Below are 69,849 nucleotides of genomic sequence, written 5' to 3' on the forward strand. Positions count from 1 at the left end.
CTAGTTGCGGGGAGAGGGGGCTACTCTTCTTTGCGGCGCATGGGCTTCTCATTGTGGGGGCTTCTCTTATTGTGGAGCACAGGCTCTAGGAGCGTGGGCTTCAGTAGTTGTGGCTCGTAAGCTCTAGAGTGCAGGCTCAGTAGTTGTGGCACACGGGCTTAGTTGCTCTGCAGCATGTGGGATCTTCCTGGACCAGGGCTCGAACACATGCCCCTTGCATTGGCAGGCAGATTCTTAACCACTGTGCTACCAGAGAAGTCCCTTGTGCGCATCTTGAGGCCAGCTATCTCACTCCCTAAATCTGCTTTAGAAATTTATTCTTTAAAAAAGTCATGGGTATGTGCAAAGATTTAGGTACCAGGAGAGGATGATCATTGCAGTATTGATTTTAGAAGCAGAAGAAAAAGGTGGGGGGGACATAAATTCCATAAAGTTGAATAAGGCATAATATGACATTAAAATAGAATTGTATGCAGTCATATGTTGCAGAAGAATTTTTATGACACAGAAAGTTGTGTTTGTAACATAATTAAGCAACAAAATAACATAAGTAGAATGATTCTGTTGTGTAAAGAACATGTCTTTATAAAAAAGCATAGAAAAGATATGAAAGGCTATACGTCTGGGGTAATTTGGATTATAAATGGGCATGTATCCACACACCTCCCCTTCAAATGTGAGTGGAGGACACTTTCCCACCATGTTGATCTTGGGCTTGGCCAAATGGCTTGCTCTGGCAGCAGCATCAGTAGCCGATTCCAATCCTAAACCTTCAGAGGACTTCCATGCTCTTCTTGCCAATCTGGGAGCTCCGGACTCCCAACAGGAGAGGAGCATGCCGAGAAGCATGTGCCAGGAGAATGGGAGACATGCGGAGCACACCTGGACCACACCTGAAGCTGAGGCTGAGCCCCATCCAACCCACAGGTGCAAAAGCAAGACGTACACCCTCACCCTCCTGCACCTCCTAGTGTTCACGATGGCTGTGACTGATGATACAACATCAAACTAGGAAAAGCTGTTATTCCTGCATGATAGAATCATTTTCCTTTTTTTCTCTTACCTTCATTGTCTAAATTTTCTGAAATGAACATAATATTATGTTATTATATTAACTAATTATATATTTTATTCAATATATTCATTATTTATATAATACATTATATTTTATTATTTAATTATATTATATTATTTATATAAATTTTTATTGTTTATTTAAATGTTTTTATTATTTTATATAAAGAATGTGTGCATGTGTGTGTATGTGTAAAACAAGGTTTTGGGAAGTTTAAAAAGAAAACCTTGCCCTTAAGGCCACCCTGTCTCTCTGTTCCCTGCCTCCTGCAAATGCACCGTAACTAGTGATAATCACAATGCACATTTTGATATCCTGTCTTTTCTCTGAAGTTACATTGTAAACACTCTTTTTGTTACTATATGTCCTTCATGAGTAACATTTACAGTGATGACAGAATATCCCACCAAGTGAATATAACAGCATTCTCATGTGTTTTACCTGCTGGAAATTTAAGTTACAGGCATAACTTGTTTTACAGTGCTTTGCTTTATTGCACTTTGTAGATACTGCATTTTTCACAAATTGAAGGTTTGTGGCAACCCTGCATTAGATGATAGTTAGCATTTTTTAGCAATAAAGTATTTTAAAATTAAGGTATGCACATTGTTTTTTAGACATAATGCTATTGCACACTTAATAGACTACAGTATAGTATAAACATAGCTTTAATTTGCTCTGGGGAACCAAAAAATTTGTGTGACTCACTCATTGAATTGTTCATTTTATTGCAGTGGTCTGGAACCAAAGCTGCAATATCTCCAAGGAGGTCTGTATTTCGGAATTGTCGTTTAGTGAATGTGTGACCATGAATATATTCATGCATGTGCATTGTGTTTTTCCCTTTGCTTCCCAAAGATAAAATCACAGACTTGAGACACACAGGAGGGGATGAATATTTTACTCCCTCTTGATATGTATTTAAAAGTTTGCCTTCCAGAAGGAATCAGCCAATGTACCTCTCCACCAGCTGTACTTACAGGTGTGCCGGCCTGTAGAAGACACCACAGATTACCCACTGCATGTCCCTCAGGAAATGAGACCTGATTTGATTCTGGAGTGTGGGGGGCAATTTGCCCATCCCACCCTGTATCTATGGGTAGCTAATGAGATGTAAGCAGAATTACTGAGTGAGTCATCTGGAAAGCTCCTTAAGAGGGGATAACTGGAAATGAGCCCTTTTTGCCCCCATGCCTGCTTTCTGTTGTGATGGTTGGATCTCCAGCAGCCATCTTGGGCCATGAGGCTATTTTGAGGATGGAAGCTCCACACTATGCAAGGCAGAAAAGAAAGATCCCCCCCACTCCCCCCTGCTGAGCTGACATTGCCCTGTTGCATATCCCAGCTGCTCTGTGGGTTTTGTGAAACTGTGTGTGAAGTCTCTATCTCATTGTATTATCTGCAGGCAAGACTGAACTCTCCTACAGATGTCTGGAGTAAGCTATGGTGTAGTGTTTTTTTTGGCACATAATAAGCACGTTACAGCAGAAAATAATAATAATAATAATAATACTGTGGAGGAGCCATGCCAGCCTTAGATTTCCTGTCTCCAGGCTTGTTTCAATGTGAGAGTAAAATAAATCCAGTATTAGTTAAGTCTTTGAATTTTAGACCTCTATTACTAGTAACTGAGCTACTTCTTAACCTCTCCAGAACATTACTAACATTGGCTTTAGAACATTACATTTTTTAAAATTATGTATAGGTGTCAAATAAGACTTAATTGTTGCTTAATTGTACATTTTTGGAGGAACATTACAGGCAGAAGGAGTAGCACAAGCAAAGCTGTGCAAATTGGGAATGACAGCCATTTTCAAAAACACAACAGTCACTTCCTGGGGCATAACACCGTCTGATATCATCTTACTGAGAGGGTGTCAGGTAAGACATAAATGCACGTCACTCCCATCATGGAGAACCATTGAGGCAGAGCATCCCTATGGAAACTCAACCTGTGTTTTCATGTCTCTAGTCTCTCTCTCTCCTCTCTTGCTCCCTCTCCCCCTTTTTCCCTCTCTCTCTAACAGTTTTAGCAGGAGAGGGATCAGCGAGTCCCCTGCCCAGGACAGGGTGAGTAACTCACATAAAAAGGGACAGGTTGCACAGCTTGGAGAAAGAGCTGGAAAACTGACACCCTCAGAGCAGGAGAGCCCAGCCCTGCTGGCACTCTGTGAAAGGCTACTTCTCTCCTCCCTGCATTCAGATGGAGACACACCATCCAGCCCAATAAATGCCCCTTTGTGCTGGATGGGTTTCCATCAACTTATGAGATGTCTTTAATGAGAGCTGGTTGTACTCTGCCCAGCCTCTGCCCAGCAACAGGCCTGCCAGCCTGGACACCATAAGAGCCAGCAACAGGAGATGGACGTTTTGGGGAGACTCCCCGGAGTTTTTAGCATCTGCACAGTGCAGACAACATCCACGGGCTGGACAGGCAGCTGGCCCCATGGAGAGGTCAGTGGGTCACATGCAGGGCCTGGCTCTTGGACCTGCCTTGAATATGCAGCTGGAGGCCCCAGTGGTCTGGTGGTTCGGCCCCCAAGCAGTTGTGGCCCCAGAACCAGGCCCTGGGGTCAGCCAGCTCCCATCCCACTCCATGTCAGACCAGGAGGACACACCTGCTTCCTACCTGCTCCTAAAGGGACAAGGGTCCTTTCCTTGGGCAGGCCAATTCACCCCTCAAACCTCCACACCCTCTCCCTTAGATGGGAGGTAGCAGTTGTGGAATTGAAATGGAATATCTCAGCTTCCAAATTCTTCTGATCAGCCTTAGCTGAAAGCAAGGAAAGAACCAGGGGTTAGCCAACCAAACAGGATTCAAGAGAAACTTGAAAGAAGAGGCTGTGGGGACCAACCTTTTCAGACCGAGAAGCACAGCCCAGGCATTACAGCAGGCGAGCAGCGGCCAGAGGGTAAAAGGCAAGTTAAAGTAAAACCATCTTGCTCCCTCACCTCGTTGCCCTACAGTTGTTCTTAGCAAACAAGGTCCTCTGGGAACTCCTGCTTTTTGATGACATAGGCTTTACCAGGATGAAGGTAGCCTTGCTATCTGTTGGACCAAATCTGCTCATCAACTGTGAGAAATGACCGATGACAGGACATCACCCGGTCATCGGGAACCCAGCCAGCATGAAAACTGTGTCGGCTGACCCTGGAACCTATACAGGATCCCTCTTTAGGACTCTTTTCTTCACGGATTTATGCAAGTAAAATAACTAAAAATGGTGCCTTTGCAGTATAGTCATTTCTAACATGCTACACTGAGCAGTCAATTTTTCCACAGCAGAAGACACATGCCCTGTGCTGAGGGGCAATTAGTGAGTGCATCTGTGCAAGGGTGCCATGGCAGGTGCTGAGAAGTGGGGTCTCTTCCCCTCTGCACCCCTCAGTCAAATCCACTTGACTCAAATTCCCACCTTGGGGCTCAGAGTGGGGTCCCCAAAGCAGCCACACCAGCCTCCCTGGGACCTGGGTAGAAATGCAGGGGGTGGGCAGCAAGTAATGTCTCTCAGCAGTTCTGATGCTGGCCTAACCAGGATCAGAACAAGGACACCCCTTTGGATGGCACTGCATGACATCCGGCAGGCACAGGGGCCAACCACTGTCCCCTCCCCACCTCAGAGCAGGAGAGATCTACGCCTGTGCTCAAAGCCCCCACCCTGTTGTGGCTCCTAGGGCATTTGCAGGGGTCTCCCTAAGGAAAGTGAAGCCATGGGTCAGCCTGAGATCTGAGGTGGGCCACGCTTCTCCAGGGTAGAGAGGAAAGGGCCTGAGATGGCTGAGTGCTCCTGCGGGACTCACCCCAGCCTCACGGTAGCTCCCAACACCCATCTGGGGTAGGTGGGGTGGACTCAGGGGACCTGGGTTAAAATCTCAGCTCTTAGAGCCTCAGTTTCCCCACATGCAGAATGGGTTCATAGTGAGATAGTGCACAGCAAAGCCCCAGACCAGGGTCCCTTAGCAACGCCTGCTAGTTCTATCCTCGGCTTCTCAGTGGCAGTGTCTCCACTTGTCCACAACCTGTGGGAAGCTGTGGGTGCTAAAGGAGACAGCCCCCAGCCTGAGCCTCCAGAGCCTCAGTGGGGCTGGGGGTCGTGAAAGGTGGTGGGAAAAACCTGGGGATGCAGAAAGCATGTCCTCAGGGGCATCTGGAGGTTTCCTGGAGGAGGCAGTCCCCAGACTTGGATAATGAGGAGACTGACCCTGGGCCAGGAAAGGCAGGAAGGCGGGGGGCTTCAGGCTGGGTATGTGCGGGCCCCACCAGTCCCTCAGCAACTTTTCTCTGAACACCTGTGTGGAGCTTTCAGACCCAGTTTACTATGGAGGAGCCATCGCCTGTCCACAGGACCTCCTCATGGCCTGAGTTTGGGCCTTCTGCCCAGCTGGCTCCCTGGACAGGCCAAGGCTAGCAATCAACCTTCGGGAAAGGAAGGGGGGTACTTAGACTAGACCTGACCTGCCAGCAGACACCTCTTTGCCAAACCACAAGCCACCTACCCCAGCAGAGCTCCAGACACCTGTCCTCACTCCCACGTTCACCTGTGGCCCAGTGGTTTCGTGGTCTGAGTCAGCGGTCAATGTCAGAGCCAAGAACATGGCGCTCCATCATTAGTGGTTTGCAAAGCATGGGCTTGGCCGAGCCGGCTAGGCTGAGGAACTCCTGGAGACTGGACAAAGCCCACATGGCCAGGGCATGCCCCGGGCAGCCACCAGGTGTGGACTGAGGGTCAGCAGTACCTGGGGTTTTGCGTCTGTGGTTGCGAGGGAGGGGGCAGTCAACACACAAACAGCAAGCATGGTGCTTTCAGGAGCTGACCCAGTGCACGGGGTAAGGGAGGCCAGGGGCTACTGCAGACAGGTGGTCTACAATCAGAGGTTATGAAGAAGCAGGCCACATGGAGACCTGGGGGTAGGATCTTCAGGTAGGGAATATGGGGAGTGCAAAAGCCCTGAAGTAGAGATGAGTCCAAGGAACAAACAGAAGGGCAATGGGGAGGGTGAGGAGAGGGGAGGATGTAGGGGTTTCAGTTGTACAGGTTCCAGGAGTGAGGATTTTCATCAGAAGACTTCAGAGGGACTTAAGCTGGTCAGTGATATAATCTGATTTACTTTTTCAAAATAGGATTGTGGGGAGGGATGAGTGTTTTAATCTGTTATATGTCCTGTGTTTAAAGAAAAAAAAAACCTATTTATCAATGAAAAATATAACATATAAAAACTAGGACTGAGATCAGATGTATCAGGAAAAAAACAAAATTATAGTACCCTAAAACAAGACAGTGTTTTTTTTTTCACATTTAAGAAGTATTGAGGTGGGCAGCCTAGGGAAGGCCTGTGATCCAAGCATTGGGGACACAGGCTCCTTCTGTCTTTGGTTCTGCTGTGTGAGACTCCCATGCCCAAAGTCTCATGTTCCAATATAGCTGCTGGAGCTCCAGCCATTACAGCCACATTCCAGCCAATGAGAAGGCAGAAGTAATAAAGAATGGCATACGTCCTCTGTTTAAGGTCTCTTCCCTAATGTTGCACAACCCTTCCATTGCCAGAATGTAGCCACACGGCCACACTTCGATGCAGGAGAGGCTAAGAAATGCAGGAGAGACCCCTATTCTGGGAAGCCATTTGCTGAGCTAAAAATCAGGAGCCTGTGACTAAGAGAGAAGGGAAGAACCAATAGTAGGGATGACCACTGTTCCTGCCACCTTTGCCCTGCTCCTGGCGACAAGGACTTTGCTGGGCATAGATACCCATAGACGGCAAGTGGAGTCAGCCCCTCGGGGACTGGGGAGAGACCAATGCACAGACAGGCAGGACGGATGGGTGGATCAGGGCTCCACAGAGGAAGCTGCATCTCACTGTTCTCTCTCCACAGTACTGGGTGGGCACCTCCAAGCCAGCTGACCTGCCTCTCACTAGCTCTGTCGATAGCTACATGACAGTCCAGAACATGATGAGCATAACTCAGCGACAACCTCATGGGGGGAACTCACTTTGTTTTGGGGTTGAGGGCCTTACTGTGTGACCTTGGGCATGTCACGTCTCACTAGAGGATCAAGTGAGGTGGTGCATATGCCTGCCTGGGTGCCCATCTCATGCTACCTAGTCCATTACCATGCTTGACCCAGGCATGTCTGCATGACCTTGGCCAGTGCCTCCCCACCCCCATCTTTAAAATGGGGGTGATGACACAGAACCTCCTCACAGGCCTGGCCTCCTTCCTCTGTCCTTCTGGAAATGGGGTGGCAGCCCTGCCCTGCCTCCCGGCTCTGTGCACTGAACTAGTGGGAGCAGTGGTGCCTGGAAGTGCCTGACAGAAATGCAGAATCCTAGGCCCACTCCACTGCCATGAGATGGTTCCCATCAGGTGGGTGGCGGGCAGGCGGGCCACCAGCTCCCAGGGAGTGCCCATTGCCCCAGGCTGTCCTCCTCCTCCCGCACTCCCTGGTGGTGGTCATGTATAGGCCAGCCTGGGCCCTGGCAGAGGCAGGAGCTGTAGCTGCAAAGCCAGCCTCCCAGGGTAGGGTTGAGCACAGGCCTGCTTCACTCAGCCTGGGGCACCTCAGACATGCCACACCATGTTTCCAACCTTGGTCTCTCTCTCTCTGTAAAATGGAAATGCCATCTCTGCCTCCTTGCCTCTCAGGAATGGAAAAGGGCCAGGGATTCAGCCACTTTCGAAGGTTCCCATTCATGAGGTCTATCTGAATGCACATCTTCCCAGATCCCAGGTGACACAGTCATGATCTCCCCACAGTAATTCGGGGGCACAGGCAATGTTCATCCCCCTCCTGGTGGTGTGTTGGGTGAAGTGGGACCCAGGCCCTTCTAGCCATGAGACCCCCATCCCTCCTGATGAGTGAAGCCGGTCAGGCATCCTCATCTCTGTATCACCCAGAGCATGAAGCCACCGCCCTAAGAGCCACCAGACTCTGGTGATGTGGCCCTTGGCTATCACTGGCCAGCAGGATTTCAGCACCTGCTCAAGGCAGCAGCATGAGGAGGGGGCTTAGGTCAAGGCCACCATCACCCTCAATGCCGGGAGCTGGTCTGGGCTTCACCTGGGCTGGGTCAATTCATCTTCACAGCATCCCCATTTTACAGACAGTAAATGTATCCCCAGTCACACAGCTCGGAAGGGGCAGGTGAACTCAGCATCATGCTGCATGTGTGTGTCTGCACATGTATGTTGGCTGCACATACAGCCCCTCTATCACATGTGTCTCTCTGCTGGAGCATAGCTGCTGGCCCTGTCCCTCCCCAGCCCACCCCCTCTCCTGGGACATTACCCAATTGTCACTTCCCCTTGGACCCAAGCCTCATGGTCAGCATCTGGGAACCGACCTTGGACAGTCATACTGGTCTCTAGAATTTGAAACCAGGTAGATGTGAGGACACACGGTAGGCACTGCCCCTTTCAGTCTGTCCTGGGAACAATCTGGTAAACAGACACAGCATAGGCAAATGAAAATGACAAAGCAGACAGGGGAAGTCCCTCCCTGAGGACAGGCACGCCTGGAGAATGAGACCCTGCCCAGGGCTGACCAAGCCCCCCACAGGTCTACCCTGGGAAGGTGAAGTGCCTGCCTGAGTCCCTGGTGGTCAGTACAGAGCAGTTACAAACCCAGGTTTAAATGCCCAATTATTCCACCACGATCTTCCCTCGCTTCCGCCTTTTGGACAGAGGGAATAATGAACCTCAGCACAGAGCTGCCATGTGGCCCACATGAGAGACCCCTGTGACACCCACCGAAACCCTCTCACTCAGCAAACAGGCAGGAACAAAGCCCTCTCCTCCCGCCTCTCTTCATCTGCCCCACCCCCGCACCTGGGGCCTCCCCTGCAACCTCAGAGCCCTCTCTCCTGGCTGCCTTCTCCCTGGCCCCTCCAGGAGCCAGCACTGCCCCTAGGGCAGAGAGGTTAGTGCTTTTGTATGAATAATACCAACTTAAAATATCTGGATTTCCAGCTGCTCATGAATAGTTAGCTGTGGGTTATGTGAGAATAACAGTAACTGCTACTTGTAATGGCCACCATGCCCAGGCCTGATCAGACCCCCAGGCACTGCTGTGTCCCCACTCATGGTGTCTTTGTGAACTAGGACTGAGGCAGCAGCCACCTCTGTGAGCCTCAGTTTCCTTAGCTATGAAGTGGGCCAACAGCAGTTCCTCCTTCATGAGACGGCTGTGTGTGGGCAGAACTGATGTCCCATTGGGATGCATTGGGCCCTCAGCAGTGCTGCGACTGGGCAGGCCCTGTCCACACCTGCACAAAAGGGATACCTGTCGGTCTGAACTGTGGGCTGCAGGACTTCAGGGCTAAGGTCAGGACAAGCTCCCAGGGCAGCCCATACAGACCCTAGATACTAGGCCCCCACCATGGGCAGAGCACTGAGGAAGCAAATCCAAACACCTCACTGAACGGAGAAGGAAACCAGCCACATCATACAGCGGGCGAGCGCCCAGCTGGGTTCAGCCAGTACTGTGGGCACCCCATGGCCCCCAGTCTGTCCTCTACCACAAATGGTTTGGACATGCCAGCAGGTCAGGAGGAGGACGTGGAGCAGGGTTTAGCGGAAGATTCCTTTTTCTGATAAATCTCCAGGGTGACTTGCATTTTCCATGCCTTCTATTTCACTTTCAAAACTCCCTCTAGCAGCGGGGGTGAGGCTCTGGGCAGGGTGAAACAAGGAGGGTCCAGTGTGGAGGGCAATCACAGGTGAGGCAGGCACTAGGTTACAACGCCCATGGGTGCCCACCTGCTGGCTGGGTAGACTAGCCGGGAGAGCATCCAGTCCACGCTTACAGGACGGCACAATCTCCCCAGTTCTGAGTGTGGCCCTCCTGGGTCTCTTCCCAGCTGTGCCTCAGTTTCCTCCCATCATGTGAGGGGGTAACACCTGCTTCCCAGGGCTGTAAGACAAAAAGTGATGCACCTGGCCCCACACAGGGCTGTCCCATGCCACCTCCCACCTGCCCCAGAAGTCCTGTTCCAGCCCACAGCACCTAGAACAGGGCATGGCATACAGCAGGCACTCTGTGGTTACAGGATGAATGAATGAGCCTCCAGCTCCAGACCAATGTAACTCACTATCTCCTGACCTTGGGCACTGCTGCTTACCCTCTCTGGTCTTTGGTTTATGTGGAGGGGGAAGGTCATGCCCACATGGCCTTGGTCTCCCTCGCAGGCAGGGAAGCTGATGCACAGAGGTCAAGCCACCTGCCTGAGCCACTCTGCTGAAGACATCAGCAGACACCGTGACAGAGGGCAGAAAAGGGGCAGGGGTGGGGAGGGGGAGGGCGGCGCGACTAGGAGGAGTGAAAAGCAGGTGGGCCTGAGAGCCGGGTCAGGGTCAGGACAGGAGAACACAGAGGCCTGTACTTTCGCATACCTGCCCGGGGAGATAATGCCTGGCCCCTTCGCACACGCCTGGCTTCTGGGAGAGGCCCGCGTCCTGGCCGACAGAGCCAAGGGCTGGAGGAACCAACACGCTCAAGCCACCCCCAACGGCTGGCACAGGCACAGACAGGGTGCCACCCCAAACAAGGGGGCCCTGCCTGAGGACACAGAGGCTGTTTCATGAGGGGCAACGGCGGGCACTGGCACAAAGCGGGCCCAACCTGTGGTGATCCGCCCTCTGCCTCCCCCCTCCCTCCCCTCGTGAGTGCGTAGGAGGCCTTCATGCCCCCATTTCCTAGACGAGAAGGCCGAGGCTCAGAGGGTGTGAGACCCACACGACTCGTTGACTCAGGTTCCGGGTGCGGGGCGGACGATGTGTTGGCGAGACCTGCAGTGGGGCCCCCGGGGTGAGCCTCACCCCGTTAAAAAAAAAAAACAAAAAACAAACCCACACCCGCGGGAGCGCCCAATCGCCTTCACAGCTCGTTCGGCAGTTAGCGAAGCGGCCGGGGAAAGGCCGGTTCTCGTCCTCGTTTTATGGATTAAAAGAGTCCACGACAGGAGCACAGAGGGCGACGTGCTTTACCCACGAACACGCGAGGTCCGGGGCCTAAGAGTGCCGAAACGCAGCGCGGGGTCCTGCGGCCCTTAACGCCCACGCGGCGAAGGAGAGCGGTAGTCTACGTCTAGCCAGCCGGGCCTCCAGACCCGGCCTGGGGGCGGAGTCTGAGGGCTGTGGCGTGCACTGGGCGGGCCGGGGGGGCGGGCGCGCAGCAGGGTCTCAGCGGCTGAGGCGCCGGCCTCCCTGAGGCCCGGAGCAAGGCTGCCCCAGCGCCGCACCATGGACTCGCGACCCGAGGAGTATGAGCTCAATGGCGACGTGCGCCCGGGCTCGCCTGGCTCCCCGGACGCCTCGGTAAGCACCCCTAGCCCCGTGCCGCTGTGCGACCTTGGCCGATGCCCGCCCTCTCTGAGCCCGGCGCCAGCGGCTCCCAGGGACCTATGGGCGCCGACCAGCTGCGCGCCGCGGCCTTAGGGTGGCGGTGGTCGCCACGCGCCGTGCGTTCCGCCCCCTACCCGCGCGGTCGGGGGCCCCAGCGGTGGCCCTGGGGCTCCAGCCACCCCGGAAGGTGAGCGGGGGCGTGGGCTGTTGGCAGAATGCCGGACGTGGCCCGGGGCAGGTAGCGCCCACACCGAGCTGCACAGCCGAGGGGCCTGGGCGCCACCTTCCTCCCTCCCCCCGCCACTTCCCGCGGGCCCCTGCCTTCCCGGCTCCCACACCACACTCCAACTTTGCCTCTCCTCCGGTTCGATGCGCTCCCGGACTGGGCGGAGTGGATCTCGGCTTCTGGGCCCCAGGCCAGCAGCGGGCAGACAGTTACGTCACCCACGGTGTCCACGGAGACCGCACAATCTTGTGCGTGCCCTGATGGGGAACTTGGGGCCGCTGTGGCCCCCTCTCCTCTCTCCACCCGCATGAGAGGCTCTATTCAGAGCCTGCCCTGCTGGCCTGGAAACGCTGTGGGCATGGGGCAGGCCCTGGCAGTGGTCCCATATTACAGCTGGTACCCTCCCTCCCTGGGGTCCTGTCCCACTGGCAGGGCCAGAGTAGCGGTTCCTAACTGGCTTTGCCTTGGACTAGCCCTTCCCCAGGGCCTCTGTTCGTGGCGCAGTCCTGAGCACTGCTCTCCCAACTTGTTGACTTTGGACATTCTTTCAGTTTCTGACCCCCTGGGGATGGGGGTAGGGACGGTGGCCATGAGCGCCTGACTGGGGCAGAGACCGGCCCTGCTCAGGTGTGGGTGACCAGTCCTAGGCGATGTTGTGGTAACAGGCCACGTTTAGGGGTGGGGGGAGAACATGTGGGGCAAGCAAGGCCTTGCACTGGGGAACGGGCCCTCAGCAGGCAGGACGGGCGTGTTCAGGGATCACTGCATTCATTGGCTTTGGGACCAGTTGCAGTTGCTGCAGCCCTGTACCACTCGGTCTGAGAGCTGAGACCCGTCCAGATGGAGAAGCCACGGCCAAAGTGCTGAACTCCCCGGGGTTGGTCCTGAAGGCAGGTGGGAGCGGGGCCAGGAAGGCTTCCTGACCAGTGGGGACATTGGCACTGAGCCCTGGAGGACTGGAATGGGGTACGGGTATGCCTGGGAAGGGCATCCCAGGCAGGGAGAACAGTGGGAGAAAGGCCCAGGGGCTGGACCACCAAGTATCAATACATTGGAGCTGGGGAGCTGGAGGTGGTATGGGAGGTCAGACCTTGCCAGCTATGGAGGCCCATGGAGGGGCTGGAAGCTCATGTGAGAGTGAACACATTCTTCCAGGGTGGCTCCAGTCACAGGCAGCGAGGCTCTGGGAGAGATGGTCAGTACTGAAGGCTGCTCTGCTCACCCTGCCTGGGGCCCAGGCCCACCCAACACTGCCATCCAGCCTCCGCCTTCCCCTTCCCACCCTCAGGACCTGCCTCACTGTGTTCTTGAGCACATCACTCTGTGTCTCAGTTTCTCATTTGTGAAATGGGGTGAGAGTAGTGCCTCCCTCAGAGGGTTATGGTGAGGATTAAATGGGTTAGTGCGTGTGAAGTGCTGTAGGAAACTGGGCACACAGCATTGTTAACATTCCTGCCTGCCACATGAGACCATCTCCCAAAGATGAAGCCCAGGCAGGGTTTGGAAGGGGCAGCACCTTCCCTCAGGTGCAATCCCTGTGGACAGGCATGGCCCTCCCCCTGCACCTCACCTGGCTTTTCCACAGCCTTTTCTCCCTGCAGTCCCTGCCTGAATCTGAGCCCCAAGCTCCTGCTTGAGGAGGGGTAGAAAGGCTTGCTGGGAGGAGGGGCAAACCCCAGGATCTTCAGATGTGTCCCCACTTAAGCAAGAGCCCCAGACAGCAGGGTGTGTGGGCTGGGTCACCATGTCCTTGGCTGCAAGAGGACTGAGTGGGAGGCCCAGGCCCAGAGCCCCCATCGGTCTCGAGACGCCCTGCCATGTGGCCTTGGGCAAGTGCAGACCCTCTCTGAACCTCAGTTTCCTCCTCTGTGAAGTGGGCAGGATCACTCACCTCCCAGGGTGGCTGGGCTCAGGGAAGAGTTGCATGTGTAATCCATGGGCAGATGAGCCCTGTCGGGCCAGGGTGGTGGGGGAGCTCTGCAGATGTCCCGCTCCACGTGCCCCATATCCCCGTGGCCTCCATGCAAGGCCGGTCTGCTCAGGTGCCCCGCGGGAGTGAGTTGGAGTCTTCACTAAGTCAGCTCACTTTTGGCTGGCAGCAGAAGGAGTAGTAAACAGCAATTTTATTGTGAAAATAAATGTGGCCCTTGACTGTGTCATGCCCAGGGATTTATCTCAGGGGGCAGCTGCGTTGGACCCTGCAGCAGACTCTGGGACCACAGCCAGCTGAGGACACAGCAGGGAGGTGGCAGGACAGGGTGCAGTGAGGCTCCTGGGGCCACAGTTGGGCTTGGAAGCCAAGTCCTGGGAGGGAGGGGTGCGTGCACAGCCTCAGCTGCTGGGGGAAGTTTGCTCCTTTTCTCTTAAACTTTTTTTTTGGCCATGCTGCACGACATATGGGATCTTAGTTCCCCGACCAAGGATCGAACCCATGCCCCCTGCATTGGAAGCGTGGAGTTTTAACCACTGGACCGCCAGGGAAGTCCCAAGTTTGCTCTTTTTCTCATTTCTGCTCTCCTGGCAGATCCCGAGGCTGGTGGGGTCTTGGCCATGTTCCAAAAGGCAGCCCTGACGTGGCTGCAGGGTTACTGCTGGCCATTGCTGAGTCCACAGGAAGCGGGACTGCCCAACCCAGCCCAGCTGCAGCAGGGAAACCCCCCCGCCCCCCGCCCTAGGAAACTTCCTGCCATGAACTCAGACATGGAGCAAGAGACATCTCGGGGCTGGCTGGGTGCTGACGGTATGGGGACAGTGCAGGAGTAAGCCAGTGTGACCTGAAGCAGGTGCCTTCATGCTGAGTCCAGGCAGTGGCCACAATAACAGCTTATGCCCCGCACTAGTGGGTCAGACAAGGGACACCCCAGGCCCCAACAGATCCTACTCAGTCAGTTCTCAGGTCCCAACCAGAGGCAAGGACACCAGAGCCCGCACATCCACTGTTGCCCACTGAGCCCAAGGGGAGGGGCCTTATGCAGGAGTGGCTGCGATAGCCCAGCATCTGGAGCTGGACCTCCAGTGCACCCTGGGTCTCACTCAGCTCATGCATTTTCTGGGACTAGTACTTTCTCTTCCTTGTTATGGATTTTTTAAATGGAATTAATTACAAATTGGTACAGTTCGTTTGGGAGGTAACCTTTCAAAGTGGTGAGGCCTGGGTGGCGAGGAAGAGGAACATCCAGTCCTGCCCTGCACCAGCTGTGCTCTGACCAGCCACTGGGCCTCTGAGCCCTTCATTCACTCCCCCTTATGTGCCCATTTTATAGATGAGGAAACCGAGGCACAGACCAGTCACTCTGTTGGTCCGTGGTGTGGCAGGATATGGGGATGATAAAAGATAGGTGCTGATGGAAGGCCTGCACCCCAGCTCCTCCCAGGGTAGCTGATGAGCCTCATAGATTTGTTGGGAGCTTGGTTCTACAGATGTGAAATTGGGCTCTGGGAGCGTGGGCAGGAATTCCCATGTGGGCTCCTTGTTCCATACTTGTACATGGGGTTTGGAGTCAGTGGCAGAATTGGGGCAGGCAGGATTGGAGGAAATCCATAACCAAAACCCTGAGGGGTCCTGCAGGGGTTCAGTGGGCCACGGCCCTGGCCTGCCCTTGTCTCCCAGGGGAGCAGAGAGTATACAGGCAGGAGGCTGGGGGTGGGCCAGACCTCCTGGGCCCAGCTGGAGGCCATGGGCAGCCCATCCAAGCCCAGGGTGGACTGGAGGATGCATTGTGCTGAAACTGGGTTCTCTGAGTACCACAGATCTGCTTTGAATCCCGCTTCTGTCCCAACTCCCCTCCCTGTCCAAGCTGAGGTTGCCCAGCAGTGTGACCCTGGGCCAGGTGGCCTGGGTCCCTGCGAGCTGCCTACCAATGGCTGGGATGAGACCCTCTGTCCACAGAAAGTGGGCTCAAGGAGCCAGCCCTGTGGGCACCACTGCCAAAGCCAGCTCCCTCCCCACAGGCTCCTTCCTGGCTTTTAGGGGAAAAAGTCTGGCAGCCCCGAGCTTACTCAGCTTCTGGGATGCCTTTGAGGTTTCAGGGAAGTCCTCTTGGCCCTAGGGACACGTTAAACTGGGTATTTGTTCCCTGCACTGCCCAGGTCATGGGCAGGGGTCTCGGTGAGAGGGTCCCAGCATGGCTCCTGGCAGCTGGGTGGGCAGGTGGCCTGTCCAGGCCCATAGAGCTCCGCACCTGTGAGAGGTGGGCTCTGACCGCCCCCCCAGCCCCAGTGACCTTCTCAAGATAGCAGCCTCCCTGGGATTTACCTGTGCAGCAGTCACCTCTAGGGCCCAGAGCTCCCTCCACAGCTCAAAGCCCCTCCGCAGAAGGCCTAGGACACCAAGGTCAGACATGGGAGAAGGGGATCAGCCCTGCAGCCTCCTCCCCACCCAAGCCCCTACCGCACAAACCTCCTGGGCCCCCTGACCAGGGTGGACATGAAGCTGTGCCATGTCCTGGGTGGCCCTAAGCTCTGAGGTGGATAGGCTGGTTCAAATTCTGACCTGCCCCTCCCTCACAGTGGCCCTGGGTGAGCCCCCCTGAGCCTTAGTCTCCCACTCTGTAGAATGGGAGAACAGTGCTCTTTCTCAGTGTTAGTGGGGGCACTTGGTGGGTTGTAGAGCTTCCCAGACTGTGGCCTGGGGTGTACAAATGGGGAAGCTAAAGCCCAGTGAGGGGGAGCATGTTGTCAAGGCTACACTGCCAGGCTATAGTGAGCTGGGGCTTGACCAGAGCTCCCCCCACCAGCCCCCTGGCCTGCAGCCTCTGGCCAGCGCTCCTTATCACTGCACAGGTTGAACAGGAAGCAGATGGCCATATGTATGGGCAGGAAGTGCCCTGTATCAGGAGGGGCACATGGCCTGGGGCCCTTGCTTGCTAACTGGGGCCCTGAGACAGTGGCCAGACCCCCCAGAACCTCCCAGCATGTTTGCTCCGTGGCCCTGTTGCACACATGGGAGACTGAACCCCAGAGGGGGCTGGCTATCCTGAGGTCACTCAGCTAGAGCCAGGGGCTGGGGACTTCTGAGCACTCAGGCTCACAGGTGACCCAGACCCCAGACCCCCACTGCAGGGCCCAAGGGGACTGTGGTGTCAGCTCTCAGGGCTTCTGAGCCCTGGGACCTGGGTTCAAATCCCAGCGCAACCCTCACTTGCCATTGGCTTTGGGCAGGGTTCCTCCCCATATAGCCTCAGTTTACCCTTGGTAAGTGGAGTGTGAGGACAGGGGGGAGCTCCCTGGAGGAAAGCACCTAGCTAAAGGGTGAGTAAGATGATGGACTGTGCCCTGGGCACCCAAGGTGGAGAACAGCGGGGCGCAGGCGCCCTGTTCTGGGGGCACTGCTGCTGATGGTGTCATTCTGTATTTGAATGTGCACATGGCTGCATGGGCATAAAATATTTAAACAGTTCAAGAGAGCTCAGAATAAAAAAGAATTCTCCCTCCTCCTCAGAAGCCTCCACAGTTAGCCTGGATGTGTACATATGTGTGTGTATGTGTGTTTGTTAATGCATATATACATATGTATTGTATATGTGTGTGTACATGTATGTATACGTGTGTGTGCATGTGTGCTCATATGTGTTTGTGCATGTGTACTGTGTATACATGTTTGTGTATGCTTACACACATATATGTATTGTGCTTGAGATGTGTATTAGGTACTTACGTGTGTGTGGAAGACATTTTGGCACTTCTGGTTTATGAAACATAGGGGCACATGGCCAGCGGGCCAGTGTCTCCAGGATGCCCGCACCCAGAGGAGCACACACATGGCGAAGCATGGCGAGCTGGGCCGCTTTGCAAGAGCAGAGCTGGGAGACAGCCTGGTGCTTTTGAGGGGGGGTGGGGCACAGACCCTGGGGAGGAGTGGTGTGCCTTGGGTGTTCTTGGTCTGGGGGTGTGGCCCACCCAGATTTGAGTGCAGCTGTAGGCCTGGCATGGAGAGGCAAAGGGGAGACTTGAAGAAAGAAAGAGGAGACCCCAGGCTGCACATGGAATTTCCCAAAGAGTAGGCCAGGGCCCTGGGTCCAGCGGAGGAGGCTTTCCCTGGGGGCTCTTGGGTCTAGAATTTTAAACCAAGTGGATTTGCTACTTAAGAACAACTGACACTGAGGGAAAGCAGGACATAGCAGAGCCACCTACTTTCCCGTCCTCCCTCCTGGGCATGTTATTCTAGATTAAATTTAAAAGACATAATGTAAAAGTGAAGACCCCGCCCTTCTGTAGTTCTGTAATTTCCATGGTGAAATATCTCCAGCTGCAGAAAGTAGAGGCTTGCCCTCCCCAGAACCCCCACCTCCCATCCCTGCATCTTTCATGACTCTAGAAACAAGATCCGAATGGCCCCAGGAGGCCTAGTGGCTCAGGGATTCCTGTGGACAAGTGGCCAGGGCTGAGGGGTACAGGTTTGTCCTGGGAGGTTGGGGAGGGGCCTGGCCAGGGGCAGCTTGAGGAGGGCAGATGGGCTGGATACAAAGAGGAGGCCTGGCAGCTTAGAGCTGGCTTCAAGTGAAACAGCCGCCCCAAGAGGTAAACTCCAGTCCTGGGAGGGGTCTTTGTGGCCTGGACTCCAGCCTCGGAGGCAGGCCTTCTCCTGCCTAACTACCCTCCCCACTCCTGCCCCAGGAGAGAAGAGCCTATCCAACAGGGGGAGTCAGCTCTGGGTGGGGCCTTGGGGCATGGAGGGCACTTGGGAGTGACAGGGGCCCTGGCCTTGAGGACTGGGGATGTTCTCAGGCAGAAGTGAGGGAAGAGGTATCGGAACTTGTGTTCCTGTTTTATCAACGTGAACATGAAGGCAGAATGAGCCCTGGAGATCGACTGTGCAGCATGTCGTGACCAGTACAGCACTCTAAGGGTGATATTAGTATTATCACAAATACTAATAATAAAGGGTCAGGAGAAGACTCTGGACGTGTGGTGGCCTGGATGTCGTGATGGTGTCACGGTACACATTTAGCTCCAAACTCTTCAAGTTGTTCACATTTATTTATGTACAGCTTTTTATGTGTCAATCACAGCTCAGTAAAGTGGTTTTACAATTTTTTGTAATAAAACTTGAGGAAGAAGCTAAGCTCAGCTGCATTGTAGAATGTAGAGGCATCTCTTGAGCACCTGCTGTGTGGCCGCGCGGCTGGGAGACGGCCTGGGTGGATCGGCCATCCCAGGAAGACTTGTTTCAGGTCTGGGCGAGTATGCAGGAATCTGGGATCCAGCTGCCGTCACGTCATTTCCCGCCCTGGCACCAATCACCTCCTGGAGAGGAGGGCAGGCAGGGGCATGCAGGGAAGGCTACCAGACGGCCCCGCCCATGGCAGGCAGACAATCGGCGGCATTTTCCCATCTAAAACCAGAGTGTGTGCTAAGGTTGTGTTTTGTTTCCTTTCTCTTCCAGGACTTGATTCGTAGGGTGGGTCTTGCAGGGGCTGCACAGCCTTCTCTGGGCCTCTTGTTCTATTAATAAGCACTTCCCTTTCGAGCCCTCATCTGGGCCCTCACCTGCTGATCCGATCAACCCCCACATCCCTGGGAAGGAGACCAGGCTCAAAGGGGGGGACACCAGGGTGGGCCCAGGCCTGCAGCCCCCTGCCGCAGAGCCCGGGCTGACCACCCCCCTCCCTGCAGCCACCCCGCTGGGGCAGGAACCGGCCCATCAACATGAACCATTATGCCAATAAGAAGAGTGCGGCAGAGAGCATGCTGGACATCGCACTGCTGTTGGCCAACGCCTCCCAGCTGAAGGCTGTCATCGAGCAGGGCCCTGGCTTCGCCTTCTTCATCCCCCTGGTGGTCCTCATCTCCGTCTCCCTCATGCTGCAGATTGGCGTGGGCGTGCTGCTCATCTTCCTTGGTGCGTGCCTGGGCAGGGGGCCCCAGCAGTGGGAGGGCCCTGGGGTACCCCTGCCCCACGGTCAGCTGATTCTGCCTGCACGCACCCTGGGATGCGTCACTTACCCCACTGAGCATTTTCCAGGCCCTCACAGAGCTGCACGGGAGCCCCGGCCCTTCTCACTAGGCACGTGGTCCAAAATGTAGCTCCCATCGTGGCCCCCAGAGGGACCCCCATGTCTCCATCTTTCCACTCACCCAAGCTGAGGACACAGGAAAATGTCATAACCATACTAAGAGTTGCTATGTACTGGGCACCTACTGTGTACCCTCTAGACCTTATGGCGGTCTGTAGGGACTAGGTGGTAGTCCTGCCCCCAAGGTGAGGGTCAGGGCTAGGAGCAGCGAGAGCTTTGGGCTCCCCACAACCTCTGCCTGGCTGTGGGACCCAGGCAGGTTACATGACCTCTTGGGCCTCTGTTTCCTTGCCTAGAAAGTGGACATAAGGACAGCCTTGGGTAGGTGTGAGGATGGCTAGATTATCATGCACCAGCACTCAGAAAGGTGCTTGCCTGTGCATGTTCAGCACATTGTGCCTTAAAATCCAAGCCTGGGCCTTGGGCCTCCATGCCTTCCACTTCGTGACCAGGCACCAGGCCCCTCTGAGCTTCTGTTCACTGAACAAGGGGGGATGCAGTGGTCAGGCCACAGATACCAGACTGCCCAGGCCAGAGCCCATTGTCTGTAATGTATCAAGGCAGCCATGTCTCTCTCTGGGGGACGGAAGAGGGCCCCGTGGTGTCGCACAGCCCTGGGCAGTGTCTGCTCCCTCTCGCCCACAGTCAGGTATGACCTCAACAACCCTGCCAAGCATGCCAAGCTGGACTTCCTCAACAACCTGGCCACAGGCCTGGTCTTCATCATCGTCGTGGTCAACATCTTCATCACTGCCTTTGGCGTCCAGAAGCCCGCAATGGACATGGCACCCCGGCAGTAGGGGCTCAGGTGAGCTGTCAGGGCCGGCCCCGGCAGGGTCTACTCCACCACGAGCCCACCCGCTCACCCCACTGGGCCACTGACCCAGCGTGGGGGACTCAGGGTCTTGCATGCAGAGCCCCTGTGACTGCATCTGCCCTCAGCTGGGCCTTGCAGGGTGGGCGCCCCTGGCCGTTTGCACCCCCACACCACACTCAGCCCACTGTCCTCGCTCGGAGAGACCCAGCGCCTGCCCAGGGTCACCCCACTTGGGAGCAGGAGCCACAAGGAAGTCGAGTGACCCTCGTAACACACTCAGCAAGCCCCTACTATAGGATGGTTCGTGGGGGCTCAGACACAGGCAACCCTGATCGTCATGAGGGCAGATGCAGAAGGTCAGCAGGTCTGGCGTGTGTCATGTGTCCAGAGTCTGGAGCCCTGGCCAGGACTGCACAACACAGGTCCACCCACCCTTGGGTCCAGCAGTCCTCGGGCCTGCCCCAGAGGAGAGGTGGGTGCCACAAACAGACAACTGTCCATCCACTAGCACAGAAGAGTGGACAGGAGACTGTCCCTACACAGCAAGCACCTATGTGTCAGGGGCATACTGGAAAACCTTACAGATTGACCAAGTGGACAATGAGGTAAGATGCTGAGAGCAGGGCCTTTGTGTGGCCCCATTGTGAGCATCTGGCCCCCACTTGCCCATGCCATTGCTATTGGCCCCACCTGGCATCCGATTCACTGCCCAGCTGCTGGCACCAGTTTGTTGTTAAGTCTGTCCCCCATGGAGCCCTCTGGATGCCAGCCTGCTCCCTCACTCATTGCATGACGACTGGGCCACTTATTAATCACCTGCTTGTGTGCCCCAGACACAGTCCTGACTCTCCCCAAGCATCAGCCTAGCAAGGAGACCTTGTGGGCCCCACGGCACATGTCCACCCGCCGGCCCCTGCTCTCAGAGGCCCCCTATCAGAGTGTGCTGGGACCAGGCTTTTAAATCCTGACAGTGACCCAGGAGGGGAAACTGTGGCTGTCCCAGGTCAGAATTGGGCTGTCTGATTCCGGAGTCGGAGTGACCCCAACATTTGTGGGCTGGTTGCCAGACACAACACTGAGGCAGGGTCACCAGAACAGAACTGGAGGCCCCTCTGGCCTTGGCGACCCTCATGCCTCTCCTCTCCCTTCTTTGCAGATGCCCCCAGATCGTGCCTGGCTGCAGCTGCCTAGACCCAGGAGGCGCCTTGCCCTTGAGGCCCACCCTCCTGTGCGCACATTCCCCCAAACCGCCATAGCCCAGGCTGGCCCCACTGGACTGCATCCAAACAAGCCACACACGGTCAGGCCACTCTGGCCAGCACAGGGCCTGCTCCATCCTCAGCTGCTCCTCCTCCTGGAGCATGGCGCGGTGAGGCCCAGAAGACAGAACTGTAGAGTCCTCAGCAAGGGTCGTCGCTGCCGTGGACATGCAGCAGGCCCAAGGATGGGGGGGCAAGAGGCTGGCGCCGTCTCAGGACATTTCCAGAGGGATGAGGAGATGCCTGCCCTCTGCCGGTGCAGCAGTGTCCTGGCCTTGTGTGCTGCCCACCCTGAGTGACCCATGACCTCTGCACTTCCTGACCCAGGACTGTAGACCACCAGTGACCCTGTGGGACCCCCACCGTGGCCACTGACTCAGGCCTCACACCCTCCACCAGCAGTGACTCGGCAGGGCCCTAGCCCCTCCTTGGCGGTCTGAGCCCCCACTTTTCTAAGTACAAGCAACCAGTAAAGCTGATGCTCCTCCTCGTGTGGCTCCCAGTGCCATCCTCCCCTCCCCCAGGCCTGGGTGCTGCACCCTGTCCCTCAGAGCACCAGCCTGTGCAGGCCTCCTCTCTCTCTCTCCCCACAAGCCTGTGACCTTTGTGGGGAGCAGCCTCTGTTGGCATCTGCAGACATCACCCCCATGTGTCCTCGGGGCACTCAGCCTGGTGACCCCTGACCAGACCCTCATGGGAAGTTCCAGCACTCCCACGTTTCCTGCAGTTTGCATGCCCACACAGGTCCCTTCTGTACCCACAGTACTGGCTCACCTTGTGGTAGTGCTGGGCACTGCTGGTCAATCAGGCCGAGGGGACCGAGGAGAGTGGGGCTGGTGCTGAGCAAGCCTCGACCCTGCGGAGGCACCAACAAGGGCCAGGTGCTGTCTCGGGGGGCCATGGGGCCACATCTCACCTGGCTGGGCCCTCCAGCTCCCTCAGTCCACCCTGTGGCCTCTAGGGCCTGAGCCCTCACTCTCTGCCCCCTTGTCACCTCCTTTCTGACTCCTGCTGGCCCCACCCCCTCATCTCCTTGAGGCAGCAATGCCCTTACTTGGTCCTCTCCAGGTGGGATACCTGAGAATCCCCTCCAAGCAACTGGAGCCCCAGGTGGGGATGCAGCCCCTAGGAGCTCCCAAGGCCCCTCCCCCATCACTTCTGTTGCCCTCTCTACTCTGAGCCTGGGGCAGCTCCAACACCTTGTTCCCTTAAGACATTCAGGTGACCCCACAGACTCTTCTGTGGGGCTGAAAATTCAACTCTGCACAAAGTGATTGATAAACAGGAGTGCTTATGGGTGAGATGATCTAATCCTGGGCTTTACTTTAAAATAAATAATCCAGGAAAAAACATAGGGAAATGGATGAAATAAGATTGAAAGTGCTAGTGGCTGCAGAGCTGGGGCCACGGGGCCAGCTCTCTGCTCTTCTGAGTGTCTGAATGTCCCATAAAGAAGGTTTTTAAAGGTGATCCACACATGGGATGAGGTCCATGAAGAAGCAAGACCAGCAGGTAGGCAGTGGGTGGACACATGTTCCCAGAGGATCCAATGAACCTGGGGCCACCCCAGCCAGAGGGGTCAGATGCAGAGCTGTGCAGGTGGCTGGGCCCTGGGAGCAAGTGGTACAGAGGACCACCCCTCCTGCTGCTCACTATGAGCACATCTTACCTTGGCTGTCTTGTTATTGCCAGGAAGCAGCAGAGGTCAGGCTCCCGGCTGTGAACCTCCCCTACCACCTGGCCCTCATGGTGGGTCCAGAGTGGTGTCCGGGCCCATGCCCCCAGGTCCAGCCCTGCCCAGGGCCCAGCACAAGTGGATGCTGCCCAGCCCTACATGCCTGGTGTAGCCTGCAGCGGTCTGTGGCCTGTGGTGTGGGCTGGGTGGCAGCCATACCAGACGGATGCCAGCCTGTGTGGACCATGGACGTGGCCAACAGATGGCCTAGTTCCTCCTTTGGCCAGGACAGGAAGCTGGCCCAGATGTGGCCAGAGGTTAAGCCCCAGATGGCTGGACTGGGTCCCTGGTCACCAAGCCAGGCTGGCCTCCACGGGTGCTAGGGGCATTGGGGACAGGGCATGACAGAGGGTGGGTCTGTGCATCCCAGCCCCCTACAGCCCCTGCCCCAGCTGCTCCCACAACAGGTACACATGACAGACCCCCACCTGCCCACCCACCAGCACCCAGGCTCATGTCTCTACAGTTCCGGCCCCCTGACCCTCACTCCAGATGTATTCCTGTCTCAGGTCCATGGCATGTGCTGCTGCCCTCTAGGGTCAGGGCTGTGCCCTGAGGTCTTCCCCACTGGCCCTCCTGACCACCACTGCTGGTCACTGTCATGGTGGGCCATTTGGGTTTACTCTGCCTTTGGTGCCATTGGCTAGCGTCACTGCCCACAGTGTCCCCCTGGGGCCCATATCTGAGCCCTGACTACCCTTGCACCGTCTGGCCCAAGACCAGGGCTGCTCCCTGAGAAGGAGGGTCCTGCCCACCAACTCCCTGAAGGCTGAGGGAGCTCTGCCTGAGCTGGGGGAGGAGGTGGACCCCTACTCATACTTGCACTTCTATTTGGTCTGACCTGGCTCTCCCACCGGTTGCAACCACCCACAGCCTATGTCCCCAGCACTGTGTCTGACATACAGTAGGTACTTAGTAAATATCTGCAATAGATTCACTCCTCCTCGAGTTCCGAGCCTTGTGCATGTGTCACAGTGGCCAAGGGATGGACAGAAAACCGAGGCCCAGAGAGCGAGTCAGGGCCAAGCCAGACCCAGGGGGGTGTGACAACCCTCAGGGAGTCCTCCTAGACCCTAGCACATCCACTGCTTGTTAACTACCCCCTCTGCCCTACCATGCAGCTGCCCCACCCGGGGACACTTCTCTGCCCTCCCTGGGGATGGCAGAGACCCTTAAGGAGTAAGAAACAAGGAAACATATGTGCCAAGTTGGAGGACTCCACAGAGGGACACACAGGGAAGTCGAGAGCTGGGGAGCTCTCAAGACCGATGCTCTAGGACCCAGGACCGGGAGGGAGCCCCAGGAAAAGACAGGCTGTGGTGCACGAGCCCTGAGGCCACGTGAGCTGGGGCTGGCTTTGAAGGAGTGTGGGGTGGTCAGTGCAGGGGAGGGGGCAGGCAGTCATGCAGAGCTTGTTGAGCAAGCTCTGGGGGGACTGTGTGCTTAACCTTCTTACTGTAAAAGATAGATGATGGCTGATGGATGGATGACGAAAAGATGATAGATTGATGGACAGATGGATAGATGATAGATAGATGATAGATAGATAGACAGATAGATAGATAGATGATAGATAATAGCTAGATAGATAGACAGATAGATGATAGATAGGGGTAGGGATAGATGAGTCATCCCCAGGTCACCCCTGGCAGAGTCACCAGATGAGGAAGTAGCTCTGTGCCAGTGGAAGCCCAAACAGGACCCCTCTGTCCCTCCGGGAACCCTTGTTCTTGTCTCCTCATTTCTCATGTCCCCTGCATGTGTCTGAGGACACCACAGTTTATTCCCGCCTGGCTCAAACCCTGGGAGTATTCTAGGTCCGTTTCACTCTACACGTTCTCCTTCCCTGACTCTCCATCCCCACTGTCCACCCTTCAAGGCCATGGCCCACTTGACCTGGGTGGGGGGAGGACAGGGTGAGTCAGGGGGCTCTGAGGAAGGTAGGCCAGGATGGGATGGGGGCCAGTGGACCAAGAAGGTGGACTTTTGCTGCAGGATTAGGTCATTCCTCCTTCCCACACCTGCCACACCCACCTACCCATTTCCCTCCCCTCTTAGGTGCCTTCTCTCCCACCTGCCTTTAATTGAACTTAATTCCTCTTTTCTCACCACATTATTTATAAAAATCAAGGAGCTGAATGTTTTAACATTTTTCTTCCTTTTCTCTCAAGTATTTATTTCAGGGGAAACTAAGCTAAGCTGCTGGATCTGTGTGTGGCCCAGGGAAGATGCCCCATGGCAGCAATGCCCCCCAGGCCCTGCCCTAGCCCTTGGTGTCCTCAGAGGGGAGATGGGGCTCCAGTCCTGCCTCTAGGTGGAATAAGAATTGAGGTCCCAGCTGCCACATGGCCAGCGATGAGGAAGGGCCCCTGCTCCATGCTCCCAAACCCCCATCCAGTCTACAAGACTGGGGTCCCAGAGCCCATACAGCAGGGACCTGACCCAGGGCTTGGTCAGGCCTGGGGTTTATGCAGAGGTTTTGGGGGCACAGGGTGAGCAGTATCTTCTCTGAGATAGTCCACAAAGCACTGACCTGGCGAGAACTGGATATAACAACCCCGGATTCCAACAGTGTCAGCACCCCCACCTGGACCCTGTGCCCTCCCCCCAGAGGGAAACCCTGCATTGTGCAAATTGCAGTTGCATTTCTGGTTCCACAAACACCATCCTGTGACCTCATCTGGCCTGAACCACATCACTGCTGGCAAGAGTATCTAGGGCCCTAACTCCCTCCATCACAGGACCACTACTCTTCACACACACGCCTTCTTCTTCACAGACACACTTCTCCCAAATGCCCGCATCACTTCCGTCCCTCCCATCCTCCTCACACCCTCCCTCATTCCTCTCCCTACACATGGGAGTTCTTCCCCACCCCAGGCAGACTGGAGATGGGAGTCATCCCAGCACTGTGGTAGCCAGGATGAGGAACTACTCTTTTCTTTAGGAGTTTTGGGGGGACTTTCCTGGTGGAGATGGCATTTTACCAAAGACCCAGGTTGAGTAGATGGGGGGTGGAGGGCGGATGGTTAGTAAAGAGTGTTCCAGCCGAGGGAATAGCATGTGCAAAGGTGCAGAGGTATGGATCATGGGCAGTTCCAGTTGTTGAGGTATGGAGGTGGGGACAGGGGACAGAGGGTCAGGGGGCCAGCAGGGGAGACGGTGGCCCATGGTGTCTTTCACACTCTGATGAACTTCATTCATTCCAGGTCGTGGTCACTGACTGACAAGGTGGTTGGCAGGGCATGGCCTCACGCAGGGAGGTGCTGTGCCTAGACATGGATGCCCCATTGTTCCACCTCCCTCAGTCCCAGCCCAGGAGCGGAGGCATTGCATGAAAGCAACCAGCCAGGGGCAGGCAGATGGGAGAGGGGCCTGGCTGCTGGTCTGGGCTGTTGTTGCAGACTTCAGCTGCAGGCATGGAGTCCAGGCACAGTCGGGGAAGGGGCCGTTGAGGCAGGGATCCACGGAAGGGTCCAAGAACAGCCTGAGCTCGGGGTGCTGCTTTGGACCTCCAGGGCAAGGCCTTGGTAGGTCATGGATGGAAGGAGAAAGTCAGCAGTCTCAAGAAGTAGCCCAGCTCGAGCCAAGGGAATAGGTGTCCTGGACTATCACAGCTCACCACACGGGTCCTGAGACCTGGGACAGGCACTCACTGCCCCTCGCTCAGGGAATGGAACCCTGCCACAGGGCCTCACAGGTCTCAGGGGGTGGACAGTACCCAGGCCTTCCCTGCCACAGGCCTGCGGGGCCACAGTGGTCTCATTTACTTTTGCCCAGATGTCTCTATCACCTACAGTCAGGCGTCTGTCACCTTCACCCAGTAGTGCCCTTTACCTAGTTGTGTCTGTCACTTTCACCGGGCATGTGTCACTTTTACCCAAGCGTGTCTGTCAGAGAGCAGGACAAGCATCAAAAATACCCCAGGCATCTGCCCAGGAAGCAATTACCCTCGGAATCAGAATCTCGCTCGCTCACACTGGGTGGAGGGGCTGCAGACTGGACAGGACATGCTGGGCTGGGCCTCAGGAGTCTGCTGACCTCAAGAACCCCTGCCACCTTCTGAGCTCAGAGTCCAGAGCAGGTGCAGGGACTAGTCCCCTGGTCTGGCTGGCCAACCGGGAAGGTGGCCTCCAGTCAGTCTCTGCTGCAATAAGAGCCAGTTTACATGGGGATCTGTCTGCAAGAGATCTGGAGTACGGCGGTGCACGTTCACAGCCCTGAGGATGGAAGGGAGTGGGCACGTTCACAGCATCCCTAACCCTGGACTCTGAACAAGATCAAGAGGAACCTTCACAGCCACTGGGGGATCCGTTCAGCCCATTCAGCTCAGGGTGGCACCTGTGTCCTCCCCGCTGACCACTGGCAACTGCACTCCTTTCACCCAATGGGAGTCTGTCCCAGAGAGAACATGCATTAGCTGTGCCTTCCAGCAAAGTGGTAAATTCATGAAGCAATTTCCAGAGAACAGTACTTGGAGCAGTGCTATCCAGCTCAGGATAACCATGCTCAAGGAGGGGTCCCAAGGTTGTGTCCCTTTTTACAGATGGGTAAACTAAGGCTCAGAATTTGGAGACACACACCCACAGCCTGCAGTGCAGAGGTGGAGGAGCGAGTGGGAAGCTGCACTGTCCCGGGCTTCAGGGTAGAAAGGAGAGCTCTTATGCCTGGCTCTCCCTTGCCCTGGCCCTCACTTTAATGGCTGGGCATGCAAATGAGTGAACTAGCCCACAAGCTGGCTGAATGAATCAGCCAGAGACCATGTCCTGAAGCTGATTCCTCTGCCTCCCATCTTGTCTCCTTCCCACATGCTCTGAGAGACTAAAACCTGGGAGTGGAACCCTTCCTGGGGGCCCAATGGTAGCGTCATTCCTGGAGTCAGGCTGTGGGTTCCTCCAGAAACCCCCTATGGAAAATGCAAGCTCATGATGATTCTTGGGTTGACAAACATACTTCTGTTTCCCCAAAGAGGCTGGAGAGGGAGGAGCTGACGGGATGGGGGCAATGGGGAGAGGAACCCATCAGGGGCCAGGCCCAGGCCCCGGCAGCCCATGGCTAGTGCGGTGCACGTGTGTATCTGAGCATTGTGCACGTGTACATGTGCACACTTTTCGTGTATGTGTATATGCCTGTGTGTGCACGTGCACGCGCGTGGGGAGGGCACTCTTGGCAGCTGTGTGGTCCTGGGCTCTGAGCTTCAGCTTCCTCATCAGTAATGAGGGTGGTGACAGGGGTCCACATAAAAGACAGGTGCCAGACAACCACAGCCTGCGGGAGGGTAGTAGGCACTGGGGACTTGGCTCACAGGGCCCCCAGAGCCAAAGGCAGAGCACCCTCTTGGACATGTACACTCACCCTCTTGTGTCCGCAAGGGACATTTCCATGACAAGATCCTAAGCCTGAGGCCGGCAGGTGAGACAGATAGGTACAAACACCCTGGTCAAGGGGACAGGCCCATGTCCCCAAGACAAATACAGGGGCTCAGCTCTGAGGAGGACAAGGTGCTGGGTATGGCCAAACCCCAGGCTGTTGGGGGAAGGTGTGAGGAGCCAGAGCCCAAGACTTCAGATGGCACAATTACATTTTTCATCTCTAAAAGTTCTAGAAGTTTTTGTGGACTCTTTTTTTTCTGTCTCAACCTCCTCTCCACTTGGGATCAGGGACAAGACTTTGTACTTATTTCTAGGCTCTGACCACATCTGTGTCAACTGAACCCTCCCCAGACCCGCCCAGCGCAGGTCATCGCCTCCCAGGGGGGAGGGGCTCCATTTCCAGGATAGTAGTCTGAAGGGCCTCGAGGGCCCAGGGTCTGGGTGTTGGCTCTGGTGACTGGACAGAGACAAGGGGGATGATGGGGGAGGGGGTATCTCCCTGGGACATGTCACAGGAAGGGAATGAAGATGGCGGTGGAGCCTCTCATGCACTGGGTCCCCCTTCCTGGCTGAGTGACCTCTCCGTTCAGTCTTAGATTCTTCATCAGGAGAGCGGGGGCAGCAGCCCACCTCCTGGGGCTGCTAAGAGGAATCACACTAACACATGCTGGTACGAGGTATCATGAGGCATTTGGCTGGCGCCCCTCCATGGCCCAGGGCTCGGGTAACAGAGCAGCCCAGCGGGCCCTGTCCACCCTCGCCACCTGGGGCTGAGGGCTAGGGAAGGAGGGAAGATGGGCAGGGGCAGGTGTGGGGACCAACAACACCCAGGCAGGGGATGGCAGGAGGGGTTCGAGGTAGGGAGTTCTGGAGAGAAGCAGTGGAAGGCAGCCAGGGAGGGAGGGAAGGGAACACGTGGCGGGGGATATCTGGATGTGGGCACTGGGGGACACAGCAGGGGTCATCTGGGGCAGGTAGCCCACATGGAGGGGTGAGGCCCAGGCCCACAGGGGTCTGAGAAGGCGGCCTGAGCAGGACCTGGGTCTTGGGTTGGACTCGGGAAGCCAAGAGCCCACAGGGTCAGCCCCAGCTAGACATGCTGTCATGTCTTGTGTTGGTATCATCTAGAAAACACTCCTGAGAGAAAGGATAAGACTCAAACATTTAATATTGTTGAGCACCTCTGTACAGTGAAGGTAAAGTGCTTGTTACATAAGTTATAAACAGTGAAACGTAAACACTTAGAAAAGCAAGCCAGCCCCAGGGCAGCAAGCAGCCAGGCGGGCAGGGCTGGGATTGGTCAGAGCCCCCCCAGGTCATCTGTGAGGAAGGTCAGCAGGAAGCGGCTGACGTGCCTGTCGACGATGACAGGGGAGAAGCCCAGGACACGCCGGGCCCCTGGCAGCACCTTGGGGTCTGGAAGACAAGGGGGTCTCAGAACCCATCGAGAAGGCGCCTTCTCTCAGCCTCATGGCATCGCTAGCCCCACACCTGAGTGATGTGGGGTCCCCATGCCGAGTGGGCCTGCTTGCCATTGGCTCCCCACACAGGACCTTGACAAGGTCAGCATGGCAGGAAAGGAACCGCAGGGCTGCCACGCTGGGCCACAAGTAGGGGGCCTCAGGTGTAGGCCTCCGTCCATCCGGCAGGGCTCTGCCCCATGGTCTGGAGAGGACTGGGCTGAGGCTTGGCCAGGCAGCACCCACCTGGGGGGCAGCAGTAGACGAGGAGTGCCAGCCCTGCGGCCAGGCCGAGACAGGTCAGGAAGGCCACGGGTCCTGGGGAGAAATGCACGTGAGCAGCTCCCCGAGCCCAGGAGGGCGGGGAGGGGTCCAGAGGCCTCAAGGGACAGGCTCACACCCTGTGCTGTGGTCAGCTGGGCAGGGACGTCCCCAGTAAGCACCCTGAGGGGGTCTGTCCAACAGGAAGCCAGGAACAGAACCCGACTTGGAATGGAGAAGCCCCCGAGGCAGAGATGGAGCCCTGGGTGGGGGAACAGAGAGAAGGAACATGGGAGGTGGTTACCCCTGTCACTGAGCTCACGGCCTGCGGTGCCCGAGTCTAGCTCTGTGCAATCTGAGTTCTCTGGAAACAAAATCACAGGGTGCAGTTAGTCGTGGGTGGGCCAAAGGGTAAGGTGGTTGCCCCGCCCTCGGGAAACCAAGGGGGCTGTCGAGCCCCCTCCCCCAGACCACCCAGGCTTTTCAGGTTGTACCGGCGCTAAGCCCTCCAGGCTGTGTTTGGGGGAAGTCAGCGCCAGGGAGGGAACCCTGCACAGTTTTGTGTCTTCTCCTTTTGTCTACTTCATGAGAACTTGAGGACCATGGAGTAGGGGGTTCACTGTTCCGTGGCAACCACAAGGCACCAAACACAGCGCAAACACCTGCCTGTCCAAAGTCTGATGATGTTGATGTGAGGGCAGGGCGCTCTTTCTCTTTCCCCAGACCCCACTGGGGCTCCCCCTAACCAGCCAGCTGCCAGACAGCCCTGAGGGCACCCTGGTAGGTACTTGACTCCAGGCAGGGCTGTGTGGTCCTGACAGCTGTGGTGACAGGATCGTCCCATGCTGGAGCTCAGGGCTCAGTCCTGCCAGCCTGTCCTTGGGGCCAAAGACACTGGCCCCAGGTCCAGCTGAGTGGCCTGAGATGAGCCACCTCTTCCCTCCCGGCCTGCAGCCTCTCATCCGAGGACTGAGGGACAGTAGCCACTCCTCCTGGGGACCTGGGTGCAGAGGCCTCAGGACTGAGCTGCCATCCCCGCTTGTACCTTCCCTGCACCCAACCTGGCAGCTCAGAGGATCCCTCGGGGCTCACAAGCCTCCCAGGCCCACAGGCCAGACCCTCTAAACCAAAACACATGTGTCTTGGACCAGCCATCTGTGTTAGAAACTGTTCTACAGAAACAGCCATGCCATGAGGATCTACCTGGGTGAAAGTGGACGCAACCTGCGTTGTGGGGGTTGGGGGGGTCAGTTCACTCAAGGCTGGTACAGCCTTCAGCTGCAAGCTATTTCTGATCAGAAGTGTAAGGGTTCCCAGATTCATTAGATTACAGAGGGAAGGGCAGAGCTGCATGCAAGAGATGCTACCTTTTGTGTAAAAATTGGCACAAGAAAAAGGGAGACAGAGGGACAGAGAGACAGAGAGAGGGAGACGTGGAGACAGAAATATCTATATTGTCTGAAATACTCTGAGGGCCACACAAGATGCAACCAGAGGGCAGTCTCTGGTGAAGGGCTGAACAAGAAGATGCCGAGGCCTGGGGACTGGGACACGCACTTACGCAGGGTGTGCCGGCTGGGCAGGCAGCTGTGCAGGGGCTGGGCATGGATGTACAGGGCCCGGTAGAACTCCTGGCAGTCCCGCTCACCGCTCCGCTGCAGGTGGCCCAAGAGGTCGCAGAGACGTACTCGCAGAGATACCTTGGGGTTCCGGAACTGGAGGAGGAAGGGGCACAAGACAGGTCAGGCTGGAGGACTCTGGGCTCAGCACCCAGCCCCAGCTTCCTCAATGGCTGTGATACCATCTAGGTGCTTGGAACACCCACGGGGAGGTAGCAATTGCTACCACAGCCTCATGCACTCCCATGTGGCACCCAAGACTGTGCTGCATGGCCACTAAGCCTTGCACTCCCACTGGAGGCCAGGACAGGTCAGCAAGAAAGATGGCGGTGACATTATTCCAAGTGTGGAAATTTAGTGGCTTGCTGACTTGGTTTTCCCATTTGTAAAAAGGGAATAATAAACCCACATGGTAGGGTCATTACAGGGAATCTCTGAGGTAATGATAATTTCTAGTGGTTTACACTCTACAGGAATGTGATTCAAGTTTTAAAAAATAAATCAAGGATTAAGGAGAAAAAAAAGGTGGCTTTTTTGATGTGGTTGACTGAAAAATATGTGGTTGTAAAGGTCAATGGACAGGGTACTTGGCATTGACCCCCAGAACCTGGAGGCTATGGCTCGGTGCTGCCACCTGGTGGTGGTGTACCATGCTACAAGGAACTAGAATCAAACCACAAAGGTACAGAAGCTGCAAAGCAAAGGCAGATGTGCAGCAGAAGCCATGGGTACCTATGAGGAAAGGAACTGTAGTTTTGTGTGTGGAGTTTCCTTTTTCTCATGTAAACATCTGAGCTTTTCAAATTGTTTTTAACAATGAATGTGTATTCAACTTTTAATTACAAGATATAAATTTGAGCCCCTACTTTTTAACTCACTGTACTACTTCTGTAACTTAAGAAGCATCTGGGCCAGTAGCAGGGTCTGTGTTGATTCTAGTTCTGTTGAGGATCAATCTCACCTGTCCCCAGGAGAGACCACCAACCCTCCAAATAGCCCTGCACGTGGCACTGTTACCCTGTGCCAAGGCAGGAAGCTCAGCTCCAAGAGGAGAAGGACTCGCTCAGTCACCCAGATGGGAGGCAGGTCCTGCACCCCAAAGCCCAGGCTGGTCTCTAGCACCCACCCCAGCCCCACGGGGGAGCCAGAGAAGTGGGTGGGGCGAGCAAGGAGCACCCACTCTCACCCAGTGTCCCTGAATAGGATGGGCCAGATTACACCCAAAACGTTTGCCCACTTTGAACTTTTGGAAGATGCAGAGTAAAGAGCCCTATGGCACTGGGTAGGGCCTATCTGGTATCCCTGATCCCCTCCCACCCCAGCACTCCCCCTGTTCCCCCTTCCAGGTTTGTCTCATGTTGTGGCATGTTATCACATGTCTCCTGTGATCCTCCCAGCATTTCTGGAAGGGGCCAGAAGGCCTGATGGCATATAAAGAGACTAAGGCTCAAAGAGCTGATGTTCTGGGCCCAAGGTCACCCTAAGGAGACAGGTTTTCACCACCAAGCTGTCCTGCCCCCCGCTTCTCCCAGCCCAGAGAGGAAGGGATGGGAAAGCAGCCTCAGGTTCCTTGGCACCTTTTCCGCATCCTTGTTGCTGAGGATCTGGGGGTAGTAGCGGTTCAGCTGGAGGATAATCCTGTCCACCTGCTGCTCACTCAGGCGCCCAAGGCCTGTGAGGAAAGGCATGTCCTGGACCAGGCGGTCACAGTAGGTCTGCTCTGAAACAGAAGCAGAGAACACAGAGGGAATGAGCCAGCTCAGCCCAAAAAGGGGGTGGCGAGACCCACACACCATGATGCAGCCATGGCAGGGACCCTTCGCAGCAAGGTCCCCATGCCGACCGAGAGGTGTACCAGCTGTAAGCAAGCACCTGGACAACTGCTGACATCCCAGCTCATGCACAGCCCAGAGTTCCCCCATGTCATGCCAACATCCTTGCCAGAAAGTGGGGTGGGTGAGTGCAGTGATAAAGGTTCATAGTGCTCAAAAGCAGAGCAGAGCCTCTGGCTCCTATCTTTTATGCCTGAGAGCTTATCGCAAAAAAACTCAGAAGGGCGAAGAACCTGCTGTCTGTTGGGCTCCCTCAGTGCCCTCTGGAAATAGCCAGGCCCGAGGAAGAGCACAGGCAGCCTGGAGAAGGCCCAATCTTGAAGCTCCTACAGTCGCTGTTGTCATGGGGACAGGAGACACAAAGACAGGAGCACAGGGTTTGGAATGGCCTGTGCTGGCATGGCCACCAGACACAGTGTATCTGCAAGGCCTTGAGAAGCTGCCACCAACAGCAGACCAGCATGCTTGCTGCCCAGGAGGCTGGGAAATGCCTTTTCTTTTGTTTTTTTCTGTCAGAATCACCATTAAAGCATCACTGTTGCACTATCTTTCCCATTAAGAATGTCCCTTAGAATGACAAGTCTTTAAAGGCAAGGGGTGGGGAGAGGTCGGTGGGCAGTTGACAAAGAAATCTCTGAATCTCTGAGGGAGGGTCCCAAGTTCCTGCAGCACCAGCTGCCTGAACAAGTGCACCACCATACCTACCTGTGGCACCTTGTCCTGTTTCCTGGTGGACCCAGGGGATTGGGGGGGGGGCAGGCAGAGCTGTATAGGAGGAGAGTTTCTGTATGTGACTGAAGTTAAGTTGGTATCAATTCAAATTAGATAGTTGTAACTTTAGGGTATTATGTATAATCCTCATGGTAACCACAAGGAAAATGTCCATAGAATATACACAAAAGGAAACCAAAACGTGTTACTACAGAAAATCAACACAAAAGAAGGAAGGGAAGAAATGAAGGAAAAAAAGCTACAAGACAGACAGAAAACAAACAGCAAAAAGGCAGAAACAAGTTATCCCTTATCAGTAATTACTTTAAATGTAAATGGATTAAACTCTCTAATCAAAAGACATAGATTAGCGAAGTGGATTTGTAGTATCGTGATTTATAATAAGAAATACATATTTGGTCTTTGTCCCAATTCCTGGCACACAGTTTCTAAAACCCAAGGAATTTCCTAAGTGATGAGAGCTGTGAAGGCGAAAGGATATCTTTTGTTACTCATAACAATCCCTTTCCAACCTCATCTGACTTTGTATTAATGAGGTGATTTTGGGAAAGCCCCTAAATAACCACAGGGTGGGAGCTGATTGCCAGTGGAACCAACCACGTAATTCGAGGGGTGGAACTTTCAGTCCTCCCCATCTCACTTCCCCTTGCAATGTCTGGGGAGGGGAGAGGGGCTGGAGGTTCAATCAATCACCAGTAGCCAGTGATTTAATCAGTCATGCCTACCTAAGGAAGCCTGCATAAAACCCCCAAAAATGGGGTTTGGAGCACTCTAAGTTACTGAATATGTGAAGGTGCTGACAGGGTGGCCTGCCTGGGAGGAGCATGGAGCTTCCATGCTTTGCTTCTCACATGCTTTGCCCTATGCATCTTTTCCATCCGGATGCTCATTTATATCCTTGGAATATCCTTTGTAACAAACTGGCAATAGTGTTTTCCTGAGTTCTGTGAACTATTCTAGCAAATAGGGTCACAAGGAGAGGGTCATGGGAACTCTGATTTACAGCCAGTCAGTTAGAAGCACAGGGGACAACCTGGACTCGTGATCGGCATCTCAAGTGGTGGCAATCTCGTGGAACTGAGCCTAAAGTTAACCTATGGGATCTGAAGCTATCTCTGGATAGATGGTGTCAGAATTGAATTAAATTATAGGACTCCCAGTTGGTGTCCACCAAAGTCGCGATTGGCATCTCAAGTGGGGGCAATCTCGTGGGACTGAGCCTAAAGTTAACCTATGGGATCTGACACTATCTCTGGATAGATGGTGTCAGAATTGAATTAAATTATAGGACTCCCAGTTGGTGTCCACCGAAGAACTGGAAAATTGCTTGGTAGGGGAAAAACCCCACACATTCCATAACCAGAAGTGTCAGAATTATTGAGAAACATAAGTGTTGTATGTAAGAGTAGAAGAGAAAATGAATTTTTTCCTCTCAGGATTTAAAAAACATGATTTAACTATATACCGTCTTCAAAAGACTCACTTTAGGTCTAAAGACAGAAAAAGGTTGAAGGTGAAAGAATGGAACAAGATATTCCATACAAATAGTAACCAAAAGAGAATTTACATTGCTATACTAATATCAGAAAAAAATAGGCTTTAAGGCAAAAGCTGTTATGAGACAAAGAAGTACATTATATATTAATAAAGTGATCAATCACCAAGAAGTTAGAACATATATGCACCAAATATCAGAGCCCCAAAATATTTAAAGCAAACATTGGCAGAATTGAAGGGAGAAATAGAAAGCTTTATGATAATAGCTGGAGACTTCAACAGACCACTTTCAATAACAGAATAACCAGACAGAAGATCAATAAGGCAATAGAGGATGTGAACAGCCCCATAAACTAATGATACCTAACAGACATAGACACAACACTCCACCCAACAATAGCAGAATATACACTCTTCTCAAGTGCACAGGGAACATTATCCAAAATAGACCACAAAACACAGTTAACCATAAAATGTGTCTTAATATATTTTAAAGGACTGACATAATAAAAGGATCTTTTCTGATCACATGGAATAAAGCTAGAAATCAATAACAGTAGGAAAAGTGGAAAATTCACAATTATGTGGACATTAAACAACAAATGCATCAAAGAGGAAATCACAAGAGAAATCAGAAAATACCTTGAGAAAAATGAAAATAAAAATACAGCATACTGAAATTTAAGGGATGCAGTGAAAGCAGTACTGAGAGGAAAATTTACAGCTGTAAATGCACATACTAAAATAGAAGATCTCAAATCAATAACCTAATGTTACATCTTAAGGAACTAGAAAAGGAAAAGCAAACTAAACCCAAAGCTTGTAGAAGGATGGAAATGATAAAGATTAGAGTGAAGATAAATGAAATAGAAAAACAATAGAAAAATAGAAAAACAAAACCAAAAGTTGGTTCCAGAAAGATCAACAAAATTGGCAAACCTTTAGCTAGATTAACAAAGAAAAAAGAGAGGAGATTCAAATTACTAATATCAGAAATATTACTATGAATTTTACAGAAATAAAAAGGATTATAAAAGAATACCGTGGACATTTATACCAACAAATTGGACAACCTAGATAAAATGGACAAATTCGTAAAAACACACAACCTACCAAAGCTGAATCATGAAGAAACAGAAAATCTGAAAGGACCTATTACTAATAAGGAGATTCAATCAGTAGTTAAAATGGTCTCAACAAATAAAAGCCCAGAATCAGATGGCTTCACTGATGAATTCTACCAAACATTTAAAGAACTAATACCAATCCTTCTCAAACTCTAAAAATAAAGTTACCATATGATCCTGCAATCCTACTCCTTAGCATATATCTGGAGAAAACTCTAGTTTGCAACCCAATGTTCATAGCAGCACTATTTACAAAAGCCAAGACATGGAAGCAACCTAAATGTCCACTGACAGATGAATGAATAAAGAAGATGTAGTGTATATATATATACACAATAAAATATTACTCAACCATAAAAAAGAATGAAATAATGACATTTGCAGCAATATGGTTGGACCTAGAAATTATCATATTAAGTGAAGTAAGTCAGACAGAGAAAGACAAATATCATACGATATCAGTTACATGTGGAATCTAAAAAAATGACACAAATGAGCTTATTTACAACACAGAAATAGACTCACAGACATAGAAAACTTATGGTTACCAAAGGGGATGGGGGGGATAAATTAGGAGTCTGGGATTAACATATACACACTACCATGTATAAAATAGGTAAACAACAAGGACCCACTGCATAGCACAGGAAACTATACTCAGTATCGTGTAACAACGAATAACATAAAAGAATCTGAAAAAACTATATATATATGTATGTACATATGTATAACTAAATCACTTTGCTGTACACTTTAAACTAACACACACTGCAAATTAACTATATGTCGATTAAAAAACTTAAAAAAAGGAATAAAATACTTAGAAATAAATTTAACCAAGGATGTGGAAGACTTGGACACTGGATCTACAAAACATTGCTGAAAGAAATTTTAAAAGACACACATAAATGGAAAGACATCCCATGTTCATGGGCTGGAAGACTTAATATTGTGAGTATGACAATACTACCCAAAGTGATCTAGGAATTCAATGTAATCCCTATCCAAACCCCAATAAATGTTTTTTGTTTTTCATCCTAAAATTCATATGGAATCTCAAAGGACTTTTATGGCCAAAACAATCCTGAAAAGGAAAGAAGGTGGATGACTCATACTTCCTGATTTCAAAATTTACCATGAAGTTACAAGAATCAAAACTGTGGTACCGACATAAGGACAGACATATAGACCAATGTAATAGACTAGAAAGTCCAGAAATAAACACTATTTTGAGTGGGGGAAAAAAAAAGACTGAAGACAACCCACAGAATGGGACAAGTATTTGCAAAGCATACATCTGATTAGGCATTAATATATATAGAGAGAGAATATAAAAAGAACTCCTACAATGCAACAACAACAAAAAAATCCTATAGGGCTTCCCTGGTGGTGCAGTAGTTAGGAATCTGCCTGCTAATGCAGGGGACACGGGTTCGAGCCCTGGTCTGGGAAGATCCCACATGCCGCGGAGCAGCCAGGCCCGTGAGCAACAACTACTGAGCCTGTGCGTCTGGAGCCTGTGCTCCGCAACAAGAGAGGCCACGATAGTGAGAGGCCCGCGCACCGCGATGAAGAGTGGCCCCCGCTTGCCGCAACTAGAGAAAGCCCTCACACAGAAATGAAGATCCAACACAGCCAAAAATAAATAAGTAAATAAATAAAGAAAAGAAAAGAAAAAGAATATAAAAAAAAAAATCCTATAAAGTAACCAATACAAAAATGAGCAAAAGACTTGCATAGGTATTTCTCCAAAGAAGATGTACAAATGACTACTAAGCATATGAAAAGATGCTCAACATCACTAGTCATTAGGGAAATGCAAATCAAACTACAATGAGATAACGACTTCATACACATTAAGGTAAAATAAATACATGGAGAGAGAGGGAATATGAATATGAGGATGAGGAGAAACTGGAACTCTCATGCATTACTGGTGGGCATGTAAAATGGTGCGGCCACTATGGAAAACAGTATGGCTATTCCTCAAAAAGTTAAACAAATACTTCAGCAATTTCATTCCTGGGTACACACTCAAAAGAACTGAAAGCAGAGACTCAAACAGGTATGTGCACACCAAGTTCAGAGTAGCATTATTCACAAAAGCCAAAAGGTAAAAACAACCCAAGTGTCCACGGACAGATGAATAGAGAGACAAAATGTGGTATACATACAATGGAATATTATACAACCATAAAAAGGAATGGAATTTTAAAACATGTATTTGACAACATGGATGACTGTGAAAACGTTATGCTAAGTGAAATAAGTCAGACACAAAAGGACAAACGTTGTATGATTCCACTTACATGAACTATCTAGAATAAGCAAATTCTAAAGACAGAGAGTAGAATAGTGATTACCAGGAGCTGGGGGTAGGGGAGAAAGGGCAGTTATTGTTTAATGGGCACAGAGTTTCTCTTTGGGATGATGAAAAGTTCTGGAAATGCATAGTGGTGACAGCTTCACAACATCGTGGATGTATTTAATGCCACTGAAATGGTTAAAATGGTAAATTTTATGTTCTGTATATTTTACCACATACATACATATAAAGGTGAATGGATAATATATTAAACTGTGGTTCAGTTTAGTAAGTTACAATGGAATATAATTCAGTGATAAAAAGACCTATGAAGTCTCAAAAAGACCTATGAAGTCACAAAAAGACATGGAGGAAACTTAAATGCATTTTGCTAAAGATTAAAGAAGCCAATTTGAAAAGGCTATATACTATATGATCCCAAGTATATGATATTCCAGAAAATGCAAAACTATGGAGAACAGTAAAAAGATCAGTGGTTGCCAAGGGTTAGGGAAGAGGGAGGGATAAATAGGTAGAGCACAGATTTTTAGCCAGGTAAAACTACTTGTATGATACTGTAATGGTGGACACAGGACATTACGAATTTTTCAAAACTCATGCAATACACAATACAAGGACTTTAGTTAGTAATACCTAAAGTTATTAATAGTCTATCAACATTGGTTCATTAAGTGCAACAAACATACCACACAAATGCAAGATGTTAATAATACAGGAAACGGGGTGTGGGGACCCTCTGTGCTATCTGCTCAATTTTCTATAAACTAAAAATGTTCTAAAAATAAAATCTATTAATTAAAAAGAAATCCTCTTTGGAAATTTCGTAGCTGAATTTTAAAGAAAAAAAATGAGAGTCACAGAAAGCAGATGAATTCTTGGATTGGGTGGGGTTCCCTGGAAAGGAGCATGAAGGAACTTTCTGGAGTGATAGAAATGTTCTGTCTTGATTAGGCCTGGGCTAGTTGTTCCATGGGTGCATTCATTAGTCAAAACTTATAGAATTATTCACTAAAAATGAGTGTATTTGTAAGTAAATACTACCTCAATAACGTTGATTTTTTTTAAAATAGGGTCATTGAGGTGGAACAAGTGGGGCCTCCTCCCTGATTTCTTCCATGAGGCCAACTCAACAGACTGTCTTTCTCATCTCTCTCTCCTGATGCTACCTCCTCCTGGATGGTCTTTTCTCCCCCAGAATATGAATTTCTAACTTCTGATCCTCCGAGCCTCTGAAAGTCAACCTTGAAAATGGACTTGTCAGCAGCTCCAACTTGGTGAAGAAGCCATGGCCACCACCACACGGCAGGACCCTCCTGGCCACCTGGCTTCAGCATCTACAACCTCTCTGATTAAAGAGTTAATATTGGCCATAGTTCATGGAGTGTGCCCCATGCTTGGGCATTCTGTGGGCTCTAGGCATACAGATAATCATCATTCTTCCATCAGCTCTGCTACACAAGCATGACTACCACCCCCATTTTCAGAAGAAGAAACTGAAGCACAACGAGTAGACTTATCTAAGACCTGCCTGAGACCTCAACCAGCTAGGGAGTGATGTATCGAGGTCAGGACCCAGGCACAGTATTGGGGCCAACTCTTGACATCTAAATTTTCTGCCTCTCTAATCAACCTACTAATTAACTATGCAATTAGCTGCATCATGTCTGTTCCTGGCCAAGCCATAGGCTGTCTTGCCCAGCACTGCCAGTGTGTGCACCTGTGCATAGAGCCAGCACACACTAAGCACTAGGGAAGTTTGGGAATGAATGGACGTAGGTCCAAGGCTCAAGGGCGAGGGCTGTCAGTGGATGGTGGCCAGCATCTTGCAGTGGCTCCTCCTACCCTGCAGGCTGCTAGCCAGGTGGTGCCTCCATCGCCTGCAGCTGCCAGTCACCTGGCACGATGGCACAGCCTGGGGGCCAAAGCTCTGGGCTCTGCTGTGCGCTGTGCTTCCTGTGGTCTTTGTGAGCTGTGCACACAAACCACACCCAAGCAGCCATTCAGAGGCATGAGAAAGCACAAGAAAGGAAACCACTTTGGTCCCAAGTGCTGATAAACAGTCCCAGACAGTTTTTACAGGACAAAGGAAGAGGAATGCTCTGGCATAAAATTCACCAGACCTTCACCAGCAACCTCTGCTAAGCCCTACCTCCCCCATCATCTTGCCCTCCTGGCAGCACCACAACCATAGACACCCCCCCCCAACCTGTTAGCCTGGCTTGGCAATCGAGGCCCTGTGGGAGCTGGCCTCACTTGCCCTCACCGGGCCTCCCAGGCCCCTGAGCCATCCCTGCACAGCAACCCCCAACTGCAGTGTACTGCCCAGGATTCCCGCCCTTGGCACAAGAATACCTGTCCCTGTGGTTTCCGCCTGGCTAACTCATGCTCACTGCCCTCCCGCCAAGAGACCTTCCTGAGCTCCCCTGCCGCCCCACCCCAAACAAAGTCCAGATGCCTGGACCTCAACCTCCCCTCCCAAATTGAATCTCCCAGAATCCCCTCCTGTCCCAGTGCCCAACCTGGCCTCAGGCATGGAGTTGAGACGGCGCACTCCCCAGCACACCACAAGGCAGGGACTGGTTCTGCAGCAACAGCAATTGCTGCAGTGACACTCGGCCAGTGCTGGCCCTGAGCAGACGCATCAGGCCCCACACACTCACTCTGCAACCCTTTGTAGAGGCCCCAGAAACAACACGAGGCAGGTTCCTGTTGGTGCATGGAGACAGTGAGCCAGGAACTTGAGGCCCGCAGCCTTGCAAGCCTGCCCATTTGACCCTCCCAGGCCTGTGCTCTCTGGGCCCCAGTTCCCCATACCAAAAATGAAGGGCTCTGAGGGAAGGGGTCCCTAGAGGCCCAGGACACAGAGATGGCAGGGAGAAAGGGGATTGGCGGGCCTGGGCAGGGTCTAGTCCTGGCTCTGCCACTGACTGCCCCAGCGGTCTGGGGCACCTGCCCAACCTGACACTTTATTTCCTCATCCACACATAGAGATATTCCACTTTTCCCCATAGAGCAGTTCTGAATGGGAAGCACCTGATGCAAGACCATGTGCACAGTAGGTACAATAGACCCTGGAACAATGCGGCGGTTGGGGGCGCAGATCCCTGAGCAGTCGAAAATCCACACATTACTTTACAGTCAGCCCTCCATATCCATAATTTTGCATCCAAGGATTCAGCCAACCTGGGGTCATGTAGTACTATAGTATGTATCGAAAAAAAATCCACATATAAATGGACCCTCACATTTGAAACCTCAGCTCAAAGGGTCAACTGTACTCAGAAACAGCAGCCACAGATAAAAGAATTCAGAGAGATGACAGGGGAATGCACAGCAGCTGGGGTCTCTTCTGGCTAAGGCTGGGACACTGGTGTCCTGGAAATCACCAGGTTCCTGCCCATGAAATCCTACTTGTGTGCAGGACTCAGGCTGGGACTCCAGTGAGTGCTGGGGAGAGAACAGGGTCTTCTGGGGCCTCCCTGACCCCGTGGGCCACCCCTAGGTAACTTCTACCTCATGAAGCAGCCTGACCATGCTGTCATGGGCTCTGTCACCAGCCTGTCTCTGTCATGGAGCTTCTCCTACAGGGAAAGGTCCATAGAGAAGGGTCACCCTGCTCAGTTAGGGTCAGGAAGGTGGTGGGCGGGTCCCCATTCGAGAGGCCCTTGGCGGATGGCTGGGCTGGAGAACGCATCCTGGGAAAAGAAGGAGGGACTGGGGCAGTTCAGTATGGGGCACAAAGCCTTCGGGGACCGAGTCTGTGTCCACAATTCCCCTGGGCCTGTCGCTGGGCAAGGGGTGCAGCCTGGGAGGCACCACAGAGTCCCACGGGTACCACGCACTGCCCAGGTATGCACCACCTGTTGGGCATTCTCCTCAGGTGGCTGTGAGGATGGAGTGTCTATATTCCCTGATAGAAGCACAGTAGAATCATTTTTACTTTCACCTCCCACTGTCAGGCCTCAACCCCCTCCCGCCCCCCCACTGCCCATGCAGCATCTCCCCACCTACAGACGTGCACTGGTCCCTGCCCACGACGTGGCCCCCACCCACTAGAACCTTCCATGGCCTGACCTGGCCTCACCCCACAGAACCATTCCAGGCCTAGCCTCTGTCCCCCAGAACCCTCTAGGGCCTCACCTGGCCTCGCCCTCCAGAACCCTCCAAGGCGGGGCCCCCAACGCTCAGAAGCCTCCAGGGCATGACGTGGCCTTGCCCAACAGAACTCTCCAGGGCGTGTCCATAGCCCCCGCCCCCAAGAACCCTCCAGGACCCGGCGTGGCCTCGCCCCCCAAGAACCCGGCCCCGGGCCGCGAGCTGCTCTGCCGTCGTCTAGTCGACAGGACACTCAGTCACGGGCAAGGTCACTCGCCGCCGCGAGGAGCGACCCCCGGTGTGGCATCGGGACACCCGGACCCTATGGGCCACCGTGGCCGCGCGCCCGTCCCTGTATGGCAGGCACGACCCCGGACCGCGCTCACCTGTCATGGCGCCGGCACGCCGTGCACCCAGCTGGCCCGGCCAGTCCCCCTGCCGCCGTCAACCCCCTGGCTGGCCGTGCGCTGCCCGTCGACCCCTATGACGGTCGCCCGCTCTTTCCCTGTGAGCCCCGCCCCCGGCATCGTCGCGGCTAAGCCCTAACCCCGCCCTCACTGAGCCCGCCCCTTCCCGATAGGCCCAGTCTGTAGCGTCCGCTGCGTAGCCTCGAGGGCTCTAAATCCCCATCCCTCACTCGAGCCCCGCTTCCGAACGCGTGGGCTACGAAAGCTGCCGAGCCCTTAGCCCCTCCCCTCACTGGGCCCGCGCGGGGCATCGGCTCTGTCACCGCGAGAGCTCTAAACCCCGCCCGCATTGAGCCCCACCCTCACGGACGTTAGCTCTGTCGCTGCCACAGCCCTTGAGCCCCGCCCCTTGCTGAGCCCGGTCCTCATCAGTTACTGGGCCTCTAGAAGCCTTAAGCCTTGAGCCTCGCTCCCGCCCGCAAGGGGTACCCTCAGCTCCGCCTCTCACTGAGTTCCGCCCCCGCTGTCCTGGGCTACGTCACCACCAGATCCCTGAGCCCCGCCCTTTTCCACGCGGCCCCGCCCCCGCCTGCGTCGATGGCGTCGCCGTGACCACTCTAAATGCCGCCCCCATTCTAGCCCCGCCCCCTCCGGCGCCAGCTAAGTCGCCGCGCAGCTCTGTGTCCCGCCCCTCACCCGAGCCTCACCTCCATCGCTGGCGCAGCCTCCATTATAGCCTATGTTCTCCTCCTTGGCCTTTCCCTGCTTTGGACCCGCTCAGTCTTGGCCTCCCGGGGCGGCCAGGGTCCGTGCCCGTGCGCAGACCCCCCCCCACCCCATGAAGGAACTGGAGGATGGGTGCAGCTGTCGGATGGAAACACCAAAACTCTTGGGCCGAGTCGTGGTGGTCACCACACGGGAACCATCCCCGCTCCGAACACTGAGAGTGAGTCTGGCCCGGCTTACTGGAAAAGCCCAGCCGGGTGCTACCCCAGTCCGTGGGACAACACGGGCAGTGCCTGCCTGCGGCAGGAGGGCTGTATAGCATGACCTGGGGGTGCACTAGGGGAAGTCCAAGCCTACTCTAGGTCCACGGCCGTCCTCCTGGAGGGGGCCTCCTGCCCACCAGTGGAACTGGTCTGACCCCCCCTCCCCCATTACTCTGCATCCCTCATGCTGGGTCATGACTCTGCAGACAAAAAGTGTTGCCTGTGACATCCCAGTAAACATAAATGTTATCCACTATTAAGCCATTAGGCACTGCAGCAACCCCCCCTTGAGGGGAATTCAGGATGGAGAAAAACAGGATACAGGCCCCAGATAGTTGAGATGCATATCTAAGGAATAATTTCAATAAGCCCAGATTCTTGTATCTTCCCAAACAGAAGAGCACTAAGATCATTAGCTTGACATGTCTGTTTTTGTGATTAGTAATCTTTTGATGTTCGACTACATGGGTTTTTTGGGGTTTCTTTGTGTTTTTTTTCTTCAGCAAAAACTCTTGTGTATCCTGGCTCCTCCTTAACTCTTTGAAACTGTCAACTGAAAAAAATGCACAACCTAAAAGTTGAGAATTATGTTTTATTTGGTAGACTTTCTGAGGACTTCAAACCTGGGAGGTAGCCTCTCAGATAGCTCTGAGGGACTGCTCCAAAGAGGTGAGGGAGGAGCCAGGATATATAGCAGTTTTGCAACAAGGACCAGGTAGTTGGAACATCAAAAGATTACTGTGTAAGACTTCCCTGGTCGCACTGTGGTTAAGAATCCTCCTGCCAATGCAGGGACACAGGTTCGAGCCCTGGTCCGGGAAGATCCCACATGCCGCGGAGCAACTAAGCCCGTGCACCACAACTACTGAGCCTGCTTTCTAGAGTCCGTGAGCCACAACTACTGAGCCCGCACGCCACAACTACTGAAGCCCCTGCACCTAGAGCCTCTGCTCGGCAGCAAGAAGCCAGTGCAGTGAGAAGCCTGTGGACCGCAATGAATAGACCCCGCTCACAGCAACTAGGGAAAACTCGTGCACAACAGCCCAAAAATAAATAAATAAATACAATTTATGTTAAAAAAAAAAAAAAGATTACTGTTTGTTAAAGAAAACCAGGTATCTCAGGTTGATGAACTTAGTGCTTTTCTTTATATGGGAAGATGCAAGAGTCTGGGCTCATCGAAATCATCCCTTTGATATGCACCTTACCTATCTATGGCCAGTATCCTTTTCTTTCCCATCCTGAGTCCCCTGATGGTGCACCGCTGGGGTTGGCTGCAGTGGCTGAGGGCTTGGGGGGTAAGGGGCAGCCTGTTTGTCTGCATCCTGAGTTCCCTCAGCGCTCTCCATAGGAGGCAGTGGTAGCGGCTGATGACTGCAACATCCTTTTTTATGTTTACTGATATAGCAGGCAACAGTTTTCATTCACAGAACAGTTCCTCAGAGCTACCTGAGAGGCTGTCTCCAGGGCTATAGTCCTCACTAAGGTCCCTGAATAAAACATAACTGGCAACTTTCAGGCTGTGTGTTTTTTAAAAGTCAGCGGCTCCTAGCATTTACTTCTCTCTGTTCCTTTCACTTTCTAGGAGTAATGTCAGTGGCATAAGTGTGAGATCTAGATGGACAGGGGACACAGTGAGGAAGGGGAGCTCCTAGGCCTGACTCTTTCCTGGGTGGCCAGCATTCCATGCCACTCCCACCAAGGGACAGATAGGGAAACTGGCTCAGAGCAGCAGATTTCTGGACCTTGCCCCTGTTCAGCAATGACAGGGCCTCCGAAGTGCAGGATTTGCTAGAGGGACCCCACTCCCTGGCAGACAGGCCCTGTGCCCCTCGGGATGTGCATGCCAGGCAAGCTAGGGCACGGGATCCCCACCCTGTGAGTGGCAGGCAGGCGCTCAAAGGGTCAATGGGTGGGCCCTGGGCACTCCCCTCCCCAGATGGGGTGGGGGGTGTGTGCAGTGTCTCCCTCCTTGCGCACTGCCCCACTGCCACTGCACGATTCGGATCGAAAGTGAGCACTCAGGAAGTTGGGCCATCTAGGGTGGGAGGGCGGGCCTCCTGGGGACCCTCCCCAATCTGCTGAACACTGTGGGTCTCACATGCAGAGGGAAACAGATGGCCCTGTGTGGACTTACTGGTGCGAACTGACGTTGCTCCCCACCTGTCCCTAAACATCCGGGATGCACTGACCCTGACCCTCACCCCCACCCCCACTGCTTTCACTTCTGACTTTTGCTTCCATAGAATTTTGTAATCCTGGCATGCTTTATGTGATCAGAAAGTAAATACAAGTTTAAGTCAGGTATGGAGAGCTCGTCCCACATGGTGTCTGCACTTGCCACTTGCCTGATCTCCTCAGGGCTGCCCTCCCCTCCAACATGTAGGCAAAGTCAAAAATCAAACAAGAAACTGGGACATGTTAGCAACTCATCTCCCTAATTAATAAAGAGCTCCTAGAAATCAGAAAGAAAGAAGTCAACATTCCTATATTCAGAAAAAGAGGAAATGCCTAAGGAGCTGCTCAATTTCATTCATAATAAGAACATCGTGTTCCATGGTTACAACTGGCACAAATCCAAGATCCTGATCAGACCTTCTGTGGACCAGGCCATGGGAACACCTCACCACAGGGCACCACCACAGGCTCCCCATCCTGTCCCCCCAGGCACTTCCGGCTACCCATCTCCCTACTAGAGTGTCAGTTCCTAAAGGCAGGGCCATGTCTACTTTGGTCACAGTGCCAGACTTACAGCAGGTGCTCTGTAAATGCACTTAGAGCCTAACTAGATGAGCTGAATAAAGCGGCAAGCACAGGCCAGAGGCAGGAGGAATGCAGTGTGTCTGTGGGCTGAGAAGCAGCCTGCCTGGGTAGAGCTGACCATGCGAAGGGTTGGGGTGGGTGATGAGGGGCCTGAACACTGAGGAGGTGCAAGGGCATTCTCCTCCCACATTCTCATATGGCCAAGGGCCACAATTCATTCATTCAATCATTAATTTACTTAATAAATATCTCCTAAACACCCGCCATGAGCCCAACCAAGAGGTAGATTGTCACTGGGAGAGCAGAGGAGCCCTGATCCCATGGAGCTTCCATCAATAGCAGCAAAACACATCTGAGTGCAGGTGCTGAGTGTTGTGAAGAGCAAGAGGCTAGAGGCTGCCTGGGGAGGCTGCCAGCCTCCAAGATGGCCCCTCACATTTTTACTGAACTCAGGTTTGGCTGCTCACTGCTCAAAAGTCAATAATTGAGGACCAAGTGTCGATAGAAAGAAAAGGTGCTTTATTCTGAAAAACCAGCAATCTGGGGAGAAGGTGAACTCTTGTCTAGAGACCAATTCCAAAGATTCTGCTCAGCCATGACAACTTTTAAAGGGAAAAAGGGGAAACGACCTCAGTTAATCATTAATGTAAGAGGTCAGATTCATCGTCATTTTTCCATTGCGTGCAGACCTGCTGACTTCTCCTGATCTTCCTTTGGATGCTGTCTTGCTCACATGGTCCCCCTAGAATTGGATGTTCTCTTGCCCATGTGGTCTGCCTTGCAGATGTAGCAAGGGTAAGATAGAGATAGTCAGTCATTCTTTAACTACGTAATTCTTCATTCTTACTCCTTTTAATCCAGGAATGAACACATTAGGCTAGGCATTGTGTACATCCAGTAAAGCAAAAATCAGGAGCTGGGTTAAATGTTGCCTAGTGATTTCATCTTTCTGATTAAGGTCTGAAGAAAACAGGGATGAACAAATGGAAAAGGGGCAAAAGAGCTGCTTGCAACATACTGCGTCACACCCCTGTGCAGTCTCCTCCACAGAAAATCAGGCTAGTCTTTGGTGAAATGTGGCAGAGGTGATGATGTGTGACTTCTTTGGCTGGGTCGTAAAGGGGATTGTGGTTCCTGCCTTTCTCTCCTGGATCACTGTCTCTGGGGGAGCCAGCTGCCATGTCATGAGGATGCCCAAGCAGTGCTGAGGAGTATAGGGAAGAGCTGGACCCCCAGCCAACAGCCAGCATCAACTTGCCATGAGGGAGCCCCTGGCTCCAGTCAAGCCTTCAGGAGAAGTCCTGGCCAACATCTGACAGCAGCCTCAGGAGAGATCCAGAGACACAGCCACCCTGCCAAGCCTCACCTGAAACTGTGAGAGATAATAAATGATGATTATTGTCTCGAGCAGAAGGGCGAGGTCAGGTGGTGACAGGCAGGTCACACAGGGTAATACAGGCCAGGCAGCTGGGAGCTGACAATATGAGGGTTATGAGCTGGGGAGGCGGATGGGGGAATGGAGATCTGCTCTGATTTATATGTTCTAAAAATAACCCCCTGTACACACAAAAGTATTGAAAGCAGGGTCTCAAAGAGATGTTTGCACACCCCTGTTCAAAGCAGCATTATTCACTGTAGCCAAAAGGTGGAAGCAACCCAAGTGTCCATCAAGGGATAGATAGATAACCAAATGTGGCATATACATAAAATGGAATACTATCCAGCCTTAAAAAGGAAGGAAATTCTGACACATGCTACAACATGGATAAACCTTAAATACATTATCCTAAGTGTGATATTACAATTTATAATGAGAAATACATATTTGGTCTTCATTCCGGTTTCTAGCACAGTTTCTAAAACCCTCAAAATTTCCTAAGTGGTAAGGTAGCCAAAATTCAGTCTCTGTACCCTGGTACCGAATTGAATCGCAGAAATAGAGTTTTGGGTGAAGTAGAAAAGAATAGCTTGTTGGTGGGAATGTAAATTGATACAGCCACTATGGAGAACAGTTCCTTAAAAAACTAAAAATAGAACTACCATACGACCCAGCAATCCCACTACTGGGCATATACCCTGAGAAAACCATAATTCAAAAAGAGTCATGTACCACAATATTCATTGCAGCACTATTTACAATAGCCAGGACATGGAAGCAACCTAAGTGTCCATCGACAGATGAATGGATAAAGAAGATGTGGCACATATATACAATGCAATACTACTCAGCCATAAAAAGAAATGAAATTGAGTTATTTGTAGTGAGGTAGATGCACCTAGAGTCTGTCATACAGAGTGAAGTAAGTCAGAAAGAGAAAAACAAATACCGTATGCTAACACATATATATGGAATCTAAAAAAAAAAAAAGGTTCTGAAGAACCTAGGGGCAGGACAGGAATAAAGACGCAGACGTAGAGAATGGACTTGAAGACAGGGGGAGGGGGAAGGGTAAGCTGGGACGAAGTAAGAGAGTGGCATGGACATATATACGCTACCAAATATAAAATAGCTAGTAGGAAGCAGCCGCATAGCAAAGGGAGATCAGCTCGGTGCTTTGTGACCACCTAGAGGGGTGGGATAGGGAGAGTGGGAGGGAGACACAAGAGGGAGGAGATATGGGGATACATGTATACGTATAGCTGATTCACTTTGTTATACAGCAGCAACTAACACACCATTGTAAAGCAATTATACTCCAATAAAGATGTTAAAAAAAAAAAAAGGAGGGCTTCCCTGGTGGCGCAGTGGTTGAGAATCTGCCTGCCAATGCAGGAGACACGGGTTCGAGTCCTGGTCTGGGAGGATCCCACATGCCGCAGAGCAACTGGGCCCGTGAGCCACAATTGCTGAGCCTGCGCGTCTGGAGCCTGTGCTCCGCAACGGGAGAGGCCGCGACAGTGAGAGGTCTGCGCACCGCGATGAAGAGTGGCCCCCGCTCGCCGCAACTAGGGGGAGCCCTGGCACACAAACGAAGACCCAACACAGCCAAAAATAAATGAATTAATTAATTAAAAAAAAAAAAAAGGAAAAGAATAGCTTTATTGTTTTGCCACGAAAAGGGGGCCACAGCAGGCTAATGCCCTCAAAACTGTGTCCCAACCTGGAGGAGATAGTGAGTTTTATAGTAATGGTTCAAAGAGGAAAGCGTGATCATCTTGTGGACATTCTTCTGATTGGTTGGTGGTGAGGCAGTTGGGAGTCAGCGTCATCAACCTTCTGGTTCTAACCGGCCTCGGGTCTACCTGCTTGTGGGCAGCATACAGTTAACTTCTCCCATGTGATGGGGGTTTCAGTACCTGTAAAGCAGCTCAAAGATATTGCTATGTACATCCCTAGAGGGGAACCAGGACCACTGTTTCTTGACTGTTCCTCCCTTGTCTCCACATCCTCTCCTTTCCCTGATTAGCAACTGTTTGAACCTGCCCTTTGGAACTCAGGGAAGGTCATGGAGGCTGAATGAAGCCTATTTCCTGTAAGCAAGAAGTTGGGGGCACAGAAGGACTTTTGTGCCCAGGAGCCCCACAGGGTCCTGCTTGGTTTCAGTAAGAGAGAAAAAGGTGTCTTTTGTTATGTTAACGAGGTAACTTTTGGAAAGTCCCTAGGTCACCTGAGGATGAAGGTTGATTGCCAGGGGAACTAATACTGTGATTAGAGGGTTGGAATTTTCAGTCCCACCCCCTTACCCGGGCTGGCAGAGGGGCTAGAGGTAGAATCAATAACCAATGGCCAATGATTTAATCAATCTTGCCTATGTAATGAAGCCTCCTAAAAACCCCAAAAGGTTGCGGTTTAGAGCTTGCATGTTGGTGAACTCATGGAGGTGTGGGAAGAGTAGTGCACCCAGAGAGGGGACGGAAGCTCCACACCACTTTCCTCATACCTTGCCCCATGCATCTTTTCCAACTGACTGTTCCTGAGTTATGTCTTTTTATAATAAACTGGTAAACTGGTAAACTATTAAGTAAAATGTTTCTCTGAGTTCTGTTACTCTAGCAAATTAAGTGAACCCAAGGAGGAGGTCATTGGAACCTCTGAACTATAGCCAATTGGTCAGAAGCACAGGTGACAGCCAGGATTTGTGATTGGCATCTTAAGGGGGGGGCAGTCTTGTGGTACAGCCCTTAACCTGTGGAATCTGATGCTATCTCTGGGTAGATAATGTCAGAATTGAGTTGAATTGTAGAAAACCCAGCTGGTGTTGAAACCGTGCACCTCAGATTGGGACTTGAACCCATGTGGCTGGGAGTCGAACCTGGCCAAAACCCTCGGTCTTCCAACCAAGATCACACAACTGGTTTCAGGACTTAATGAAGCTCAGGTTCTTGATGTCTCATCGCAGAAAAAATTCAGTGAGAGACGAAGTGTTAGGTAAGAAGTAGATTTATTTAGAGAGAAACATACTCCACAGAGTGTGGGCCATCTCAGAAGGTGAGAAAGGCACCAGGGTATGGGGTTGTCAGTTTTTATAGGGGTGGGTAATTTCATAGGCTAATGAGTGGGAGGAGTATTCCAGCTATTTCAGGAAGGGGCAGGGATTTCCAGGAATTGGGCCACTGCCCACTTTTTGATCCTTTTGGTCGATCTTGGAACTGTCATGGCACCTGTGGATGTGTTATTTAGCTTGCTGATGTGTTACAGTGAGCATATACTGAGGCTCAAGGTCTAGTGGAAGTCGACTTATCCACCATCTTGGACCCATTTGGTTCTATTCAGTTTATGTCATGTCCTCGAGCTATGTCATTCTTTCAAAGGTTGTGCCCTGCCCCCTTCCCTCTTGTTTCAGTGTCTGGAGAATTGCTTGTTGGATGTGTGGGGAAACCTCCTACCACGTTGGAAATTGGATGCTCATGATGCCGAAAGCTTGGCCTCTCTGCACCAGTGCTGAATCGAATCTCGGAGACAGAGTTTTGGGTGAAATGGAAAAGAATAACTTTATTGCTTTGCCAGGCAAAGGGGGACAAAGGGGCTCCCGCCTCAAAAAACTATGTGTCCCAACCTGGGAGGATTTGATGAAGGGTTTTATAGCAATAGTTCAAGGGTGGGGTTGCTGGACAAGATTTGGGTGTGTGCAGGGCTTGCACTACCTTAATCTCATCTCAGGTGGTAGCTCTCCTTAATCTTGATGGGCTTCTCTGGTCTAATCTTGCCTCAGGTGGTTTCTTGGCTGCTCCTTCTTTGATGAGCAACTGTTTGAATCTGCCCTTTGGAACTCAGGAAAGGTAATGGAGGCTGGGGTCTTGCCTACAAGAAATGGGGGACAAAAAGGCTTCTGTACCCAGGAGCCCCACAGGGTACTTCTTGGTTTCACTCAGAACACAAAAGACTGAGTGAAATTGTTCTCAGAGAGACAGCAGTGAGTGGTCTTGAAACAGGATCTTATTTCCCTGCCCAGGAATTGGACCTGAGTAGCCTGGATGAAAACAAGAATCCTAGCCACCAGTCCACCAGGGGCTAGAGGCTAGAAGCAAAGTTGCCCTGGCTCTTGCCCCTGTTTGAAAGCAAGAATGTTTCAAGGAGGCAAAAACTGCAAAAACAGGTACAAAGTTTATGATTAGAGACACAGCACAACATGTGGGATAGACACAGAGAAGCAGTTTATTTAGACAGAAGCAAAGCAGAAATACACACCTGGAGAGAAAGGGGGTGGGCATCCCCCCTAATGAGGAGGAGCAAAGTAAAGAGGTGGTTAAATCATTTATATGGGGGCAGTTCTTCTGGGTCTTTGTTCTCCTCTGGCCAATTATCTCGCTTCTTTTACCACATCTGACCTGTCTTAGGGCCCTTCCCGATATGCATGCACATCTTTTTGCCAAGATGGATTCCAGCGCAAAGGCTAAAGGGAGGTTTGACAGCACCTATTATTGGATAACGCCCCCTCCCTTTTTAACCCCCAAGGAGCCTTCCTGTGCAAGTGCAGTTGGGGAGGTTTCCTTGCCCTCAGGAGTGATAGATGTGGTTATCTTATCTCTTTGCTCAGCAGAGCCCAGCTCCTGCCATTAACTTTGTCCTTGGAGTGTCAAGGAAAACAAAGCTCCAATTTACTCCACTTGACAAACCCCAGCTGCTCAGCCCAGGGGCTGTCTACCTCCTACCTCAAAATAAGCTAGTCACAAAAGGACAAATAATGTGTGATTCCACTTATTTGGCGCCCCTAGAGTAGTCAAACGGCGGGTGCCAGGGGTTGAGGGAGGGGTGGAGGAGTTAGTGTTTAATGGGAACAGAGTTTCTGTTTGGGAAGATGAAAAAGTTCTGGGTATGGATGGTGGTGATAGTAGCACAACAACGTGAATGTGCTTAATGCCACTGAACTTTACACTTAAAAACGGTTAAGATAGTAAATTTTATGTTATGTATTTTTTACCACAATTAAAAAAAATAAAAGTAACCCTCTGGTAGCTGTATGGGAACTGACTCTGGGGCCAGGAGGATGGGGCTTGAATGGAGGAAGGGAGACCAAGGGGCAACCAGGAGGAGGCTACTGTAATGGTCCAGGTGAGAGGAGGAGGAGGCTGGAAGCAGAGTGGTGGTTGTGCAGGTAGGAGATGGGGTGTGTTCTGGTTGAATTTTGAGGCTGAACCAAAAGGACTGCTGCAGGATTGGTTATGGGGTCTGAGAGAAAGTGGGGCTGGGGTTTTGGGCCTGGGGAAGGCGAGGGAGAGAGGTAGAATGGAGAGTTCTTCTCTGGCACACTGAGTTCAAGAAGTGTGAGCATATCTAAATCTTGGACTGCATGGCAATAGTCTGGGCCCAGGCCATAGGAAACCAAGAGCCCCTACTTCCTGTTTCTGGGATGCTTACCCTTGAATCCCAGCCACCACGCCTGAAGAATACTCAGGCTACATGTGGTGTTTCCACCTAGAGCCCCAGCTGAGGTCCCAGACAACTAGTTTCAACTATTAGCTGTGTGAGTGGTCGCCTCTAGAAGATTCCAGCCCTGGACTCTGCTAACTGCAGCTGTGGGGGAGGCATGCCAGCAAGAACCCACAGAACCAGGAGAGATGACAACATGGTGGCCACGGTTTAAAGCCACTGAGTGTTGGGATGACTCACTATCCAGCAGTGGATAAATGGGACACATAGGTAACCAAATTGTTGAGGAAATGACACATGAGGTACAATTTTTTCCCAAATGCTGTGCCCCAACTGCTGGGTAATGAAGTCTCCCTTGTGACATCTTAGCCTGATTCTGCACAGCTACTTCTGGGGACAAGAATGGCGCTGTTCCAGTATTTAGGTCTGACTGGTATTTCTCTGATAAATTAGCTGTAATAGCAATTGAAAACCATGGGACTCGCCAGCACTGTATGTGAAAGAGCTGATGCAGGATGATATGGTAGTCCTGGTGTTGTTCTCACCTACCTGTTCCCTCTCCTTCTGCACACCCAGGAGAGTCACTCTCCTGGCCCCTGAGGTCAGTCTGGTTGATGTGTCTTGCACAGAAGTGAGGTGTGTCCCCTCCAGGCCAGAGGATTGCATTGCTGGTCGAAGAGGCTCCAGCATCCCTTCCCCTTCCTGGAGACTGTGGAGGTGCAAGTTGGAAAGGGGCTGCTCCACCAGGTGAGGCCCTACGACTCCACTGAGCAGAGCCCCTGCTGATTGAACTGGACACGCAATGTGAACAAGGAATAAATGACGTTGTTTGAGCCCCTGAGACTTAGGGGGTTGTTATGGACTGAGTGTTCCCCCCAATCCATATATTGAAGAAGCCCTAACTTCCAGTGTGGCTATATTCAGAGATGGGCATTTAAGGAGGTAGTTATAGAGTGAAATGAGGTCCTAAGGGTGGGGTTCTGATTCCATAGGATTAGTGTCCTCCAAAGAAGAGACACCAGAGAGCACTCTTTCCCTCTTCCTCTCTCTGTACACGCTCCAAGACCACGTGAGGACATAGCAAGAAGGTGGCCATCTGCAAGCCAGTAAGAGAGCCCTCACCAGAAAACAAATCAGTCAGCACTTTGATCTAGGACTTCCAGCCTCCAGAACTGTGTGATATAAATCTCTATTGTTTACATTGCCCAGCCTGTGGTATTTGTTACAGCTGCCTGAGCTGACTGAGACAGGAGTTGTTTGTTTCAGCAGCACAGTCTCGCCTATCCTGAAAGATATAACAGTGGTTAATGTTTCTTGAGCTAAGAAGGCAAGTGTGGGAGTGAGCCATGTGGCCTGCAAGGGAGGGGGCACAGCAGGTGCTAAGGCCCATCGGTGGGGGCAAGCTTGGCATTTCGAGAAACAGCAAGAAAATGTGTTCACTCCTCTCTCTTCCCAGTACAAGCTGGAATTGGTTTTAGGGGAGATTTGGGGCTGGCTCCCCCTCCCCTTCTCCTCTGGTGCTGAGAGAAGTCCCTCTGCTCTAAAATGCCTGTGAGAGAACGTAGCTCTCTTCCTGCTCCTTGGCAGGCATGTCTCCCAATCCAGCTGAGACTCCTGGCCATGGTAGATGGGGTCAGGGCCCAGCATGCTGCACCACAGAGGCCTCATGCCCCACAGCTCTCCTGAGCAATGGCTCTGATGTCCAGCCTGCACCCTTTCCAGCTGGGCACCATGTCCCTTCCTTCCTGCCCCTGTAGCACCTTGTGGCCATCTGGACGCCTATCCCTGTAACTCTCAGCTACTGGGAGCTGGAGCAGGATGGGGCCATCCTCTTTGCACCACTTCACCCCAATCCTCCTGTCCTCTGCTCCAGTAGCCCAAGGTCAGGTACCTGGGACAAAACACCCACCTCCTGTTGAAGGCACCCCCAAATCCTGATGGCAAGCCTCCCATCACCTCATTCTGATAAGGGCATGGAGAGGGCCTGGTGGAGTTAGCACTTATGACAGGAACTCAGAGCCTTGCCCAGTGTTGCTGAAGCCCCGTAAGGAGCCTAGCGGTTTCTGACAGTATCCACACGCATCGACATCACACCCTGCAGGATCGGGGGTGGGGGTGGGGGGATGGACCTTCCACCCCTGCCTGGCCCCATAAAGTTGAGCCCACAGGCCCCTTGCAGGCATATAGTTGAGGGCCACTGCTTGCCACTCCCAGAAAAGCTGGAGAGGGCCTGAGTCTACCAGGGACCCCACAGCGTGAATGCTGCACTGTCTGGTTGAGGGCTGGGTCTGAGCTTACCCACCCAGTGTCCCCACACGTGACCTCCCCACCACTGGAGCACCACACACTCCCTCTGGCCTCACAGTTCCACTCTGGAACCCAGCTGATGGAAAAGTATCCCAGAACAGAAAGGATGTTGGCACCAATGTGGCAGCTGAAAATGTGAAACCACCCAAGTGCCCCCTGCTGGGGGCTTCCCAAGTGAATCAGAGGACAGATGGACTGCCCTGTGTAGCCTGTATCAAGATGTATTTGTTAGTGATGGAAACCATGACAAACGTGGCTTCAGGGTAGCACAGGCTCCTTGAGGACCACCAGCTCTTCTTTGCCAGGCTCTACTCCTCATGGGCCCAACGTGGCTGCAGGGCCTCCAGGAAGCAGGAAAGTTCAGAGGGCAAACTTCAATGAGGTTCCTCAATGGCAAGAGAGATCACACCCCAAATCTCAGAAGGCTGGAAGTCAGATTTCAACTGGCCCAGGAGAGGAGTGGAGTCCAGCTGCCTCCCCTCGTTCAATGGAATGCAGCAGTAGTGACCCAGGGTGACTTCTGAGGCCCTGACAGGTAAGATTTGCACTCAGGACTCTCACTGTGGAATGCCATGTTGTGAGGAGGCCCAGACCACTTGAGGCGGCCACCACCCCATGAGGTCTCTGCTGACACCTGTGAGCAACCCAGCCAGCCTTTGATATGACCCAGTGCGTGCCACCAGCTGCCCACAACCACATGGGAGAGGCCCCAGTGAGCACTGCCCAGTAGAGCCCGGCAAACCTGGAACCCGAGCTGTAATAAGAAGGAACTATAGTTTTGTGCTACTACACTTGAGGTTTTTGTTACGCAGGGATTGAAAATTGAGACAGTGATTTTTACCTTTGTTGTTTTTCAAAGAATTGTTTATTTCATACCCCTTACCACAACTTTACAGATAATAGATGCAGCACCCCAGCTGGGTCCCTGCTTATAGATACAAGGCAGCCAGCTGTAATTGTTGAGAAACCTGCTGCCATCTTCCCATTCTGCTATGCAAAACTAGACGTGCTTAAAATGTCCCCCAGTCTCTTCAAAGGAGCCTGACTAGAGGCAGGCTGCAGCTGGTTCTGTGAACCTCAGCGGTGGTTTCAAGGAAGGCTGTCTATAAAAACCACTACACTGCTGGTGTCCCCTGGGACAGAACACCCCCCAAATAGGGTCCCCAGCTCAGTGCCCCGAGGGATCCCTAAACCCGGAAGCTGATTTCACTGACCAATCTTGAGCTGGACACATGTTGAGATGCAGTGACTGGCTGGTGGGGTCAGCCTGGCCCTCCCATTGTGGGCTCTGGCCTCCGCCTTAGTCACCCCGGGACATAGGCTGCAGGCTGTCTGAGCATTCCCACAGTTGGCCTGGAGGCAGGCAGCATCTGCCCTGGGTTCGCTGTATGCACCATCACCTGGGCACGGGATGAGCTGGTGGGGCCACTGGGGGTCCAGGGGTCCTTGTCAATGCCTCGGGCCATGCTGGCCAGCTCTCTGGTCCCCTCGCCAAGGTCTCTGCAGGAAGAGGAGGTGTGAGCCTGGGGGCAGAGCGGGGGCCCCATTTAACCCCAACTCTGCCACCATGCTGGGTACCCAGGCCCTGGTCTTCAGCAGGCCTGGGATAGACTGCTGCCCCTAGGTGAGGGCCCCCATTTCTTTTGGCCTTGCACCCAAGGAGGCCCCTCCATCGGTGCCCCTCCCTGGGCCTCAGGCCCCTCACTCATACAAGGGGGATGACTCAAGGAGCATCACACCCACCTTCCAAGGGTGGGAAGGGGCTTCCTGGGGCTTTGCAGAGGAAGGGAGCTTATTCAGAGTGTGTATAAACTATGTGCACCAGGATGCCCTAGGCAGAGAAGGGACACTGGGGCGCCAGGAACATTCTGGAGGACACCCTCGCAATTGCCAGGCTCTCCTCTGAGTCTGGGACCAGATCTCCCACCTTCCATATCTTCAGTTCCGTAGGGGCCTCCCCTAGCCCCCAAGCCACAAACCCACCCATTCTCCAGGCTGAGCAAACCCTGGCCCCATCCTTGTCCACCTGGCCCTGCTCCCATCTCCCGCTTACACTGGACTTTGCTTCCTGAGGCTGCCTGGCTGCTTCCTCCCTTTAAGATGCTGTCTCTCTCCTTCCCCCCCAGTATAGGCTCTCCTAATCTGTTCACCTCAGGCAGCACTTCTTCCAGGAAGCTTTCCCAGATCTATGTTGTCACCCACACCTAGTTCTCAGAAAAGCTCTAGGCAGTAGTAGGAATTAAATTATCTGTTGGTTCAATGGATACGTGAATGATTCAGTTAATTAGCGGAGAGGAAAGTCAGCTTAGTGAGCAAGTCCACGGACTTTGGAGCCACACAGCCTGAGTTCAAACCTGGCTTCATGCTTAGTAGTTATGTGATTCTAGACAAGTTTCTTAAAATGGGATAAAAATAGTGCCCACTCCTATGGTTAGAACAGGTAATATTTGGAAAAGCTAAGAACAGTGCCTGGCATAATGTGAGTGCTGGGAAGCGTTTATAAAATAAAAGTAAGGTCAAGGGGCAAACCTCACCTTACTAAAGACGATTTCACCACCAATCAGTGGGAGAACTGGGGTATCTGGGCCTTGCCTAGGATGGCACATCCTGAGAGGCAGCAATTCCTTCCCCTATTCCACTGGGGTTTCCCAATTGAGACACAATACAGTGTGTCACAGGTCTATAATGGGGAGAGGGTGCCACAGGGCAGGGGGCAATGGAGAAAATTCGAAACCTGCCAAGGAAACATGACTATATGAAAAGGATGTGCACTAGCAAGACAACCCCAACATAACTGAAACAAAAAGGAAAGTGCTTGCAGCCAACTGACAGGTAAGGGTCTCTTCCATAATGTACACAGAGCTTCCAGTATTTATGAGAAAAAACATCAGCAGGCAATTCAGCAGAGCAAAGTGAAAGTGACTAAAACCAGCAATGCAACTGCTAAGCAAAGGTATAGAGAAAACACTCTTTCTCAATGTTAAAGAAATGCTGATGAAAACCACCTATGTAACTCACCCCTGCTAAGTAAGTGATGGAAAACAAATCATTAACACTCAGTGACAGTACAGGTGTAAAAATGGCTCAACTAGTGCCAGGTTCCTGGAGAAAGAATTTGGTAATAAAAATATTCGGACTACTTGGCCTAAACAGTCTGTTCCTAGGATTGCCCCAAAATGTCATCTCAAAAAAGAAAAACAGCTCTAAGCACAAGCATTTACCCAAACCTGAGCACAGCAGTTGAAGTATCTGGAGCATAGCTCCAGGGGCCTCAGACCACCATGGCAACACAATGACATGCCAAGTCAGGTGGAAAGGGTGCAAGGCGGCATTTCTGCCATGGCCATCATGACGTAGGCCTAATGTGTATCCAAAGCTCAAGGGAAGGAAGTAGGAAACCAGTCCTTCCCACAGGCCTCGCCACTCCAGGAGTCAGCCAGGCCTGGTGCGTTGAGTGTGGACATGGGACCAGACAGACCTTCGCCACGCCTGCACAGGCCACCACCTCCAGCACCTCAGTTTCCTCACGTGCACACCAGGATCAAGAGCAGAATTAACAACAATGGCTGGCACTCACTGAATCTGTACTCTGGGCCCAGTCAAGGCCATTGACTTATATCACCTCAACAGGGCCAGGAGGTGAGCCCTGCCATAATCCTCACTGTACAAGGGAGGAAAACGAGGCATGAGCAGTTGTCACACAGCAAGGCGTCAGGCTGGGGGGCAAGCACTTGGTTCCCTGGGAAGTTCCTGTGGGGACAGGCTCAGGAAATGAGCAGACTGCCTCTGCGATGCCAGGGCAGGGCAGAGAAAGCACTAAATGGGCCAGAACGTCTGTGCAGAGAGGAGGCACTTGGAGAATAAAAGGCACGATCAGGATGCAGCACAACAGGGCTCCAACCAAGAAAGAACTGGAGCCCATAGGAAGCATGGGTCCAGATGATGCAGGGGGACGGTGACCCCTGAGGATAGCAGACGGGGACAAGAGACCCGTTACACTATTCTCTCTGCTTCTGTGTATTCGTGAAATTTCCCCATAATAAAGTTTGAGAAAAGAATACCTATGAGTTCAGAGTGATACAAAAACAACAAAACAAAATGAGAAGGAAAGGAAGGAAAAAACAGAACTCATTTTCATTCCTCATAGAGGGAATAACAGAATCGCAACAGAATTAAAATCATTATTCTGTAACCCCCAGGGCCAAAACCGATTCTGGCTGGAGCATCCCTGGATGCTAAGGCCACAGGTCAGACATCATGGGGGCAGCAGAGTGACCCTTAGCAGAGTCCCTTCTTCATCACTTGACAGCGGACTTATTTCAGCCAAGAGCGCCCAGTCCTCGTGCCTGCAGGGGGACAGCCTGACCCATATCTGTGATTCACACCAGCACCGCCCATGGGGCACCCACATGAGCAACGCTGCCCGAGTGCAGTCATGAGGGAACGTCAAGACAGTCCAGAGCACGGCGTCTGCAGGAGGCCACTGGCCTAGAGTCCGCAAAAGGCAATGCTGCCAAAGACAAATATCCTGCCCCATTTAAGGAGCCCAGAAACCGGACAGCCCTGTGATCCTGGGGTCAGAGGGTGCTCACTCAAAGCTAGTAACAACCCTGGGAGGTGTTCTATCTGCAGTCCGTGTTCAGCCAAGATTAGACTCCTTGAGTCAAAAAAAAGTATGTAAGAAATGTCCTTGTATTGGTTCATAAAAAGTGTGTGTGTGTGTTTCTAAAGAGAGTCAAGAAGAGGTAGAAACTGAGAGACAGAGGAGCAGGGAGGGAGATGGGAGGAGAGAGCAAGTTGACAGGGCACCATGGGTCCTGGTGAAGGGAAATACTCGTGTCCAGAAGCCTCCTCCTCTAGACAAGGGATGACAAGATAAAGACACGGGGTGGAGCGCAGCTTTAGGCACTAGGGTGCAGGGTCTGACACGGATACTAGAAGGACCATCAGCCCCTGTCTTAGGGATGGAAGTTGAGGCCCTGGTGAGCCTGGGCTCGCAGCATGCTGGGGCCCCCCTGCCCTCACCACTGCCCCACCGCCCCGTTGCTCTGCCCATGCCCACGTGGTGAAGCTGTGGTTGTCATGAGCCTGGATGGGCTGGATCCTGGCCTCGCCACTGATGTTGCGTTTGTTGTTGAGGCCCTTGAGGCCGAGGGAGGCGGCCTGTACTGTCTCTAAGTCCTCGCCTCTCAGCTGGAACCACAGCTGGGCTGCCCTGGAGAGAGATGGGGGAAGGACATTCAGGTGCATGTGTGTCCAGGACACCGCCTGCAACCCTCTGCAAGGCCGATAGTGAGTATCTTAGGGCCATACAGTTCCTGAGCAATTACTCAGCTCTGCTGCTGTAGGTAGAAAGCAGTCATGGATGATGAGTAAATGTCAGGAAAACTATACTTACAAAGACAGGCAGTGGAAAGTTCTTGAGATGAATCAAGCTGATGGCGGCACAACACTGTGAATGTAACTAATGATTCTGAATTGTGCACTTAAAGATGGTTAAAATGGTAACTTTTATACTGTAAATATTTTACCACAATTTTAAAAATAGCAAAAAGAAATAAAGGATAGGTTTCCGTGAAGAAAAGTAGAGGTGGGCCAGACTCCACCTGCAGGCCCTAGTTAACCGTCGTGTAGTCAGCCCTTCACGTCCACACAGAGCAGAGCATATACTGCGTGTGTGCACAGTCTGCAGAATGAGACAATTCCCTGTGTACCTGTCACCTGTCTTATGGAAGACCAAGCGAGCGAGCCACGTGCCCTCCACGGCCTCAATGCTCTGTGAACAGCAAGATGCCAAGATCCCAGCAGCCCCGCTCCCTGACACACCCAGGAGTCTCGGAGTGACTTGCAGGTGCCCCGCGGCAGTGCCAGGTCACTGTACCTGTTGGATCGCCGCTGCTCACTCCTCTTCACACACTTCATGAGGCAGCAGGTGAGGAAGGCCATGGACATGAGCATGATGATGGCACAGCTGACGATGGAGGAGATCACGGCCACCTTGAAGCCAAAGGTTTCATAGGGAGGCACAGCTGCGAGTGAGACAAGACCAGCTCTTGGGCCCAGCCTGCCCTCAGGGAGCCCCGTTCCATGGGGGAGGCAGGGAGGCGCTGGCAGCTGAGGTGAAGGTCTGTGCAAATTGTTGTAGGGAGTGGGGCTATCAGGCAAGATTGCCCCCCAAGAAGGGGGTGTTTGAGCAGGGTTTTGGAGGGTGTGTAGGAGTTTTTGGTGGCACACTGGGGGAAGCTCTGACAGGGAGTTCAGTGATAGTCCCTTTGGCTCCCACCCACTGCAGACTGGGCCCCTGAGACCAGAGGACAGCAGACAACACACAGTCTATTTTCACAATGCCTCAAGTGGGCAAAACCCTATGGGGGCCTATGTGCTTTCTCTGGTCACTTTCCAGGAAGGTGCAAAAGCAAGAAAAATGCCAGTGTTTGGGGTCAAAGGGCCTTTGGCACATTATCAGCTGTGTGACCAAGAACTAGCTATGTGCCAAGAATTACTTCTATCAGGTTCTAAATGATGTTCCTGGGAATCAAGGCCCAGGATCCTAATTTGAACAACACCGCATACTCTCCCCTGTAGTGGACACTGATTACGCTCCCCAGTCCCGAGTCCCCCAGCCCTAGCTGGACACTGGCCGTCCAGACTGAAGACTACATCTCACAGCTTCCCTGGCAGCTACATGTGGTCACATGACCATATTCTGGCCAGTGGTGAACAGGGGGGAGGGGTGTGGGACAACTTCTAAGAGCCTTCCTTGCCATGCAACTAATCCTGTAACAACTGCCTGGATCATGCAGTTGAGGTCATGCCTAACAGATCCATAACGTGGAAAGGACCTGAGTCCCCACCATGGGGTGCTGTACAAGCCTAGGACTGCCCATCTTGAGGGCCATGGGCAAGAAAAAGCTCTCATAGCCCCCATTATTTTGGTAACCCCCATTATCTTGGGTTTTCCATCTCTTGGAGTCTAATCCTAACAGATACTCTCCTTCTCAGAGATTCAACCACCACATGAGTATTTCAAAGGCTCTGAGAAGTCCTGCAGCCTATTAACCTAGGCTTTTCCAAATTATATTGACTATAAAGCCCTTTTCAATGTACAATACACATTAACACAATATATGTATCCTCACTTTGGAAAATGCTGTGCTGGGTATTATCCTTCAACACCCTGTATAACAAATACAACTAGAAAACCATCTCCTCCCCCAGATTGGGGCCCCATGGCCAAGAAATCCTATTCCCCAGTTCTAGAATTCTTGGCACATGAAACATCCTATTAATGTTTGCTGCATGTGTGTATGAAAGAACATAGTTTTCTGCTTAACAGATGAAGTACTAGCTCAGACAGCACAAGTAACCTCTTGGAGATGACAGGCCAAGTCAGTGGCAGAGCTAGAATTTGGAGCAGCTGCTAGGACTTGAGTCTACACCGCTGACATGGAGCCCCAAGGGACCACCAGCACTGGGAACAGGACCCTACACAGACGCCCATGGACCTTTCTCTGTGGACACCCACACCATCCATGTGACAAAATCAGCAACCCCCCACCAGGGGTCGCTGCTGAGCTGGGTGCAGCTCACAGGGAATGGGGCTCACTCTTGCACATGGGGGTCTCTGAAGACCACTCAGCAATGTTCCCCTTCCAGACACAGGTGAGGAGGCCAGACCCCACCATCTGGTGGCCCGAGGGGCAGTGGAACACGATGACAGTCCCCACAGAAGTGCCGTCCCCACGAAGTACTTGGAAGGTGCCCTGCAGCGGTGGCTGCACTTGCACACACATGCCTAGGAGAGAAGAGAGGAGAGACAGAGTGAGGACCTCACCCTGGAGGGCAGGGGCTTCGCAGGAGCCCTCACCTGGGACAGGCGTCATTGACCCAATGACCACACGATGCTCTGGAGAAGGTCACACAGCCACCCAGACAATTGGAAGTGGCGTCCGTGTGACTAGAGGCTTGGGAACAAAAGTGGAGCTAATCCCTACATTAAGTGAAATCTAGATGCTCTGAAGACCATGGTGTTGATAAAAGAAACACACATCTAAAGACAATAAAAGCAAAAGGACAATTATTACCCAAGTGTAGCTCAAAAGGCAGAATCAAGGGGGAAAAAAAGGATGGAGAGAGATCAACAGATGTGATTTCATTAAAAGTAAAAAACAAAAACTTTTGTTACTCCCTAATAACTGAAAAACAAACAAACTCAGATGAAAAAATTAGGAAAAGGTATTGGAAAACATAGCACAAAGGTTCAACACCCTTAATTTATAAAGAGATCTTACACGTCAATAAAAGCTGAACATCCAAGTAAAGCAGAATGGACTGGTGTGTGAACAAGTAAATCACGAGATACAAGTAGCCAACAGACATGAGAAAATGCTTGCCCTCATAGTTAACTGAAGAAACACTATTTCAAATGAGAGCTAATCTTTCACTCCTCCACTTGGCAAAAAGGAAAAAAAAAAAAACCATGTGTGAAGTTAGCAAGGGCTGGGAGCCACTCCCCTCAGACTTGCCGGTGGGGGCACAGATCCAAACCTTTCTGGACAGAGTCTGGTAAAGTGTATTAAGAGCTTTATGTTGTGTACACATCTGAGAATTTAGCCAAAGGAAGTAGTTATGTATCTGCTGCCAGGATTTCTATACCAGGATGTGTGTCTACACCCACATCTCCAGCTGTGGGGATCAGTACAGTTAATCAAAGTACATCTGACATGAATGCCAGCAATGCCATCCTAAAGTGTTACAATGATGTCCTTATATAAGGACACAGAGAGGCACTCTGGATAAAGTGGCAATCACAAGCATTTTTATAAAATTGTAACAATGACAACAGCTGGCACATATAATTTACTGTGCTGGACACTGTTCCAAACGCTTTACGTGCATTAACTCATCAATCCACAAAATACCTCCCCACTTGACAGGAAAGCAAACTGAGGTACAGTGTGGTTTAATCATTTCAGTCACACAGCTGAAGTCACACAGCTGAAGTCACACAGCTCCTATGTTGTAGGGTAGAGATGTGGAACCACACAAGGAGGCTCTGGGCCTACCTTCTCAACACACATGTGTGACAGATACATCACGTGTCCCTTGTGTCTGGCTTCCCTTGCTTAGCACAATGATGGGAGAGGTGCCGTGCTGTGTGTGTTGGCAGCTGTCCGTATTTATGGTGGAGCAGAGTCCCGTTGTATGGAGGCCCTTGTTTGCTTCCCTGTTCCTGCTGATGGGTGTGTGAGTTGTTTCCGGTGTTCATGAATACGGAATGAAGCTGCTACGCATGTTCTGGAGCACACCTCCTGGTGCCTGAGTGCAAGAGGCTTTTCCTTCTGCTTTTCTGGAACTTTCAGATTTTGAGCACTGTATACTACTAGTGTATAAAGCAGTTAGTCTCAGGCAAAAGGGAGACTGGTTGAGCTGATTGTCCAGCCTGTGGCTGAGGCAACACTGACCAGAGGCAGCGTCTGTGTCCAACTCCCTCCACACATCCAAGGCCTAGGTGGGAGCAGTGGTGGGGATTCAGACAGAGGCTGGCACTGCCCAGGCTGAGGACCACATTATTCCACACCAACCCAAGACAACCCTTCCCCTGTCCTCCACGGGATACCTCCAGCTAGGACTGTCCCCTGGGCACCAGGAACAGATGTCCTAAAGCCCACTCGGCCTGCCACATCCAGCCAAGCTCCTGCACTGGCCCACCTGCTCATCACTTGGCCTGCCCCATTCTAACTTTGATGTTAGCCACTATGCCCTCCATCCTTTACTTGCTCCAGCCCCAAAACTTGGAACCTACCTGGACTCTTTTTCTCAATCCACAACCAATTCACCAGCAAACTTTGTGGGCTCTGTTTTCAAAATATATACCCAGAACATCTGTAGTGGGCTGGAGAGTCCTCCAAAATCCACATCCACCTGGAAGCACCCATGAGGGGGATCCACTGTGGAATGCATGGTACCCCAGTTCACATAGGCTGTGGGGACAGAGGACACCCGGAACTGCCCAAGGGCAGTAGCTGTCACTCAGGAGGGCCACACACAGGCATTCACACACCCGTGATAGTGCTTCACATGTCTGTGCACAACCAGCCCTGTCCAGAGGGGAAACTGAGGCTCAGTGAGGTCAAGTCACCCGTGGCATGGCCCCATTGGCCCTACCCCACTTAGGGTGAGGGTGTTAACAGGGCAGTGGCAGAGCCAGGCTTCAGCCTCAGTCTTGCATTCTGCCCTCCAGGAGGCCAAGGCTCCTTGACCCTCGCTGTGGGCAGTGACACTGAGGGACAGCGTTTGGCTGAGATTGGCCAAGCTCCCCCTGGCTCTGCCCTACCAAGAACCTGGGGGGGGGGGTGCCTCACCAGGCTGAAATGCTGGGGGGAGGAGTGTGAGCCTGGGGGGTCCTTGTGGTTTGTGTACCTAGCAGGGAGGGGGGGCTGACATTCGAACAGCACAAACAACACTGGGCACCTAATGGATACTTCACTGTATTTCAGCCATATGAGGAAGACCATCCATCTCCATCTTACAGATGGGGAAACTGAAGCAGAGCAAGGCTGGATGACACGCTGAGGGTGGTAGGGGTGGAAGTGTGCTGGGCCATGGCTGCCATGTAAACTGCACATCTGGGAGGATTTGGGCTTCCCTGTCTGCAGATGGCCATCATTAGTGTCACACTAACAACGGCAATGCAGGTCCGATAGAAACATCTGGTCAAGAAGGACCCCAATTCCTGACCTCACGCAGCACTCAATCATCTACAGAGGACAGCAGGGAGGGAATTGTTATTATCGTCATTTTAACATGAGCAACCAAGCCTGGAGTGGTGGCTGACCTGCTCAACACCCACAGATAGAGAGGGCACCCACAGACAGGAGTGACGCAGAGCTTAATATTCCTAATTAATAGCAGAACAAGGGAGTGTGGGTATTTGCAACATACATGTAACAGAGCATCTTTCCTACATAAACAGCACTTACATAAGACATGACAAAAATTACAACAGAAAAAATGGTTAAGTTAGAAAAGAAAAATATGGAAATAGCCCCAAACCAGGGGGCAGAGCAATTAATTAAGAAAATTAAACAGCATCCACATCAGAAAGGAAGCAGCAAAACTTCTCCATTAAATGACATGATCCTGTATCGAGAAAATCCCTAGGAATCTGCTAAAAATCTACAGGAACTAATAAATGAGTGCAGCGAGTTTGCAGGATACAAGATCAACACACAAAAATCCATTGTATTTCAGTACAGTGGCAATGAGCAAACTAAAAATGCAATTAATAAAACAATTCCATTTACAAGAGCATCAAAAAGAATAAATTACTTAGGAATAAATTTAACAAAAGAAGTTCAAAACTTAAACTCTGAAAACTACAAATCATTGTTGAGAGAAATTAAAGAAGACCTAAATAAATGGAAATACATCACATACTCATGGGTCAGAAGACTTAACATGGTTTAAGATGGCAACGCTCCTCTGCTCATCTACAGATTCAACATGACCCCTATCAGATCCCAGCTGCTACCTTTGAAGAACTTTACAAGCTGATCCTACAGTTCATAAGGAAATACAAAAAGAACTAGAATAGCCCAAACAACAATCTTGAAAAAGAAGAACAAAGTTGGAGGACTCGTACTTCCTTATTTCAAATTTTACCACAAAGCTACAGTGATGACCACAGAGCGGCACTGGCATAAAGAGAGACATATAGGCCAATGCAAGGCTTTAGACTCCAGAAATAAACTCATATTTACAATCAACTGATTTTCAACAAGTGTGCCAAGACAACTGAATGGGAAGAGAATAGTTTTTCAACAATTGGTGCCAGGAAAACAATACTTACATGCAAAAGAAGAAAGTTGGAGCTCTCCTTACATCATATAAAAAATTAACTTAAAATGACTCAAAGACCTCAATATAACAGATAAAACTATTAAAAAACTCTTAGAAGAAAACAGAGAGGTAAATCTTCCTGACCTTGGATTAGGCAATGGTTTCTCAATGATACCAAAAGACAAACAACAAAAGAAATAGATAAACTGGACTCCATTAAAATGAAAAAATTTGTGCTTCAAAGGATACTATCAAGAAAGTGAAAAGACAACCTACAGAGTTGGAGAAAATATCTACAAGTCATCTATCTGATAAGGGACTGTATTTAGAATGTATAAATTATTATACTGAATTATAAAAAGACAACCCAATTTATAAATGGGCAAAAGATATGAACAGACATTTCTCTAAAGATATACCAATGGCCACCAATAAGCACATGAAAAGATGCTCAATGCCATTAGCTTCAGGGAAATGCAAATTAAATCCACAGGGAGGTACTTTTTCACATCCACCATGAAAAAAAAAAAAAAACAGATGATAACTGGTGTACCAAGAATGTGGAGAAACTGGAGCCCTCACACACTGCAGCTGGGAATGTAAACGGGGCAGCCGCTTTGCAGTTTCTCCAACAGTTTTGCAGAGTATTTCCAAATGATGCAGCAATGCCCCTCCTAGCAATATACCCAAGGGAAAGGAAAACACATCTACATGAAAACTTGTACACAAATGTTCACAGCAGCATAATTCATAATAGCCAAAAAGTAGAACCCACCTAAATGTCCATCAACTGATAAATGGATAAATAAGATATGGTCCACCCATACAATGGAATATTTCTGGAAATAAAAAGGAGTGAAGAACTGACATGCTACATGGATGAACCTTCAAAACACTATGCTCAGTGAATGAAGCCAGTTACCAAAAAAACACATATTGTATGA

General features: G+C 51.9%; 3 protein-coding genes and 1 long non-coding RNA gene across 17 annotated transcripts in view; 2 read left to right on the forward strand and 2 right to left on the reverse strand.

Annotated features, from left to right (window-relative positions):
- Positions 1 to 10,403: 10,403 nt before the first annotated feature.
- On the forward strand, positions 10,404 to 29,067 carry NINJ1 (ninjurin 1). 5 transcript variants are annotated; one of them, XM_082400985.1, is made up of 5 exons: positions 11,203 to 11,387; positions 19,025 to 19,039; positions 19,255 to 19,480; positions 20,301 to 20,463; positions 21,629 to 22,220. In XM_082400985.1, exons 1-4 carry the CDS (start codon positions 11,313 to 11,315, stop codon positions 20,453 to 20,455), a joined length of 471 nt encoding a protein of 156 aa, XP_082257111.1. In that variant the 5' UTR covers positions 11,203 to 11,312; the 3' UTR covers positions 20,456 to 20,463; positions 21,629 to 22,220. The 5 variants fall into 5 exon arrangements, 4 of the variants coding, with proteins under 4 accessions (XP_082257113.1, XP_082257110.1, XP_082257111.1 ...); XR_014247124.1 differs by lacking the exons at positions 20,301 to 20,463; positions 21,629 to 22,220 and adding an exon at positions 23,148 to 29,067 and having other exon boundaries at positions 10,404 to 11,387; positions 19,255 to 19,749; XM_082400987.1 differs by lacking the exons at positions 20,301 to 20,463; positions 21,629 to 22,220 and adding an exon at positions 19,604 to 19,749 and having other exon boundaries at positions 10,595 to 11,387.
- Positions 29,068 to 29,988: 921 nt separating this feature from the next.
- CARD19 (caspase recruitment domain family member 19) lies at positions 29,989 to 44,328 on the reverse strand. 9 transcript variants are annotated; one of them, XM_082400960.1, is made up of 6 exons: positions 44,174 to 44,327; positions 33,756 to 33,898; positions 32,121 to 32,274; positions 30,864 to 30,923; positions 30,545 to 30,616; positions 29,989 to 30,254 (listed from the first exon to the last, which is right to left on the reverse strand). In XM_082400960.1, exons 1-6 carry the CDS (start codon positions 44,178 to 44,180, stop codon positions 30,139 to 30,141), a joined length of 552 nt encoding a protein of 183 aa, XP_082257086.1. In that variant the 5' UTR covers positions 44,181 to 44,327; the 3' UTR covers positions 29,989 to 30,138. The 9 variants fall into 9 exon arrangements, with proteins under 9 accessions (XP_082257086.1, XP_082257084.1, XP_082257087.1 ...); XM_082400958.1 differs by having other exon boundaries at positions 30,545 to 30,923; positions 44,174 to 44,328; XM_082400961.1 differs by lacking the exon at positions 30,864 to 30,923 and having other exon boundaries at positions 44,174 to 44,326.
- Positions 44,329 to 44,518: 190 nt separating this feature from the next.
- On the forward strand, positions 44,519 to 50,990 carry LOC309632925. The gene is made up of 2 exons (XR_014247148.1): positions 44,519 to 45,140; positions 45,976 to 50,990. It is a non-coding gene; the product is annotated as an uncharacterized lncRNA (long non-coding RNA).
- A 6,916-nt stretch (positions 50,991 to 57,906) lies between these two features.
- Positions 57,907 to 69,849, reverse strand: part of SUSD3 (sushi domain containing 3) — a 19,282-nt gene continuing 7,339 nt past the window's right edge. The window contains exons 2-5 of one of the 2 annotated variants that reach the window (XM_082400982.1): positions 64,671 to 64,859; positions 62,946 to 63,093; positions 62,127 to 62,279; positions 57,907 to 58,564 (exon numbers count right to left, since the gene is read on the reverse strand). In XM_082400982.1, the coding sequence (XP_082257108.1) occupies positions 58,369 to 58,564; positions 62,127 to 62,279; positions 62,946 to 63,093; positions 64,671 to 64,859 (686 nt within the window). In that variant the 3' untranslated portion in view covers positions 57,907 to 58,368. The remainder of the gene's footprint in view (positions 58,565 to 62,126; positions 62,280 to 62,945; positions 63,094 to 64,670; positions 64,860 to 69,849) is intronic. The other variant, XM_082400983.1, reaches the window with a different exon arrangement.

This window comes from Balaenoptera borealis (assembly GCF_965194805.1).
Source record: "Balaenoptera borealis genome assembly, chromosome: 8".
NCBI classification, from domain to species: Eukaryota; Metazoa; Chordata; class Mammalia; order Artiodactyla; family Balaenopteridae; genus Balaenoptera; species Balaenoptera borealis.

Bases quoted from the DNA above. Each gene is read 5' to 3' on its own strand.
- NINJ1 (XM_082400984.1), top strand. From the start codon at position 11,313: ATGGACTCGCGACCCGAGGAGTATGAGCTCAATGGCGACGTGCGCCCG. The intron at 11,388-19,254 runs GTAAGCACCCCT...CCCTCCCTGCAG, and splicing joins CTGGCTCCCCGGACGCCTCG to CCACCCCGCTGGGGCAGGAA.
- CARD19 (XM_082400956.1), bottom strand. The intron at 32,275-33,755 runs GTGCCAAGGAAC...TTCCTCCTCCAG, and splicing joins GCAACAAGGATGCGGAAAAG to TTCCGGAACCCCAAGGTATC. The intron at 30,924-32,120 runs GTAAGTGCGTGT...TTTTGTTTCCAG, and splicing joins GCCCAGCCGGCACACCCTGC to AGAACTCAGATTGCACAGAG.